The sequence below is a fragment of the Lolium rigidum genome, chromosome 5 (assembly GCF_022539505.1).
Source record: "Lolium rigidum isolate FL_2022 chromosome 5, APGP_CSIRO_Lrig_0.1, whole genome shotgun sequence".
NCBI classification, from domain to species: domain Eukaryota; kingdom Viridiplantae; phylum Streptophyta; class Magnoliopsida; order Poales; family Poaceae; genus Lolium; species Lolium rigidum.
In genome coordinates, this window is record NC_061512.1 from 236834570 (window position 1) to 236906658 (window position 72089).

A 72089-nucleotide genomic window follows, 5' to 3' on the forward strand; every position below is an offset into this window, starting at 1 on the left:
TCTGAAACCAAAAACAGCAGAAAACAGCAACTGACTCTTCGGCATCTCGTTAGTAGGTTAGTGCCGGAAAATGCATAAATACGACATATAATGTGTATAAAACATGTAGATATCATCAATAATGTGGCATGGAACATAAGAAATTATCGATACGTCGGAGACGTATCACGGAGTCGGAGGGTCGACGAGGCGACGACACACTAGGGGGGCGCGACCAAGGCCTGGGCTGCGCCACCCTGTCGTCTGGGGCCCACAGGGCCCTCCTTTGGCGGCTCTCGGGTGTTCTGGAAGCTTCGTGGAAAAATAGGATGTTGGGCATTGATTTCGTCCGATTCCGAGAATATTTCCTTACTACGATTTCTGGAACCAAAAACAGCAGAAAACAGCAACTGGCCCTTCGGCATCTCGTCAATAGGTTAGTTCCGGAAAATGCATAAATATGACATAAAGTATGTATAAAACATGTAGATATCATCAATAATGTGGCATGGAACATAAGAAATTATCGATACGTCGGAGACGTATCGGCATCCCCAAGCTTAGTTCTCGCTCGTCCCGAGCAGGTAAACGATAACAAAGATAATTTCTGGAGTGACATGCCATCATAACCTTGATCATACTATTGTAAACACATGTAATGAATGCAGCGATCAAAAGAATGGTAATGACATGAGTAAACAAATGAATCATAAAGCAAAGACTTTTCATGAATAGTACTTTCAAGACAAGCATCAATAAGTCTTGCATAAGATTTAACTCATAAAGCAATAAATCAAAGTAAAGGTATTGAAGCAACACAAAGGAAGATTAAGTTTCAGCGGTTGCTTTCAACTTATAACATGTATATCTCATGGATATTGTCAATGTAAAGTAATATAACAAGTGCAATATGCAAGTATGTAGGAATCAATGCACAGTTCACACAAGTGTTTGCTTCTTGAGGTGGAGAGAGATAGGTGAACTGACTCAACATAAAAGTAAAAAGAAAGGTCCTTCAAAGAGGAAAGCATCTATTGCTATATTTGTGCTAGAGCTTTTATTTTGAAAACAAGAAACAATTTTGTCAACGGTAGTAATAAAGCATATGTATCATGTAAATTATATCTTACAAGTTGCAAGCCTCATGCATAGTATACTAATAGTGCCCGCACCTTGTCCTAATTAGCTCGGATTACCGGGATTATCACAATACACATGTTTTAACCAAGTGTCACAAAGGGGTACCTCTATGCCGCCTGTACAAAGGTCTAAGGAGAAAGCTCGCATTTGGATTTCTCGCTTTTGATTATTCTCAACTTAGACATCCATACCGGGACAACATAAACAACAGATAATGGACTCCTCTTTAATGCATAAGCATGTAGCAACAGATTAATGTTCTCATATGAGATTGAGGATATATGTCCAAAACTGAAACTTCCACCATGATTCATGGCTTTAGTTAGCGGCCCAATGTTCTTCTCTAACAATATGCATGCTCTAACCTTTAAATGAGTGGTAAATCTCCCTTACTTCAGACAAGACGGACATGCATAACAACTCACATGATATTCAACAAAGAGTAGTTGATGGCGTCCCCAGGAACATGGTTATCGCACAACAAGCAACTTAATAAGAGATAAAGTGCATAAGTACATATTCAATACCACAATAGTTTTTAAGCTATTTGTCCCATGAGCTATATATTGCAAAGGTAAAGAATGGAAATTTTAAAGGTAGCACTCAAGCAATTTACTTTGGAATGGCGGAGAAATACCATGTAGTAGGTAGGTATGGTGGACACAAATGGCATAGTGGTTGGCTCAAGGATTTGGATGCATGAGAAGTATTCCCTCTCGATACAAGGTTTAGGCTAGCAAAGTTATTTGAAACAAACACATGGATGAACCGGTGCAGCAAAACTCACATAAAAGACATATTGTAAACATTATAAGACTCTACACCGTCTTCCTTGTTGTTCAAAACTCAATACTAGAAATTATCTAGACTTTAGAGAGACCAATTATGAAAACCAAATTTTAGCAAGCTCTATGTATTTCTTCATTAATAGGTGCAAAGTATATGATGCAAGAGCTTAAACATGAGCACAACAATTGCCAAGTATCACATTATCCAAGACATTTTAGAATTACTACATGTAGCATTTCCCGATTCCAACCATATAACAATTAACGAAGCAGTTTCAACCTTCGCCATGAACATTAAAAGCTAAGAACACATATGTTCATATGAACCAGCGGAGCGTGTCTCTCTCCCACACAAGCATGTATTTATTCAGAGAATGAAAATAACAAGATGAAAATAAAAGCAAACAGACGCTCCAAGTAAGGTACATAAGATGTGGCCGAATAAAAATATAGTTTCAAGGGAGGAAACCTGATAATTTGTCGATGAAGAAGGGGATGCCTTGGGCATCCCCAAGCTTAGATGCTTGATTCTTCTTGAAATATGCAGGGATGAACCACGGGGGCATCCCCAAGCTTAGACTTTTCACTCTTCTTGATCACATTGTATCATCCTCCTCTCTTGACCCTTGAAAACTTCCTCCACACCAAACTCAAAACAAACTCATTAGAGGGTTAGTGCATAATAAAAAAATTCACATGTTCAGAGGTGACACAATCATTCTTAACACTTCTGGACATTGCCCAAAGCTACTGGAAGGTAATGGAACAAAGAAATCCACCCAACACAGCGAAAAAAGCAATGCGAAATAAAAGGCAGAATCTGTCAAAACAGAACAGTCCGTAAAGACGGATTTTATTGAGGCACCGGACTTGCTCAAATGAAAATGCCCAAATTGAATGAAAGTTGCGTACATATCTGAGGATCACGCACGCAAATTGGCATATTTTTCTGAGCTACCTACAGAGAGGCAGGTCGAAATTCGTGACGTAAAAGAAATCTGTTTCTCACGCAGTAATCCAAATCTAGTATGAACCTTACTATCAACGACTTTACTTGGCACAACAATGCACAAAACTAAGATAAGGAGAGGTTGCTACAGTAGTAACAACTTCCAAGACTCAAATATAAAATAAAAGTACTGTAGCAAAATAAACACATGGGTTATCTCCCAAGAAGTTCTTTTTTTATAGCCATTAAGATGGGCTCAACAGTTTTAATGATGCACTCGCAAGAAATAGTAGTTGAAGCAAAAGAGAGCATCAAGAGGCAAATTCAAAACAAATTTAAGCCTAACATGCTTCCTATGCATAGGAATCTTGTAAATAAACAAGTTATGTAGGCATAATGCAATAAGCATAGGAAAACTAGACAAGCTCAATTTAAAAAATTTAAGCATATAGAGAGGTATTTTAGTAACATGAAAATTTCTACAACCATATTTTCCTCTCTCATAATAATGTCCAGTAGCATCATGAGCAAACTCAACAATATAACTATCACATAAAGCATTCTTATCACGAGTCTCATGCATAAAATTATTACTACTCCCAACATAAGCATAATCAATTTTATTAGTTGTAGTGGGAGCAAATTCAACAAAGTAGCTATCATTATTATTTTCATCATCAAATATAGGAGGCATATTGTAATCATAATCAAATTTATCCTCCATAACAAAGCGGTACTAAAAGACTACTATCATTATAATCATCATAAATAGGAGGCAAAGTATCATCAAAGTAAATTTTCTCCTCAATGCTTGGGGGACTAAAAAGATCATGCTCATCAAAACCAGCTTCCCCAAGCTTAGAACTTTCTATATCATCAGTAACAATGGTATTCAAAGTGTTCATACTAATATGTTCCATGGGTTTTTTAATTTTCGCATCAAACCATCCATGTCTTAAATCAGGAAATAGAATAAGAAGCTCATTGTTGTCCATTATGCCAAACTAGTGTAGACAAGAAACAAAAAGATGCAATTGCAGGATCTAAAGGAAATAGCTTCGAGCACACACACAACGGCAACAGAAAAGTACTTTACCTGGGACCGAAGTATGAGTGGCTTTTACCTTTCCTCCCCGACAACAACGCCAGAAAAGTGGCTAGTTGCCGGGGTCCGGTGTGTGTGTGCCGTTTACCTTTCCTCCCCGGCAACGGCGCCAGAAAAGTGCTTGATGTCTACGGGAGCTTCTATTCTTGTAGACAGTGTTGGGCCTCCAAGAGCGAGAGGTTTGTAGAACAGCAGCAAGTTTCCCTTAAGTGGATCACCCAAGGTTTATCGAACTCAGGGAGGAGGAGGTCAAAGATATCCCTCTCAAGCAACCCTGCAATCACGATACAAGAAGTGTCTTGTGTCCCCAACACACCTAATACACTTGTCAGATGTAAAGGTGCACTAGTTCGGCGAAGAGATAGTGAGATGCAAGTAATATGGATGAGTATGAGTGGTAATAGCAATCTGAATAAAATATGGCAGCGAGTAAACATGCAACAAAACAGTAAACAAACGGAGATTCGATACTTGGAAGCAAGGCCTAGGGATCCCGCTTTCACTAGTGGACACTCTCAACAATGATCACATAATAGGACTACTCTACACCCTCTTGTTGGATGATGAACACCACTAACCGTGTAGGATTACACGAACCCTCAATGCCGGAGTTAACAAGCTCCACAATATTCAATGTTCATATTTAAATAACCTTAGAGTGCAAGATAGATCAACACAATCACACCAAGAACTAACATAGCATGCACACTGTCACCATCACACTATGAAGGAGGCATAGATCACATCAATACTTATCATAGCAATAGTTAACTTCATAATCTACAAGAGATTACAATCATAACCCACGCCAAGTACTACACGATGCACACACCTGTCGCCATTACACCGTGCGGGAGGAATAGACTACTTTAATAACATCACTAGAGTAGCACATAGATGATATTCAACTAGATCACATAAAGAGAGAGGTGAACCACATAGCTACAGCGGAGCCCTCAGCCCCGGGGTGAATTACTCCCTCCTCATCATGGAGACAGCGATGGCGGTGAAGATGGCGGTGGAGACGGCGGTGGAGATGACTCTGGGGGCAATTCCCCGTCCCGGCAGGGTGCCGGAACAGAGACTTCTGTCCCCCGAATTGGAGTTTCGCGATGGCGGCGGCTCTGGATGGTTTTCTCTGGTTTCGTCGAACTTGTCGAGGTTTTTAGGTCAGGGACCTTTATATAGGCGAAGAGGCGGAGTCGGAGGGTCGACGAGGCGACGACACACTAGGGGGCGCGGCCAAGGCTCGGGCCGCGCCACCCTGTCGTCCGGGCCCACAGGGCCCTCCTCCGGCGGCTCTCGGGTGTTCGGAAGCTTCGTGGAAAAATAGGATGTTGGGCGTTGATTTCGTCCGATTCCCGTAATATTTCCTTACTAGGATTTCGGAACCAAAAACAGCGAGAAAACGAAGAATCGGCCCTTCGGCATCTCGTCAATAGGTTAGTTCCAGAAAATGCATAAATATGACATAAAGTATGTATAAAACATGTAGATATCATCAATAATGTGGCATGGAACATAAGAAATTATCGATACGTCGGAGACGTATCAGCACGTCTCGTACTTTAGTTGTCTCTGAAGCTCATCCTGATGGGGATGAAACCTCGCCCCCTCAGCAAGACATCGAGCACCCAACTCCAGTTACGAGCCCCCATGCCTCTTCATCAAAGAGAGCTAGGGTCGAGCCAACCAAGGAACCTACCTTGTTGATTAGTGGTTCCATGACTCCTTCAATGGATGATGTAAGTTTTCTCCTCTTCTTTTTTTTTACGCTCCGAACATTTCAGTGCTTTCAGCTCCCCTCTGGTTTTTTCTTGGTGATGTCGAACTTTCGCTTCCTATATTGATTTCTCTTTTCTTTGGTCTTCTCTTCAGCCTTTGATGAAGGAATTTATCCGTCTCGGTACCCAATTCGTCGGGTACCGTGATCATGCCAAGATGCTTGAAGGTACTATGTTTTCCTGCCTCTTCTGCTGAATAGACTCCTTCATTATTTTGTCATGACATTTTAATGTCGTTTATTTTGCCAGAGACTCTTGCGGAAGCTAACAAACGCGCTGACGCTTTTGCTATCAAGTTAGAACAAAGCGAAAGAGCTCGCAAGAAAACTGAAGCAGATGCTGCCACTATCGAAGATCTTCGAAAAAGACTTCATGACGCGGAAACTTCTTTGAGCGACAACATAGCTCAGTAGTCTGCTCATGAAAAAGAAATCCTTACTCGTTTGGAGTCGCAGAGTCGACGTTTTGTTAGTAAGTACTCAGATCACTGCTATTTCTTCGACTCGTCATATTTGTCCTTGCTCGCTTTTTCTTGACAAGTTTCTTGTTACTCATTTAGGGAAAACGCAGCAAGATTATGATCTGGTGAATCCTGAAGGTGATCGCCTTCTCGACGCGCTTTCCCTCCTTGAGATCCATGGAGATGAGGCACGCGAAGGCCTTGCCGATGCCAGAACAGGTCTGTCGCGGCTTTTTCCCTACTTCTTCACGAAGAAGGAAGAACCCACGACTTTTACTGCTCTCGCCAAATGCTTCAATTCTCAAGAAGATCTTGGGCTCAAACTTCGCCAAGAAGGTTTGAAAGTTGGTGTTGAAGGCACTATCTCCTTGGTTGCTGACAGCCAACAAGATGTCGACTGGGCGAGAGTTGGCGACATGAAGGAGATGGAAACGAAGAGGTGGCAGTCTTTGATTAAGACTGTCAAGCCAAACTCAAAGAAAATCCTCGCCTACCTCGGATGCAAGCCAACTCCCGCTCCTAGTTCATCGAAGCCGGAGGTCAAGTAGACCACATTGTCTTCTCTTTTGTTTTATTTCTCTTTTGATGCTGTCGCCATAGTAGCTTTGGCGACAACTGCCCCTATTAGTTCATTAGGAACCCTCCTTTTGTAATAGCCATGTAAATACTCTAAAAATGAATGGAAATCTATTTTGCTTGATGATTGATGTCGAAACTTTTATTTCCAGTTGGTATTCGATAACTACACTTCAACTCCTCGTCGTGCCGATGCTTTTCCTGCTTCATCCTACTCGAAGAAAACGCCTGTCGATGATGAATTTATTGAAGATTCCTCAAGTAAGGGTTCAACACAAGACTTGGAAGAACTCCGCCAACAGCTTCAGTCTATGAAGAAGCAGGCACTTATAATAATAGAGCAGTCTCGAAAATCATCGGAGAGGGAAAAGGTTACGCTACAGCAGGCTCAGGAGGCTATAACTGCCAAAGAAACCGCCGTAGCTGAAGCTACGTAGGCTACCTCCCGAGAGAATTTTATGCTCGAGTTGATGACTGAAGCAAGTTTGGAAATGGCAGGTATACTTCTTAAGCCTAAATTTCCTCTGTTGTTTCCTTGTTTTCTCCTTTGTAATTCTTGTGCTGTCACCAAATAGGTCCCTTTCTAGACGCCGCTGCCGAAGATCAACGGGTGGACACAAGGTCAAATTTCCTTGTTAATCTGGCACTTGACCATGGCTCTCTTTTTTGGGCTACCCCGGAACGTACCCGACAAATCGTCAGATTTCAGGACCGCTCATGCCAAGTTCGTGAGTTCCTTGAGTTTTGTACCAAAACTTTATCCATGATTTACAATTCTATGTTTCCTCGGAATGTTCAACCGAAGACTCTTCCTGAGCTGATGGAGAAATTTAAGGACTCACACAAAATCCATAGTTTTGTAAGAGCTCAACTGGTAGCTGGCGCCAGGTTTGCCCTTATTATGCTTCAGATCCGCCACTCCAAACTTGATATGACAAAGGTGGTGGAAACTGTCCATACCAAGCTGAGGCGACGGCAAAGAGGTGTCGATAAAATCGATGCAGTGGTTAGCACTGTAGCTGAAGAGATGATTGGTGACCTTCTTCGGATGGATGCCGACTTCTTTTCAGATGGCCATTACGCCGATTTTCTGGGTGCCTCTGCTGAAGAAGATAGAGTAAATATTGACGATCTAATACGTCACGACTAAATTTTTTTAGTAGATAGCTTATGTTGTCGAAAGAGAACTATAACTTGTTGTATGCATGTTGTAAATCAGATATATATATATATATTTCTTTTCCCTAGCCCCCGAGTGTTTCGGTGGCTAATTTCTTTATTGTGTTTGCAAGGTTAAACCAAGGTAAATAAATTTTGTTGAGTATACTATATTTACGGTTATGAGCCCCCGAGCCTGTCGACGAAAAAAGATGTATGTCACCAATATCTTTTACTATATTGCAGCACCGCGAGCCCGCCTCATTTAAACCTTTCAACCCCACTCGGTGCCCTGAAAGGAAAAGAGTGCGTCTGAAAACTCGCGGGCGTTTCAGTACATTGTATTTTTACAAGGAGGACTATATTTTGACTCTAGGCGTAGAAACGCCTTAGTTGCGCCACGTTCCAAGGATTTGGCTCTGCGACTCCTGTCTTCTTGTCCTTTATCCTGTATGCTCCTCCTTCGATTACTTCTGTGACGATATAAGGACCAAGCCACGTCGGCTCGAGTTTTTCATGGCTTTTTTGTCTGAGCCGAAGAACTAAGTCCCCTATCTGAAAGGATCTTGGCCTCAATCGTCGACTGTGGTAGTTTTTCAGATCTTGCTGGTACTTAGCTACCCATGATAACACTTCGTCTCGAGCTTCATCAAGTGCATCGACATCATCCTCCAATGCTTTCCCCGATGGTTCTTCATCATATTACGTTACTCTCGGAGAATCATGCTCTATTTCTATCGGCAATACTGCTTCAGCTCCATGGACCAGGAAAAACGGAGTTTCCTATGTCGCTGTATTTGGTGTTGTTCGAATACTCCACAACACACTAGGCAACTCCTCTGGCCAAGTATGTCGAGCTTTTTCCAATGGTGCTAGCAGACGCTTCTTGATACCATTGCAAATGATACCATTGGCTTTCTCGACTTGACCATTGGTCTGCGGGTGCGCAACTGATGCAAAGTGTAGTTTGATGCCTACCTCCGCACAATATGCCTTGAATTCCTTGGATGTAAAATTGCTACCATTGTCCGTGACGATGCTATGAGGTACTCCAAACCGAAAGACAATGCTTTTCACGAACTTGAAGGCAGATGCTCCGTCTAGTGAATTTATCGGCTTTGCTTCTATCCACTTCGTGAATTTGTCGACAGCGACGAGCATGTACTCGTATCCTCCTGGCGAAGCTTTGTGTAATTTTCCCACCACATCGAGGCCCCACTGAGCGAAAGGCCATGACAACGGTATTGGCATCAATTCTGCTGCCGGAGAGTGAGGTTTTGCGGAAAATATTTGGCACGCGTCGCAAGTACGAACTATTTCTTTCGCATCCTCGATTGCTGCCAACCAATAAAATCCTGCTCTGAAAACCTTGGATGCTATAGCTTGGCTGCTTGCATGGTGACCACATATTCCTTCGTGTACATCCTTCAGAATTAACCTTCCTTCTTCGGGTGTGACACACCTTTGCAACACTCCCGAAATACTTCGTTTGTACAACTCCCCTTTGACCAAAGTAAAGGCTTTAGAACGTCTAATAACTCGTCTTGCTTCAACTGAATCATCTGGTATTTCTTTCCTTAGGATGTATGATTTGTATGCTTGCATCCATGGAATTTGTACCATCATTACTAAGTCTGGTTCCTCTTCTTCTTCCAGTGCTGCTTTTGTAGCCCCCGAGGGTTTCTCATCCTTCTCCTTCTTCTTTGGTTTGTTTGGATTTGTAGATCTCTCTATTATCTCCTCCCAGAATACGCCTTGTGGAATCCCGATACACTGCAACCCAATGTTTGCAAGAACATCGGCTTCATCATTGCTTAGCCTGCTGATGTGATTTACCTCGCATCCATCAAACAGCTTCTCCAACTGGTTATACACTTCCTTGTATGCTATCATACTATCATTGACTGCATCACATTGATTCATGACCTGCTGAGCCACCAATTGTGAGTCGCCAAAGATTTTTAATCGAGTTGCGCCACAAGCCTTCGCCATCTTCATCCCATGTATGAGAGCTTCGTATTCTGCCTCATTGTTAGACGCGTTTGGAAATGTCATCCGTAAGACATATTTTAATTTATCGCCTTCAGGTGATATTAGTATCACGCCTGCTCCAGCTCCCTCTAATCTCTTGGACCCGTCGAAGTTCATAGTCCAGGTTCTTGATAAATCCGGGGGTCCCGTATTTTGTAACTCCATCCACTCTGCGATGAAGTCTGGTAAAATTTGCGACTTTATTGCTTTTCTTTTTTCGTACATGATGTCCCGAGGGGAAAGCTCTATTCCCCACAGGGAGACACGACCCATGGCTTCTGGATTGTTTAATATATTGGATAAAGGCGCCTCATTGACCACTATTATCGGATGCACCGAAAAATAGTGCCGCAATTTTCTTGCGGTTGTAAACACTCCATACGCTAGCTTTTGGTACTGCGGATACCGCTGATTTGAGGTAGATAGAACTTCATTGATGGAATATACTGGCCTCTGTACTCCATGGAGTTTTCCTTCTTCCTCTCTTTCGACAAAGAGGGCTGTGCTGACCACCTGAGGCGTGGCTGCAATGTATAGCAAAAGGGGTTCTTTCTCCTTAGGCGCCACCAAAATTGGTGGTGTCGAGATTGTGCGCTTAAGATCTTCGAAAGCTCTATCTACCTCTTTGTTCCATTGAAACTTCTCTCCTTGCTTAATCAGGGCGTAGAACGGCAACGCCTTTTCTCATAGTCTGGCGACGAATCTGCTTAAAGCTGCGACTCGCCCGGTCAACTGTTGTATTTCTTTCAACTTTGTCGGCTTTCTCATTGTTACGACAGCTTGGATTTTCTCTGGATTGGCTTCGATTTCTCTTGCTGAGACTAGGAACCCGAGAAGTTCTCCCGCAGGGACGCCGAAAGAGCATTTTGTCGGGTTCAGCTTGAGGCAGAACTTGTCAAGGTTGTCGAAAGTTTCTTTTAAATCCTCGATAAATGTTGACCCCTTCTTTGATGTTATGACGACATCGTTAATGTACACTTGTACGTTTTTTCCAATCTGTGTTGCCAGACACTTCTGCATCATCCGCTGATATGTTGCGCCCGCGTTTTTCAAACCGAAAGACATTGTTTTGTAGCAAAACACGCCATAAGGTGTTATGAACGCTGTCTTGACTTCATCATCTTCTTTTAGTCTGATCTGGTTATAACCAGAATTTGCATCCAGGAAGGAAAGACGTTCACATCCTGCCGTGGAGTCGATGATTTGATCGATCCTTGGGAGGGGAAAGTGATCCTTTGGACAGTGTTTATTGAGACACGTAAAGTCGACACACATGCGAAGGAATTTCGTGTTTTTCTTCGGGACCAGCTGTTGCGGTCAGAAACCCACCGGCGAGCAGCGACGGGCAACACAGTAGAGCCGGGAGGCTCCCAGGACTATGGCTGGCCCTGGTCCCTCGAGCGACGGCCCGCAAAGACTCGGCACGCACGTCCGATGCTGGTGCAAGGGCGTGCCACCTGACCTATACCCGGTCGGGAAGGTGATGGATTTGCCTCGCTTAGTTTCCTGCATGGCATACACGTAAACATTAAATACGAGCCTCGATCGGCTCTCAGGTTGTCCTGTGAATCGGCTGAAGGAGCCGATTCACCCACGATTCGTACGAGGTGTACGATCACATGGTGGTCCTGCTTGATCAATATAAAGCTAAAACGACCTACGACGATTTAGGGTTTTCACCACATAATCGGAACATCCTACGCGTGATTGAGCTCGGCGGCCACGCACGGTGATCATAAACCGACCCTAGACAAGGCCTAAAAACCAACATGAAGTTGATCCCCGGAACATCTTGTCTAGGGCTAGCAAACTACACCCTACGTGCCACTCGGATCCTTCAACCCGTTTGTAAGGCCTAACTATGCAGATATTAAACTAATCCTTGAAGAACAAGGAGCAATCATAACGGATCGGATCTACTAAATAATGATCAAGCGAGGTGCCGCCCTTACACCTAAGATAGGTGTAAGGGCGGCTAGACGTCTAAGGGTTGCACGGACGAAAGCATATGATACGATGAAACAATGCTAACCCTAACACATCTATGATAACTACGTTGCTCGCCATCAACAAGGCTTCAGCATGAGCAACGCATGAACAGCGAATAAACGTGTACTGCCTAGATCGCAAGATGCGATCTAGGCAACATGATGCTTACCCGGAAGAAACCCTCGAGACAAGGGAGTTGGCGATGCGCCTAGATTAGTTTGTGGTGAACGTGATTGTTGTTTATTTCAGAAACCCTAGATACATATTTATAGTCCGTAGACTTTCTAACGTGGGAGTAATCCCAACCGTGCACGAGCCAAATTCTATCTAACCGACACGTATCCTACTATATTTACAGATACACGGGCAAACTAGCCCAAACTTTATATACAAGGCCGATTCATGTATTCCTTCCAAGTATATCCTTCAAGCCCATCTTAATCGCGGCCCACCTCTGATCCGGTCAAATTCTGGTGATAACACATGCCCCCCTGGTTTTGGAAATGACAATTCCAAAATCACCCTGCTTTTTCTTCGTCGGGTCATGTCGTGGCAGAGCAGAACCGTCGCAGTATCCTTCATCATGATGCCTTACCTTCACAACTTCTTTGCAAGATTTGATAGCTTTAACATCACTCCCTCGGAAACCGTAATGGCATTAAATCTCCACTATACCCCCTTATTTAACTGTGCCGAACGGTTCGCCGCTTCATCCCCTTGCTCTGTTCTGGCCATCGGCACCTAAAAACCCTCTTTCCCTGTAGCAATGTCTTCCTCTTCCTCCATCTCATCAGGGCTCTCTTTCCAATCTTCTTCCTCGAGCGTGCAGGAGTGGAACTTTGACCACGTGCCGGATGGCCCACCCGAGGCACTCGTCGGGTCAGATGGTGACTTACCTCTGACCGATGGGGAGGACGACCTCCGGTTCCTCATCGAAGGGGAGCCGAAGAGCGAGAGCGAAGACGACCTCCGCTCCTGGGCGAACTCCACCTCCTCCGACGAGGAGGAGGAAGAAGAAGAAGCGGAGGAAAAGGAGGAAGAGGAGGAGGATGATTCCTCCTCCTCCGCTGGGTATCCGCCGGCGAAGCGCTTCCGCGCTTGGGCGGACAGCGAGGACGATGATGATGACGAGGAAGAAGAGGCTCCGGCCGAGGGCTGGGGCAGTGATACGTCTCCAACGTATCGATAATTTCTTGTGTTCCATGCCACATTATTGATGTTATCTACATGTTATATGCACACTTTATGTCATATTCGTGCATTTTCTGGAACTAACCTATTAACAAGATGCCGAAGTGCCGCTCTCGTTTTCTCGCTGTTTTTGGTTTCAGAAATCCTAGTAACGAAATATTCTCGGAATCGGACGAAATCAACGCCCGGGTTCCTATTTTACCCGAAGCATCCGGAACACACGAGAACCGCCGGAGAAGGGGGCAGGGCCACCACACCACACCCCGGCGCGGCCAAGGGGGGCGCGCCCCCTAGGGTGTGGGCCCCCCGAAGCCCTCCCCGCGCCGCCTCTCCGCCTATATAAAGCCCCCGACCTAAAAACCTCGGGGCGTTCGACGAAAACCACGAAACCTTCCGCAGCCGCCGCCATCGCGAAGCCAAGATCCGGGGGACAGAGCCTCTCGTTCCGGCACCCTGCCGGAGCGGGGAAGTGCCCCCGGAAGGCTTCTCCATCGACACCGCTGCCATCTCCACCGCCATCTTCATCACCGCTGCTGCTCCCATGAGGAGGGAGTAGTTCTCCATCGAGGCTCGGGGCTGTACCGGTAGCTATGTGGTTCATCTCTCTCCTATGTGCTTCAATACAATAATCTCATGAGCTGCCTTACATGATTGAGATTCATATGATGATGCTTGTAATCTAGATGTCATTATGCTAGTCAAGTGAGTTTTACTTATGTGATCTCCGGAGACTCCTTGTCCCACGTGTGTAAAGGTGACGAGTGTGTGCACCGTGTGGGTCTCTTAGGCCATATTTCACAGAATACTTATTCACCGTTGAATGGCATAGTGAGGTGCTTATTTATATCTCTTTATGATTGCAATATGTTTTGTATCACAATTTATCTATGTGCTACTCTAGTGATGTGTTATTAAAGTAGTTTTATTCCTCCCGCACGTGTGCAAAGGTGACAAGTGTGTGCACCGTGTTAGTACTTGGTTTATGCTATGATCATGATCTCTTGTAGATTGCGAAGTTAACTATTGCTATGATAATATTGATGTGATCTATTCCTCCTACATATGCATGAAGGTGACAAGTGTGCATGCTATGCTAGTACTTGGTTTAGTCTTTTGATCTATCTTACACTAAAGGTTACTAAAATATGAGCATTATTGTGGAGCTTGTTAACTCCGGCATTGAGGGTTCGTGTAATCCTACGCAATGTGTTCATCATCCAACAAGAGTGTAGAGTATGCATTTATCTGTTCTGTTATGTGATCAATGTTGAGAGTGTCCACTAGTGAAAGTGTAATCCCTAGGCCTTGTTCCTAAATACTGCCATCGCTGCTTGTTTACTGTTTTACTGCGTTACTACCGCTCGCGTTACTACCGCTTATTTACTCGTCCCGGGCAAAGCACTCGTTCGGTGCCGTTGCTACTACTTATTCATACCACCCGTATTTCACTATCTCTTCGCCGAACTAGTGCACCTATTAGGTGTGTTGGGGACACAAGAGACTTCTTGCTTTGTGGTTGCGGGGTTGCATGAGAGGGATATCTTTGACCTCTTCCTCCCCGAGTTCGATAAACCTTGGGTATCCACTTAAGGGAAACTTGCTCGCTGTTCTACAAACCTCTCGCTCTTGGAGGCCCAACACCGTCTACAAGAATAGAAGCTCCCGTAGACATCAAGTACTTTTTGGCGCCGTTGCCGGGGAGGAAAGGTAAAAAGGCACTCATACTCCGGTTCCGGTGTACGATACTTTTCCGGCGCCATTGTGTTTGTGCTCGAAGCTATTTCCTTTAGATCCCGCAATTGCATCTTTTTGTTTCTTGTTTACACTAGTTTGGCATAATGGACAACAATGAGCTTCTTATTCTATTTCCTGATTTAAAACATGGATTGTTTGATGCGAAAATTAAAAAACCTATGAAATCTTATTTGCATGCTGGTAGTAATATTAGTATGAACGCTTTGAACACCATTGTTGATAAAGATATAGAAAGTTCTAAGCTTGGGGAAGCTGGTTTGCATGATATTTTTAGTCCCCCAAGCATTGAGGAGAAAATTTTCTTTGATGATACTTTGCCTCCTATTTCCGATGATGATAATGATAGTGGTCTTTTTGTGCCACCTACTATGGAGAGTAAATTTTGTTGTGATTATACTATGCCTCCTACACTTGATGAGAATAATAATGATAGCTACTTTGTTGAATTTGCTCCCACTACAACTAATAAAATTGATTATGCCTATGTGGAGAGTAATAATTTTATGCATGAGACTCATGATAAGAATGCTTTATGTGATAGTTATATTGTTGAGTTTTCTCATGTTGCTACTGAAAGTTATTATGAGAGAGGAAAATATGGTTGTAGAAATTTTCATGTTACTAAAACACCTCTCTATGTGCTGAAATTTTTGAAGCTACACTTGTTTTATCTTCCTATGCTTGTTACTTTGCTCTTCATGAACTTGTTTATTTACAAGATTCCTATGCATAGGAAGCATGTTAGACTTAAATTTATTTTGAATTTGCCTCTTGATGCTCTCTTTTGCTTCAAATACTATTTCTTGCGAGTGCATCATTAAAACTGCTGAGCCCATCTTAACGGCTATAAAGAAAGAACTTCTTGGGAGATAACCCATGTGTTATTTTGCTACAGTACTTTGTTTTATATTTGTGTCTTGGAAGTTGTTTACTACTGTAGCAACCTCTCCTTATATTAGTTTTGTGTTTTGTTGTGCCAAGTAAAGTCTTTGATAGTAAAGTAAGTACTAGATTTGGATTACTGCGCAGAAACAGATTTCTTTGCTGTCACGAATCTGGGTCTAATTCTCTCGTAGGTAACTCAGAAAATTATGCCAATTTACGTGAGTGATCCTCAGATATGTACGCAACTTTCATTCAATTTTAGCATTTTCATTTGAGCAAGTCTGGTGGCCTAATAAAATCCATCTTTACGGACTGTTCTGTTTTGACAGATTCTGCCTTTTATTTCGCATTGCCTCTTTTGCTATGTTGGATGAATTTCTTTTATCCATTAATGTCCAGTAGCTTTATGCAATGTCCAGAAGTGTTAAGAATGATTGTGTCACCTCTGAACATGTTAATTTTTATTGTCCACTAACCCTCTAATGAGTTGTTTCGAGTTTGGTGTGGAGGAAGTTTTCAAGGGTCAAGAGAGGAGGATGATATACTACGATCAAGAAGAGTGAAAAGTCTAAGCTTGGGGATGCCCCGGTGGTTCATCCCTGCATATATCAAGAAGACTCAAGTGTCTAAGCTTGGGGATGCCCAAGGCATCCCCTTCTTCATCGATAAATTATCGGGTTCCTTCTCTTGAAACTATATTTTTATTCGGTCACATCTTATGTGCTTTACTTGGAGCGTCTGTGTGCTTTTGTTTTTGTTTTTGTTTGAATAAATTGGATTACATCATGCTTGTGTGGGAGAGAGACACGCTCCGCTGGTTCATATGAACACATGTGTTCTTAGCTCATAATATTCATGGCGAAGTTTCCTCTTCGTTAAATTGTTATATGGTTGGAATTGTAAAATGATACATGTAGTAATTGCTATAATGTCTTGGGTAATGTGATACTTGGCAATTGTTGTGCTCATGTTTAAGCTCTTGCATCATATACTTTGCACCTATTAGTGAAGAATACATAGAGCATGCTAAAATTTGGTTTGCATAATTGGTTTCTCTAAGGTCTAGATAATTTCTAGTATTGAGTTTGAACAACAAGGAAGACGGTGTAGAGTCTTATAATGTTTTCAATATGTCTTTTATGTGAGTTTTGCTGCACCGGTTCATCCTTGTGTTTGTTTCAAATAAGCCTTGCTAGCCTAAACCTTGTATCGAGAGGGAATACTTCTCATGCATCCAAATACTTGAGCCAACCACTATGCCATTTGTGTCCACCATACCTACCTACTACATGGTATTTCCTTCCATTCCAAAGTAAATTGCTTGAGTGCTACCTTTAAACAATTCAAAATTTATCACCTCTGATTTGTGTCAATGTTTTATAGCTCATGAGGAAGTATGTGGTGTTTATCTTTCAATCTTGTTGGGCAACTTTCACCAATGGACTAGTGGCTTCATCCGCTTATCCAATAATTTTGCAAAAAGAGCTGGCAATGGGATTCCCAGTCCCAAATTAATTAAGAAAAATAGACACTCCTCCATGGTATGTGATTGTTGGACGGCACCCGAAGGATTCGGTTAGCCATGGCTTGTGTAAGCAAAGGTTGGGAGGAGTGTCATCATAATAAAACTAAAATAAAAAGGCACTCCTTCATGGTATGAGATTGTTGGCAGGCACCCGAGGTTCGGTTAGCCATGGTTTGTGAAAGAAAGGTTGGAAGGAGTGCCATCCAAAAATAAAATAAAATGGGAGCCGCTCTTTGAAGGTTTGTCTGGCAAGGGGGTTAGAGTACCCGCTACCATTCGTTGACAACAACATACACCTCTCAAAACTTTATTTTTATGCTCTCTTTATGTTTTCAAAATCAAAGCTCTAGCACAAATATAGCAATCGATGCTTTTCCTCTATGAGGACCATTCTTTTACTTTCAATGTTGAGTCAGTTCACCTATTTCTCTCCACCTCAAGAAGCAAACACTTGTGTGAACTGTGCATTGATTCCTACATACTTGCTTATTGCACTTATTATATTACTCTATGTTGACAATATCCATGAGATATACATGTTATAAGTTGAAAGCAACCGCTGAAACTTCATCTTCCTTTGTGTTGCTTCAATACCTTTACTTTGAATTATTACTTTATGAGTTAACTCTTATGCAAGACTTATTGATGCTTGTCTTGAAGTGCTATTCATGAAAAGTCTTTGCTTTATGATTCAGTTGTTTACCCATGTCATATACATTGTTTTGATCGCTGCATTCACTACATATGCTTTACAAATAGTATGATCAAGTTTATGATGGCATGTCACTCCGAGAAATTATCTTTGTTATCGTTTTACCTGCTCGGGACGAGCAGAACTAAGCTTGGGGATGCCGATACGTCTCCAACGTATCGATAATTTCTTGTGTTCCATGCCACATTATTGATGTTATCTACATGTTATATGCACACTTTATGTCATATTCGTGCATTTTCTCGGAACTAACCTATTAACAAGATGCCGAAGTGCCGGTTCCTCGTTTTACTGCTGTTTTTGGTTTCAGAAATCCTAGTAACGAAATATTCTCGGAATCGGACGAAATCAACGCCCGGGTTCCTATTTTACCCGGAAGCATCCGGAACACACGAGAACCGCCGGAGAAGGGGGGCGGGGCCACCACACCACACCCCGGCGCGGCCAAGGGGGGGGCGCGCCCCCCTAGGGTGTGGGCCCCCCAGAAGCCCTCTTGCGCCGCCTCTCCGCCTATATAAAGCCCCTGACCTAAAAACCTCGGGGCGTTCGACGAAAACCACGGAAACCTTCCAGAGCCGCCGCCATCGCGAAGCCAAGATCTGGGGGACGAGGAGTCTCCGTTCCGGCACCTGCCGGAGCGGGGAAGTGCCCCGGAAGGCTTCTCCATCGACACCGCTGCCATCTCCACCGCCATCTTCATCACCGCTGCTTGCTCCCATGAGGAGGGAGTAGTTCTCCATCGAGGCTCGGGGCTGTACCGGTAGCTATGTGGTTCATCTCTCTCCTATGTGCTTCAATACAATAATCTCATGAGCTGCCTTACATGATTGAGATTCATATGATGATGCTTGTAATCTAGATGTCATTATGCTAGTCAAGTGAGTTTTACTTATGTGATCTCCGGAGACTCCTTGTCCCACGTGTGTAAAGGTGACAGTGTGTGCACCGTGTGGGTCTCTTAGGCCATATTTCACAGAATACTTATTCACTGTTGAATGGCATAGTGAGGTGCTTATTTATATCTCTTTATGATTGCAATATGTTTTGTATCACAATTTATCTATGTGCTACTCTAGTGATGTGTTATTAAAGTAGTTTTATTCCTCCTGCACGTGTGCAAAGGTGACGAGTGTGTGCACCGTGTTAGTACTTGGTTTATGCTATGATCATGATCTCTTGTAGATTGCGAAGTTAACTATTGCTATGATAATATTGATGTGATCTATTCCTCCTACATATGCATGAAGGTGACGAGTGTGCATGCTATGCTAGTACTTGGTTTAGTCTTTTGATCTATCTTACACTAAAGGTTACTAAAATATGAGCATTATTGTGGAGCTTGTTAACTCCGGCATTGAGGGTTCGTGTAATCCTACGCAATGTGTTCATCATCCAACAAGAGTGTAGAGTATGCATTTATACTGTTCTGTTATGTGATCAATGTTGAGAGTGTCCACTAGTGAAAGTGTAATCCCTAGGCCTTGTTCCTAAATACGCCATCGTCTGCTTGTTTATTGTTTCTATCGTGTTAGTACTTGCTGCGTTACTACGCTTATTTACTCGTCTCCGGGCAAAGCAACGTTCGGTGCCGTTGCTACTACTTATTCATACCACCTGTATTTCACTATCTCTTCCCCGAACTAGTGCACCTATTAGGTGTGTTGGGGACACAAGAGACTTCTTGCTTTGTGGTTGCGGGGTTGCATGAGAGGGATATCTTTGACCTCTTCCTCCCTGAGTTCGATAAACCTTGGGTATCCACTTAAGGGAAACTTGCTGCTGTTCTACAAACCTCTGCTCTTGGAGGCCCAACACTGTCTACAAGAATAGAAGCTCCCGTAGACATCAGGCAGCAGCGACGAGGAACTCTCCGGAAGCAGCGCCGACGGCAGCTACGATGCCGACGACGAGGCCAGCGAAGATTAGTAATGTAGGATTAGTAGTTCCTGAGCAATCGACTCTTCTTTTGTTCTTCCTTTCTTGAGCAATCGGCTCTTCATTGTAAAAAACCCCTCTTATTAATGAAGAAAGCATTTCTCAGCTGATTCTGTCCCTTTTCCAATTTTGCCAATTGTTAAAGTAAGTCAACACATTGAGAGCCGATGGCAGCGCATCGGCCCTTGCCATAAAACGCGAGCAAGGCTAACTCTATTGTCTATTCAAATGGTAACCTGCGACTTATCCGAAAGAACAAAACTCAAATCCCCAAATCGCCGCTTGAATAGATCCAACCCACGGCCATATGAACCTCAGATGTTAATCGCGCAGGTTCGCAACTGCAACGGACTCAAGGGCAACATCATCCAATGCCCACGCTATGGTCTCCGGCCTGAAGGTGATCCTTAACCGCTCCTTGCTGTCCGAACATAGCGCCTTGCTCTATCTTTTTGCAGCAACGAAACGGCCCCGACCATCGTAGATGATGACGGCTTCCCTTTCGATTCCTTTCGGCGGCTACGGTGGTCTTCTTCTGCAACAACTCACCGCTTTTGAAGAAGGTTATGATGCAGGGCCAGCCGATGACACTCCAATCGGCTTCCAAAAACAGAGTGTCTACCAGATCAGCTGCCCCCCGAGCCTCAGTTAAGGCGAGAACAACGGCGAGGACACACAGTTCAGTCGAAGGGCCTCGAACTCAGGAAATTCTGAGACAGCCATCATGCAGAGCCAGCCAGACTTGCCACCGTCGGCTTCCAAGAAAAGGTCAGCCCCTGAACCTGCCGTTTCCCAAACTCCCACCAAAAAAGGGCAGGGCAGCTCCAATCTCTCCTCGGCTCACGTTGCATGCTGACCCCTTGTCGTTCTCATCGGCTAACCTCTTCCTCTGCAAACTGATGACACCTCCAGTGGGGATGTCGAGGAGGTACCCATGCCATCCGCCACTCTGGCCTTAGCAACTTCTACGAGTGCGGTTGAGAAGGTGGCCAACTTGGCCAAAACGATAGCAGAAACACCAGAGCCGATCACCTCTTCTTCCGTTGAAAGCCGATATTGCAGACAAAACACCAACGGCTTAATGAGAAAAAGGCTGCCTTGTACGCCAAAACTGACACCTCTGATAGCACTACTGAACTGGCGACCTTGCGCAAAGTGTTGGAGGTCCTCGAAGAGAAGGTTCGGGCAACAAAAACAGCTCATTGAAGCTGAGGAAGCTCTCATTGTTTACTCCCTCAAGGAAGCAGAAGGCCTCGAAGCTGAACTGAAGACCGACTTGGTCGAAATCCGCGCCTTGAACACGCAGCTGGTAGATCCTGTGTAATTTGTACTAGAGTCGATGGCTGTGCATCGGCTTTGTTTCTTAGCTCTAAAGTCGATGTCTGTGCATCGGCTGTACATCGTGAGAAATTTTTTTTACTGGCCAATTTTCCTATCGGCCCCCAATATTTCACTGCACATGTATCGCACATGTTCATCTGATTAGGTGCCCCCCGAGCCGAATCTGCCAGGTAACTGCGGATATCGGCTCTGTAGTTAGCCAAGGCACTGTATTTGAACGTCGGCTCCGTTAGGACCAATGTTGACTTCTTCCAGCTCATCAGCCGACGTAAACCCGTGGCCCGTTAGATCGACGTTGAACACGGGCGGAACGTATGGTGAGGATAATTTTGGCCGATTGCTCGGAATCGGCCTCCATGTTGATTGAATCGCTCAATGAAGGTTTTGCAATGTTCGTCCATAGATCTTTGGGGCCGATCACAAGGATCGGCCTCGCCACGTTCATCCATAGATTTGTTCTTGCTATACGATCAGGCCGGTGGATAAGACCAGCCTAACCCCGTCCTTCGTCACGTCGATGCGCTCGCGGTCGTCCAAATTGATGCACGAGAGTGGCTCTTGGCCTGTCGTCTCCCAAACGTTCATGCCGGCCGTTGAAATCTCGGCTGAGTCATCTGCGTGGACGACCTCTACTTCATCTCCATCCCATTGTATTAAGCATTGGTGCATCGTGGATGGAATGCAACAGTTGGCGTGGATCCAATCTCTCCCTAGCAGGACAGCATAGGTGCTCTTGTTATCGACAATAAAGAACGTCGTAGGGATGGTTTTCCTTCCTACGGTCAGATCCACGTTCAGAACACCTTGTGCGTCAGATGCTTGGCCGTTGAAATCGCTCAGTGTAACGTTGGTCTTTATCAGGTCCGAGCTAGAGCGTCCCAACCGACGTAGCATGGAGTATGGCATAATGTTGACTGCCGCTCCGGTGTCCACCAGACATCTTGTTGACGAGGCTGCCCATTGATATAACCTCGCAAGTACGGGGCCTTCGGGTGTACGTAGCTTCTTTCTCGTGGCTTCTCAAAGATAGCTGGCCGTGGGCCGCAGTCAAGTTGTGCCACAGGTGCTTCGTCTAATCCTGGAGCACTAAACTCCGTCGGAAGGATGAACACCATGTTTGTGCCAGCCGATGTCTCATCATCGACTTTCTTTTGTCTAGGGCGCCACTCTTTTTTTTGTGGCCGTCCTTCTTCGTCCAGAGTTCGCTGAATTTTCGCGGCCAGATCCGGCCGTGCCTTCCTTAACGTGTGCAGGTATAACCTTTCGGCTTCCACCAAACCACGTAGCCGCTGAACCCTACGCTTTTGGGAACGGCTGAGTCCATCAGGGCACCACCTTGGCCGGTGGTACTTATCTTCTTCTTCTTCATCATCGTCCTCTAGTTCCTCGAGATCTTCCACCCGAGAGGACTCAGCGTGTTTGTTCCGAGGCGGGAGAGGCCCTAGACGTTTGAATACGGACACATTAGCTGCATCCTTCTTCTTCTGTCTACATTCTGGGCAGTTGCTGATTGTAGGCAATCGGCTCATTCCTGAATCCCAGCAGTGTCTGAAGAAGGGACAGTCCCAATGCCTATCCAGGTCGTCTTGCTCTCTTGACTTTTCCTTGGCGTGGCGCTCATATCTCTCCTCGTCGCGATCATGCCGACGATGTCTCCTGGCGTCCCTGCTAGCCAGACTATCTCTTTCGTCATCGTTGTTGTATCGTCGGCGTTGGTCGTATTGACTCACGTATTTGTTGAGGAGGTGATCGAGAGAGGTCGGCGATATCTCACATTCTTCACTTCTCCCTCCGTGATGTAGCGCTTGCCATCGTGCCGGAGCCGATCGCGTGAAACGGCTTCCTCCTTGTCCTCGTTATGAGAGCAGCTTCCCTCGTCTCTGTCCTTACCAGGGTGGTGTCCAGGTCCTACCATGTTGATGTTGAACGAGAATTTTGGCTGGCACCTCCCAGGGTAAGTGCATTCCACCATGTTAACGGCGGGGAAGGGGTGTGTGTCGACTTTCATGGCGTATTGGCTGAAAATTAGACGCCCTTGTTCTATCGCCATTTGGATCTGCCGACGCCACACCCTGCAGTCGTTGGTGGCATGGGTGAACGTGTTATGCCACTTGCAGTATGGCTTTCCGTTCAGCTCCTGAGCCGTGGGGATCTTGTGGCCTTCGGGTACCTTTAGCTGCTTCTCCTTAAGTAAGAGGTCGAAAAGTTGCTCAGCCTTGGTCACATCAAAGTCAAACCCTCTTGGAGGACCTTGTGGCTTAACCCACTTGCAGGACACGGGGCTTGCCCCCCGAGTCCATTCAGCCCTTGCTACCTCTTGATCTCCCGCGAGCCTTCATCTTCATCCGCCTCAACCAGGACCACCGCACGCTTGAATTTATCCTGGTATACCTCCGGGTGGCGCTGCTCATATAATGACGACTTCTTCACCATGTGCGCCGGTGAAGGGTAGTACGCTGGGAGGCCACATCCTTGATTGGTGATGCGAGACCCACCACCGCCAACTCGGTCGCTTCTTTTCGGTCACACGAGCCGAATAGCATCCGTTCCTAACGGTCTCGAAGCGCTGGACGTATTCGACACTGTTTCTCCGCGCTTCGTCGTACTTGTGCTAGATCGGCAATGCCAGCCTCGGAAGCCTCCGAGTGATACTGCATGTGGAGCTGCTCTTCCAAGCTGCTTCCAAGTCCGGATTGAGTCCGGTGGCAGCGATGTGTACCACCCGAAAGCCGATCCTGTGAGGGACTCGTGCGAAGAACCTCACACGCAGCTCATCCGATGCTTGAGATCGTGCCCAGCTGTGCCAAATATCGGCTCACATGCTCGATTGAGCTGGAACCATCCGATCCACTAAACTTGGAGAATTCGGGGAGCCGATATTTGGGTGGTAGCGGGATCAACTCGTACTCGTTGGGGTACGGCTTGGAATAGCCGATTGCCCTCCTTTTCGGCACCATGCCGAACTGGTCTCTCAAGATTGTACGATCTGATCCGCGGTGCTTGGCTGCAGGAGTCGAACTACGAAGATTCACCGGAGTGGCATACTTAGCCGGCCACGCTTGCTTCTCAAGCTGCGAGCCAAGCTGCGGGAGTTGAGCTCTGGAGGTTCTTCGGGGTGGCATACTTAGCTAGCCACGTCTGCTTCTCAAGATCTGTTCCCGAAGTTCCTCCTGCTGTTCCAGAAGTCCCTGTAGTTGCAGCCTGGTTCATGAGTGCCCAGTTACTGCAGTCTGGCACGTATGTGCACGTGTATCCGTGAGGGATCTCCTTAGGCGCCTCATACAAGAATTGGTAATCACTAGGGTCACCACCGATCTTGTAGACGACGTATGCCGGTGAACTCGGCACTTACGGTGCTGCCAACGCGAATGGCAGCGGTGGTCGGGACCGGAGTGGCATCTCTCCTTGGTGAGTCCCTAGAGCTGGTCCCGACGGAGAGTACCGATGCCTCATGATTTCCTGGATCACCCGAAGAGCGACACGCTCCAAAGTGTTCACCGAGGCTCTCGGAATGGCGGTGCGGCGAATGAGCTACCATGAAATTAATCTCCTGACGCGAGACCCGGTGCGTTCTTCGACGGGGCGGACAGGTCCACTCCATCGAGCGCGCCTTCAGGTGAGAACCCTTTCCACCTGATGCCGTGTGAGCGGGTTCTCTGGAAAGAGCCGATGAGGTCGGCTTCGAGGATCGCTTTGACCTCGTCATACTTCTTCTTGAGCTCCTCAGTCAGATCTTCGTACGTGACTGGAGTGCCTTCCGCCATCTCAGATGTAGATGGCGATGCGGTTGATGTCGAAGAGCTGTCCCACCGGGCGTGCCGAAATGTGTTGCGGTCAGAAACCCACCGGCGAGCAGCGACGGGCAACACGATAGAGCCGGGAGGCTCCCAGGACTGCGGCTGGCCCTGGTCCCTCGAGCGACGGCCCGCAAAGACTCGGCACGCACGTCCGATGCTGGTGCAAGGGCGTGCCACCTGACCTATACCTGGTCAGGAAGGTGATGGATTTGCCTCGCTTAGTTTCCCGCATGGCATACACGTAAACATTAAATACGAGCCTCGATCGGCTCTTAGGTTGTCCTGTGAATCGGCTCAAGGAGCCGATTCACCCACGATTCGTACGAGGTGTACGATCACATGGTGGTCCTGCTTGATCAATATAAAGCTAAAACGACCTACGACGATTTAGGGTTTTCACCACATAATCGGAACATCCTACGCGTGATTGAGCCTGGCGGCCACGCACGGTGATCATAAACCAACCCTAGACAAGGCCTAAAAACCAACATGAAGTTAATCCCCGGAACATCTTGTCTAGGGCTAGCAAACTACACCCTACGTGCCACTGGATCCTTCAACCCGTTTGTAAGGCCTAACTATGCAGATATTAAACTAATCCTTGAAGAACAAGGAGCAATCATAACGGATCGGATCTACTAAATAATGATCAAGCGAGGTGCCGCCCTTACACCTAAGATAGGTGTAAGGGCGGCTAGACGTCTAAGGGTTGCACGGACGAAAGCATATGATACGATGAAACAATGCTAACCCTAACACATCTATGATAACTACGTTGCTCGCCATCAACAAGGCTTCAGCACGAGCAACACATGAACATCGAATAAACGTGTACTGCCTAGATCGCAAGATGCGATCTAGGCAGCATGATGCTTACCCGAAAGAAACCCTCGAGACAAGGGAGTTGGCGATGCGCCTAGATTGGTTTGTGGTGAACGTGATTGTTGTTTATTTCAGAAACCCTAGATACATATTTATAGTCCGTAGACTTTCTAACGTGGGAGTAATCCCAACCGTGCACGAGCCAAATTCTATCTAACCGACACGTATCCTACTATATTTACAGATACACGGGCAAACTAGCCCAAACTTTGTATACAAGGCCGATTCATGTATTCCTTCCAAGTATATCCTTCAAGCCCATCTTAATCGCGGCCCACCTCTGATCCGGTCAAATTCTGGTGATAACACCAGGACTGGGTTAGCGACCCACGTGGCCTCTGTATGTAACTCTTTAATAAAACCAGCTTCTCTGAGTCGATCAATCTCTGACAGCATGGCTTTGCAGTTTGGTTCCGAAAAACGCCGCAAAGGTTGTTTAATTGGTCTCGCTATTGGATCCAAGTTTAGGTGGTGCTCGGCAAGTTCCCTGGGTACTCCTGGCATGTCAGCTGGACACCATGCGAACATTTTTCAATGCTCACGGAGGAACTCGACGAGCGCGCTTTCCTATGCGAGGTCCATGTCTGTTGCAATGGACGTCGTTTTCTTTGGATCTGTTGGGTGAATCTGCACTTTCTTGGAATCCTTGGTAGTGTTAAAGGTTGGCTCTGCATCTGGTGACACATCATAATTAGTTGTTAGCCTTGACGCCATATATTCTGCCTGTATCCCGAAGGTTTCTGACAGTCGATGAAAATCCTTGTCGCATTTATCGGCTAATGCAAAACTGCCTTTGACTGTAATTGGTCCCTTAGGTCCTGGTAACCTCCACAACAGGTACGTGTAGTGTGGTACCGCCATAAACCTGGCATATGCTGGTCGTCCCAACAAAGCGTGATATTGCGACGGGAAATCCACAACTTCGAACTCCAGCCTTTCGATCCTGTAATTTTCTAGGGTTCCAAACTGAACGTCGAGATTGATCTTTCCCAGCGGATAACTTGGCTTCTCTGGCGTGATTCCATGGAAGCGTGTGTCAGTTGGTTTTAAGTTTGCCAAGGATATGTTCATCTTCCTTAGTGTATCTGCATACATAAGGTTTAGACTGCTGCCTCCATCTATGAATATTCGAGATACGTCGAATCCTGCGATCACCGCTGGTAAGATAAGTGCTGACTGCCATGGTCGAGGAACTTGCTGCGGGTGATCCGCAATTGTGAAGCCAATGTCCTGTCCCGACCAATTTAGGTACTCAATCGTTGGTGGAGGCATCTTCTCTGCCATGAACACTTGACGTGAGATTACTTTCTGAGCCCTATTAGACGGCCTAGTTTTCTGAAACATCGAGACCGCGCCGTTGGAGTTAGGATCGACATATGGAGGTGGGTGTGGTGTTGCCGCTATTCTGAGCTGGTGCCGATTTTCGTCCGTAATTGCGGGAGGAGGTGGAAGGTGGATCTCACTCCTTGGCCCCTGGGGGTTTCTGTGCGTTGCTTGAGCATTGGCTTGCCCTGCAAATCTCAACATTGCTTGAAAATTTCGACAGTCCTTCTGCAGATGTCCTGACTGTCTCTTCCCGTTACTGTCAAGATAAAAATGCATTTGACATGGTCCATTCATCATATCCTCGGGAGACACGTATGGTCTCTGGAACCTTGGTCCACTATTTTGTCTATTGTTACGGGAATCATCTCTGTTGTCGCCTCGCTGCTCGCTACTCCTTTGATAATCGTCTCGACTTGTTTCCCCCGAGTATTTCCTCGGAAACCAGCCGATATTTGGCCAGGAGCGTCATAACTCGAAAACTGCCGAGAGAATCGTCGTCTATTTTGGAAATTTCGACTGCGGTCCTCCTCTGGTGACCTATGTCGTTTATTGTGAACAACATCTTCTCCGTCTTCCCATCTGTTTTCTATCTCCGTTAATGCTGATACTGTTCTTGGGTTTGTTCTCCCCAAGTCTTCGACAAAATCTCCTCGTCGAATTCCTGCCACGAACGCATCTATTGCCCTCTCGTCAGATATGTTCTATGCCGAGTTTTTAATGATGTTCCACCTCTGGATGTACTTTCTCATTGATTCATCATGCTTTTGTCTACACGACCTCAACTCCTCTAGCGATGCGGGTTTTTTGCAAGTAGATCGGAAATTCTTGACGAATACATCCTCAAAACTATCCCAGCTGTCGATGGAACCTGGAGGAAGCTTCTTTATCCAAGATCGTGCGGCTCCGCTCATGTGTACTTGGATGCTCTGCATGGCTGTTGCTTTGGTTCCACCTATCAGCTTCACCGTCTCGAGATAATCCACTAGCCAATCCTCGGGATCTTGTAGACCATCGAATTTTTTGAAATTATCGGGTAATTTAAACCCTGAAGGAACTCGAGTTTTTCGAACTCTCCTTGTAAAGCACGGTAACCCACACATATCCTCTTCATCTATTTCTGGTGAGTGCCGATGTTCCCTTCTGTCCTATCGCGCTCTATCCACCCTAGCCCGAGTCGCTGTATCTCTGACTCCACCCGCTCTCGGGGGATCCCGCACTGCTACAGTAGGTCGTGGAATATTTTGCCTTGCAGCTCCTTCGGGAGGTGTAGTTGCGAATGCTGCTCCCATGGTTCCGCATCCTGCCGTGGCCATGTTATACAACGCTTCTCTTGGATCTCCGGGAGGTGGCCTGGACGCTAGGATGAAAGCTTGCGTTGCCATGTATCCAGCTTCCGGTGTTTTGGGAATGATATTCCCCCTCGTGTCGATTGACATAAAAGACATGTCGAGGTTTTGAACTAAATTCTCTCTCTCTGCTTCAGGTATATTTTGCAGCCGAGATCTGGCTCTCCTTCGAGCTTCTCTATGACTATCTCCCGAAGTTCCTGAATTTCGGCTTAGATCTGCCCTTCGCCTGCTTGATGCGGAAGCTGCCTCCCTTCTTCTGTTCAAGGCGGCTGTCTGTTTTTCTAATTCTCTGCCAAAGCGAGCGAGTCTGTATTGGTAAGCTTGCAATTCCTCTGCCGTAGCAGTTGTAGTCATTGGTTCTGTACCGTCCATGGCTCTTGCGGCTCTGTCCCACGCTTCTTGTGGGAGTTGAACCCTTAGACGCGGTGTAGGCCCGACATATTTAGTGCCTAAACCTCGCATGAGATCAGCGGGATCGACATATGGGTTTCCCGCATCGTCGAAAGCCTCTGACGTCTCCGGCTCTGATCGGCTTGGTTCTCCAATTGCATAGATCTGATGATATTTTGGATTCTTCACTTTGTCGGGTTTGGTGAGAGCATCATAGAGATTGGTGAAGACCTCTCCAACAATAGTGGATTTGTCGATGAAGTTGAAGCTGTCGATGTTGCTCGAGTCATCGCTTATATAGGAGTCCGCAGATGACTCGAAAGACATGTCGCTGAAGATCTTGGCGAGTTTTTCACTTGCTATAGTGCTGATGAAGCGTGGCGATGAAATCTCCTCGTCGCCTAGCTCGGTTGACGATGTTGAATCCAAAAAATCGGGATCGACCGCCGACAATCCCGACGAGATCGGAATTTCGAGACAATATGATCCTTCCTTCTCGACGCGGAAGTGGAACTTTCCAAACGTCATCTCCATAGGCTCCTCCAGATACGCATATGCATCCAAACGGGAGGGTGGGTGAGGAACAAAATCGACTAGACCAGTTTCGATCTGTGTACCTCTGTCCATCGCGTTGCTTGTAGTTGAAGAAGTCGACGATCTTGAACGTGCCATCGAGATCAGCTCCTTGATACCTCTAATCCCCACGGTCGGCCCCAATTGACAAGGGATTAACTTATCAATGCCTACGTATTGTAGAGTAGGGTTTTAGTTGGAAGTAGAGGGCAAGTAGATCTCGAAGGTTTCGGCCGAAAAGTACTCGACGATTATGAAAACTAGGGTTGCGTGAAACAATGAATCGATCCTCTCTTTGTCCCTCGACTCCCCCTTATATAGGAGGTGAAGTCGAGGGATTCATAGTACACAAGTTACAGAGTCCGAGAGGGTTTCTAACTCATCCCGTAAGATTACAAGTATGTATTTCCTAATACAACTCTAGCTTTCCTTAGTACTAACTTGGGCTTCCGAATCTTCATATTCATCGAGTCGTGGGCCTTCAGTAAACCCCGGGTACCATCTTCGGCAGGCCCATTTGGGGATGCCTATGTCACAAGGAGCATACTGTTTATTTTCCCAAGAAGATAGATAAAGTATATGAGGTTAATACAATTTCTAATTTGAGAACTATCAAAGTGAGAGTTATTGATTGTCCTATATATGAGCCTAAAGGAGGATATCAAAATATTATGATTGGATCCATATCAATACAATATAAGGTAACATGATTGATTTGAGGTTTATTTCTTCTTATGTCATGTAAAATTTATTTGGTGGCAAGACTTGATCAACCTTGTTAACAAGTACATTTTAAATGCATGGAAGAGCTAAACAACATTTCTTTATTTCTCCACACTTGTTTTACTTTCTGTAATAGTACTTGTTTTGCAAGATACTTTAGTTGTTTAAAACTTTGAAAATCTTTGTCTGCCCTGAAACAGTTATTTTAACACCCAGAAATGTGCATTTTTCGAAGTTTTCAAAAATTTACAAAAATTATACCACTGGTCCTATTTTTAAATTTGCAACCTGGGAGTGCACGGGGCTGACCAGTGGGGCACCCCAGGGCTGCACCCCATGTGCCGGCGCGGCCAGCATGGGGGGCGCGCCACCCTGTGGGGAGGGCCCCACCTGGCCCTCCACTCACTTATCCACATACCACTCCACTCTCTTCCACGGGAAAACACACCACCATTGTTCAAACCCGAGTTTCTTGCTGTTCTTGCTCGAGATTTTCGATCTCCTTGCTCAGCCCATCTTTGCTGCTGAGATTTGGGGCATTTGTTCTCCGGTATGTGACTCCTCCGATTATCCAAATAGAATTTTGTTTAGTTGAGTATATCTTGAGTATTTTGCTGCTGTAGGTGACATGTTAAGTGAGTTTGCATGCTTGTTCTAAGTTGTAGAAATTAGTTTTGATGCATGTTTAGTACTCTATCAAGTTCCTATAGTAGTCTCCCTCATTTATATGTCTCAAAATCAACTTTTATAATGATTGTTGAAAAATTTCAGAAAAGGAAAATGCATAACCACACCTTTGGAGAAGTGTTTGAGAGAGATACGGCAAGAGTGGCAAGGCCTTCAAGGGCAGCCACTCGAGTTAGGCGATCCTATGATGAGGATGTCATTGCACCTAGCTTTGAAGATGAAAAGGATAATGAGATTCCTAATGCTTCATCCTTTTCGTGCACTGACTTTTTGCATAATGCAGAGCTACTTGATGACTTCTTGTTTCTCATTAATAGTGTGGGCTTATCTACCTATATGGAAGATGAGAGTGATCAATTTTATAGGCTAACTAAAATATTTGTTGAAAGCTTTAAATTCAGCAACTCACCTTTCACACCATCAGTTAAATTTAAGATTTATGACATGCCTATGAAGTTGGGAAATTTTGTGCTGCATTGGACATTACTCCTATAGGTACAACGAAGAAGATCGAGAACCGCCCCAAAGCTTTGATGGAACTCTATCGATAAGTCACCAACGATGATGACCGTACCATTCAACGCGGCAAGATAAGGAACATTCAGCTCCCTGCCATTAGATATTACACTTACTATCTTGCTACTAGCATTCTTGGTAGGGAGAACACTAGCAACATTTCTAGTTATCATCTTGCTTTTATGGTTGCTGCACTTACTGGAAGTACACCTTATCATCTTGGTGCTCTCATTGCTCGTCGCTTAGCTAGTAAGGGACCTATTTATGGAGGAATTGTTGCCTCACGTATTGTTGCATATCTAGGTCTTTCTGTTGATCCTAGTGATGATAAATTAATTCCTATTAAGCTTGATATTGCTGCTATGAAGGGTCACCAATTTGTCACAACTAACTCTAATTTAGAAAATATTGTCTATAGAATGTTGTTTATTGACGGGGATGAGAGGGAAATCCCTTTGCCGCAGGCTGATTTGTTCAGTGTTCGCAGGAGGCTGTGGTCGCGCTCCAAGGAGGAGGTGGATGAGCAGTTGAGGATAATTGGCTTTCACCAGCAACACGACTCCGAGGACGCCGAGCTCTCCGACGGGTACACTGTCACGTATCCTGGTGCGTCCTCCAACTTGTACCAAGGATAGGATCCTCCTTCATCATATTACGGAGGTGCCACCTCATGGGCACCGTGGGATTGATCCACTTAGGCCAAAATCCTAAGCTTGGGGGGAGGTATGCTGGCATCACTCATTCATTGCATATTACAATTGCCGGTCATTTGTATATACTTGTTACGCTTCTTTTGGTTGTTTCTCTTTCGGTTATTTTTATTTCAGTAGGTTCTTATTTTAGTTTTTGAAGGTTGTTACTACTGTAGTAACCTTTACTTTTACCTTTTTATTTCATTTGTGTGCCGATGGTTGCCTCTAATATGAGGAAGATGATATTTGGGAAGTGCTGTCTAAAAAACAGATTCTGGACTGATACTAAAAAAAATCCTAAAAATATACAGAACGTTATTTTGAGCAGCCAATTTTTTTGCATGTTCCCCAGGTTATTATGTAACTTTCATTAGTTGAGCACTTTTTGAGTTGAACAACAGAAGATTTTCGAAAAAAGATAATTACTGTACTGCTGTCAAAGTTTGGCAGATTTCTGCCACTTTGCTTTTATGTGACTCTTTTAGTTTTCATTCTCTTGTTTTTGCTTTGTTTCTTTTCTAAAACACAAAAAGACCAAAAATATTTTTGTTGTTTCTCTTTATCATTTGTTTATTTGGTTTCTTGTTCCTATTTTGCTTTATTTACTATCGTTGGTTCTCTATGAGAAAAATCCAAAAATATTTTACTTTCGTTCTTGTTTCCAATTCGAAAACACCAAAAATATTTGTTGTTCTTCTTCGGTTTTGTAAAGTTTATTATGGAGTTCAGCGGTCTCCGGTGGTTGGAGCTTGGTTTTCATTTCATATTATTCAAGCCACACAAGTGAAAGGCAATAATGACGATCTACGACAAGTCGACTGTGGTGAGAGGCTGGTATGAACTCTATTTGTTTTCATTTTTGTACATATACTCATCCATGTGAGCATGATTAGTTGGTTCATGTGAGGTATATGTCATTTAATGAAAGTCTGGTAGTTCATGATCTCTCATGTTTAGCTTCAATTATTAATAATGAGTAGCATGTCATAAATATTTGCTTGCATTGTTTTATTCATAGATAGGTATGATATTGTGGTATCCTCCTCTGAATAATTCATTTGAATTGACTTGGCACATGCTCACGCATGCATATGACTGAAAAACAAAAGTCAATTAAGCCTCAATGATTTACTTTGTTTCAGAGTTCTTGTATCACTTTTATGCCTCCGTTAATTTTATTTTGTCGCAAGCATGATTATGACGGTAATTGCTCTCTTGATTGTCGCTTCCCAGTGTATTGCTAGCCTTCACTTGTACTGAGTGGGAATGCTGCTCGTGCTTCCAAACCCCTGAAAACCAAGTTATTCCAAGTGTCCACCATAAATACCTATGCATGGCATTACAAACCATTCCAAGTAAATTTTCATGTGCTACCTTTAAAACCTTCAAAGTACTTCTCAATTTGTGTCAATGTTTTATAGCTCATGAGGAAGTATGTGGTGTTTTATCTTTCAACCTTGTCATTTACTCCTGACGGACTTTCACCAATGGACTAGTGGCACATCCGCTTATCCAATAATTTTGCAAAAAGAGCTGGCAACGGGGTGCCCAGCCCCAATTAATTAACTTTCATTAATAATTCTCTTCACATATTTTGCCCTGATTTATCAGTAAGCAGCTTAATTTGCAAATAGACACTCCTCCATGGTATGTGAATGTTGGAAGGAACCCGAGGATTCGGTTAGCCATGGCTTGTGTAAGCAAAGGTTGGGAGGAGTGTCATCCATAATGAAACTAAAATACATGTGTAAACAAAAGAGAAGAGGGATGATTTACCTTGCTGGTAGAGATAACGTCCTTCATGGGAGCCGCTCTTGAAAGTATGGTTGACAAGGTAGTTAGAGTGCCCACTACCATTCGTTGACAACAACAAACACCTCTCAAAACAATTTTACTTCTGTTTTAAAAATGAAAAGCTCTAGCACATGTTAATCCATGCTTCCCTCTGCGAAGGGTCAATCTTTTACTTTTATGTTGAGTCACCATCCTTTCTTTGAGCACCTTCTTGAGAGCATAATTGTCATTCTTAGTGTAATATGTTTGTCCCAGAATATGGTTAACTGTGGTATAACTTTGATGCTTTTATCTTTGATAATCTTTACTTCTAGTCTCTCCATGAAATTCAGAGGTGCCTGGGCATTTATGTTTTGCGGTACAAATACGGGCAAGCGAGATACCACTTTATCATATCTTTTTATGAGCATTGCAATCCTGCTGATAGATATGTTTCATGATGCTTATTATTAATTTGTTGGTATATTTTTCATGATTGACATAACTATTAGATGACTTTATTTGCATTTATCTTATCATGAATTACCTAAGTACTCGTCCATATAATGAGAATATTTACATCATTTGAGCAAAGGTGTTCGTGAAAGTTCTTTTATCGCACTCAGTTGTTAACTGAATTGCTTGAGGACAAGCAAAAAGCTAAACTTGGGGGGAGTTGATACGGCCAAAACGTATCTACTTTCCCGAACACTTTTGCTATTGTTTTGCCTCTAATTTGTGTATTTTGGATACAACTAACACGGACTAACGCTGTTTTCAGCAGAATTGCCCCGGTGTCTTATTTTTGTGCGAGAAAATCAACTTTCAGGAAAATCCCCGGAAATAATTGCAATGGGCCTATTTTCACAGAAAACCTACGGAGCCAGAAGACGAGATGGAGGGGGGCCACGAGGTGCGCACACCACATGGCGGCGCGGTGGGCCCCTAGGCCGCGCCGCCATATGGGGACGCCGCCTCGGCCAGCCCCCGACGCTCCCCTCTGGACTACTTAAAGCCCTTGACCTAAAAACGCACGGGGGTTCGACCAATTTGCCAGAAGACATCCAGAACTCCGCCGCCATCGAAAACTCTATTATCGGGATCAGAAACTCCGTTCTGGCACCCTGCCGGGACGGGGAATTGGAGGAGATCATCGCCACCGACGCCTCTCCATCGACCATCCATGCTTCCCCCATCCATGTGTGAGTAAATCCCCGTTGTAGGCTGAAGGGGATGGTAGGGATTGGATGAGATTGTTCATGTAATAGCCATAAGATTATCAGGGCATGGTGCCTAGTATCCGTTGTTGGTACTTTTATGATATTGTTGCAACTTGTTATGCTTAATGCTTGTCACTAGGGCCCGAGTGTCATGATTTCAGATCTGAACATGTTATTGATTCATGATGATATTCATTGTTTTATGATCTTACCTGCAAGTTGTATACACATATTGCTGTCCGGAACCCGAGGCCCCAAAGTGACAGAAATTGGGACAACCGGAGGGGAAGGATGTGATATGAGGATCACATGTGTTCACAGAGTGTTAATGCTTTGCTCCGGTACTCTATTAAAAGGAGTACCTTAATTACCAGTAGTTTTCCTAGAGGCCCGGCTGCCACCGGCTGGTAGGACAAAAGATGTTGTGCAAGTTTCTCATTGCGAGCACGTATGACTATATACAGAACACATGCCTATGGTTATTTAGTATTTGGATACTGTTTTATTATTATTCGCAAATGCCTTGTATTGATTATTACATGAGTTATCTTATCCATGCAGCGCCCGTTCATCCATCCCTATGCCTACAGTATTTTAATCTTGCTGTTTACTATAATCACTACTGCTTTCTTTATTACACTGCTGCTTATATTTCACTACTGCTACTGCTATAAAACTGTTGCTACTGATAAACTCTTGCGAGCAAGTCTGTTTCCAGGTGCAGCTGAATTGACAACTCCGCTGTTAAGGCTTACAAATATTCTTTGGCTCCCCTTGTGTCGAATCAATAAATTGGGTTTTACTTCCCTCGAAGACTGTTGCGATCCCCTATACTTGTGGGTCATCAGTGGGACTCTCCCCTTTTCCTTGTGGGTTGGCTGGACAAGGAGGTGCATCTTCCCCCTTTGTGGGTTGGCTATTGAAATATTCCAGACGATTCTAGAACCTTCCATAAATTCACTAGATTATCCCCAAACTTGGAATATGACTTCCCATATATGAATCTTATTCTCCGGACCATTCCGGAGCTCCTCGTGATGTCCTGGATCCTATCCAAGGCTCCGAACAATATTCGGTCTCCATTTCAAATTCCATATCTACTTAAACAACATCGAACCTTAAGTGTGTCACCCTACGGTTCGTGAACTATGCAGACATGATCAAGACACTTTTCCGATCAATAACCAATAGCGGGATCTGGAGATCCATAATGTCTCCCACATATTCAACGATGACTTCGTGGATCGAAAGAACCATTAACATACGATACCGATTTCCTTATTCGCGCGATACTTTACTTATCCGAGGTTCGATCATTGGTATCTCTATACCTAGTTCAACCTCGTTACCGATAAGTACTCTTTACTCGTACCGTGAAATGAAATCACTTGTGACCTAGTCACATGCTTGCAAGCTAATTGGATGACATTCCACCGAGAGGGTCCAGAGTATATCTCTCCATCATTTGGATGGACAAATCCCACTCTTGATCCATGCGCTTCAATCCATACTTTCCGAATACTTAATGCCACCTTTATAACCACCCATTTACGAAGTAGTGTTTGATGTCATCAAAGCATCCATCCGGTGCAGGTGATTAACATGATCTCATGGTCGAAGGATTAGGTTACGATGTATCTTAAAGCTTGTAGCAAAACGAACTCAATGACTTGATCATATGCTATGCTTACTAAGGGGTCATTCACCTAATGATATGATCTTGTTATTAACAACATCCAATGTTCATGATCAGGAAATCATGATCATCTATTAATCAACTAGCTACTTTAACAAGAGTCTTACTAGGGACTCTTTTATGTTTACAAAACACACAAACATTAATGTTTCTGGTTAATACAATTATAGCATGAGATGCAAACATTTATCATAAACACAAAGATATAATAATAACCACTTTATTATTATCTATTGGATATCTCCAACAATGGTGGTCACAACCCCCCACCTACATATAAATAATTTACGATTAGAATTAAAAACCCCGACATGTGTGAAAGCTTTCCATCATGCTTCCAGTTGAAAGATGTGTTCAAGTCGCTTCTTTTCCACTTTAAAGTTAAATCAAGTGGGGAAGATGGGATCAAGCAGCAAGGTAATCATCTTTCTGCCGAAAGAAGCGCGGAATTAGAGCTAACGAAATTGAATTGTCACCGCTACAACACGTGGAAAGGAACAAGATTTCATGAAAGAATACCGCTTCCCTTGCTGCTAGCTTTCTTGCAAAAGACATATTTTTGAGTGTCTAGAGCCTGACGAGGCATATGATGTAATGGATCCTCTTCAACCATCATCCTTGCCCACTGTTCATTATGTCTTTATGTCATTCGAGCTCCTTATGAGAGACTTTGGCAACATCTAATCCTTTCTCAAAATTTGAAATCTGGCCTTGAAGGATCGACTTCGAAGAGCATGGCAACGGACCTGTATAGTTGAGAAATGGATCCAAACTCCACAAGTTAAGCGCCACACTCTTTAAGGCGAACTGTGGCTATATTTCGATCCAGTAGGCGCCGGGGCTAGATTTTTATCCTGAAGCTACCCGGTCTAGATTTAGATCTAGTAGCGACCATGAGGTATATTAGATTCTTCAAAATCGTTAGTTCATGTATAATGATAGAGAAGGCATCTCTCCTCTTAACACTCCACGTTATCTAGAGAAGACAATAAATATAAGTGGTACAATTGCATTGCTACATCTATTGTTGTTCTAGCAATTAATGCAAACTAATTAAATTTTAGTACTCCCTCTGCTCCATAAATTTTTTGAGAAAGGATTAGATGCTAGTATCATAGCTAGTATCATGCATCCTAGCCCCACCAAAAATGCTGATGTGGCAGGTAATTATGGATGAGAGAGGAGATTAGAGTATCATAGGTAGATACTGTATCATAGCGCATATCACGAGAAAAATTACTACCAAATAAATCTTGTACATAAATTTGTATTGGGATTCTATAAATCAATTAATATAGCAAAACTATAATACTAGTCTATGATACTATGCATTATGGATCTAGTATCATATAAAATATTATATACATGATACTACTATATGATACTATCCAGCCTAATATCCAGCCTGTTTGGTGTGGCTTTTGGCTTTGGCAAAAGCCACCAAAAGCACCTAAATAGGTGCTTTTTTTGGCTTTTGGATTTTGGAAGCCAAAAACAAAGATCCTATTCTTTTGGCTTCCGAAATCCAAAAGCCAAAAAAGCACCTATTTAGGTGCTTTTGGTGGCTTTTGCCAAAGCCAAAAGCCAAAAAAAGCCACACCAAACACCCCCTAAGCTGCGTAGAGAGAAGCTCGAGGTGCCGAATAATATTTTTTACTTATCTTAAAGGGTGGTTGGTGTAAGTGGAATATAAGTTAGACGAATATTGGCGACCATCGGCCGGAGGACGAAGCATCAGCAGCGGAGAAAAAAGGGCATGGCTCAAGTGCTCCTCACCGCCGGCGCCGCGCGGGCCCTAGTCGATTCCGTCGACGCCTTCCTCTTCGACTGCGATGGTCTCTTGCTCATCACCCCTCCTCTGTTTTTCGATGATTTTATCTGCAGTTTTCCTGAATATTTTCGTCTCCGCCCTTGTTCTGCTCTCACTAGCGAATTCGTGTTCCTCTGTTATTTTTCAGGGGTGATTTGGAAGGGGGACGAGCTCATCGAAGGGGTCCCCGAGACGCTGGAGTTGCTGCGGAAAATGGTATGCCGCATCGACTGTTCTGGGGACAAGAGCATCTGTCATAGTTTATCCCAATACAAAACAGCTGAGGATTTAGCACGCCAAATCAATCTTGTGCTGAGAACAAATGTTTCGTTTAGGCTAAGTTGCTAATGCCAGATATGTTTTTGGTCATGAAGCCTAGCTGGAATTTTGGATGCATCGCAAGAACCAGCCGTGCTTACCGAATTCTTATTAAAATAATTTAGTTACCTGGATTGGAAGCCTTAATTCTTGAGATTAGAAAGTAGTTTCATTACTCTCTTCATAGCACATACATGTGTGTGTGAGAGAGATCAGTCTGCTTCAGATACAACTAATTTCCATTCCATCTCTGCTTAGATTCTTTATAAGATGAAAGACATAGTTATTCTGTATGTTTGTGCTCTGCACTTTTTTGCTCTGGTCCTTGCAGAAGTATACAAGTATATTGACATATTGTATAATAATAGTAATTATATATATGAAGTAGAAATAGAAGAGTAGTAGAAGAAAGATAGACAAAGAAGGGGAAGGATGTTTGGCTGTCTAGAAAGATAGAAATTTCATCTTTTTTTCTACCCATTTAACACCTTTTCTCCACTTGTACCTATTGTATTTTTCCTGAACTTCACACAAGGAAATTCACACTTATCACTAATCTGACAATGCTGAGAATTTTGCTGTACAGCCGATGATCAAGCTTCCCTGTATGCATCAGATATTAGTAACCTTCTAGATTCTAAACTAATAAGATAAATTATCCACACCTGATTATTGACAGTGTGTTGCTTTAACATCTGGCTTCTCTCTATTTTCTTCCAGTATGCTAGTTGAGGAACAGCGTTACACCCATCTTTAACCAAACCAAGACATAATCTTCATGGCTATTATTTAATGCATTCACACAGTTCATCACGTATAAACACTACTGCTGTATCTAGATTAATTTTTAAATACACCACTATATAAACATTAAGTAATTATGCTATTGTTTGTGTTCACTTGGTGCAGGGCAAGAAATTAGTTTTTGTAACAAACAATTCTAGGAAGTCAAGAAGGCAATATTCAAAGAAATTCAAGTCACTTGGCCTTGATGTTACTGAGGTGGTTTTAATACAACTATATTCCCGTGATCAGAGTTTCTTGTACTGTATTGATCTGTTATCTTCTCTGTAGGAAGAGATTTTTACATCATCATTTGCAGCAGCCATGTTCTTGAAATTAAATAATTTCTCTCCAGAAAAGAAGGTATCATGAAAAATTTCTCAACTAAACTTACTTCTGTTTAGTTAATTTTCTCTTCGTCATTTCTGCATTATATAATTTATTTAGTATATTCTGTGTGATTGGTACTCCTATGTCCCACAGCAGATGTTTTGGGCATAGATGTAACCTCGAACTTGCAACTTGAACTGTTAGCTTTTGCATGAATATGGTAGAGAAATATGTGAAATGATCGGGACTAATCTAATGATGGTGTTTCCATCTTACCAATCTAAATATAATTTATTTGTTAGTGGGATTGGCACTGTATGGTAGGCCTGGGACTGGGAGATACACGAAAATGAGCACTTACTTAAGCTGATAGCTCTTCCTTTGTACAACAAGAATATTGTGCATATTTTACCTATGGTTCTATGAAAAATATCAGTTTACATCTGACGTTTACTATCCTCCATGTAAATAAAAGATTGAGGTTTCCTTTACCCTTTACAGGCAGTCTATAGCTCTTGACTACATCTGGTTTAATTGATAATGTATCCCGATCTTATACAATTAAGAGTTGATATCCATTTTGTGAGGTTTCCATAACAATTTTGACAAGAACGTCATTTATCACAGCAAAAAATTAAAGAAGCTTCACCAAATTCATTGTTTGGTCCAACCCTATCCAGTATAGTGAACTGAGTTCCGCTTGGACTTATAGTTCATCGCACTATTTCCTTGTGTTTTTGATATATTTTTTTATCTGATACCTGTCTTCACGTATGCAGGAATTTTACTTAAGCTGCTACTTATTCTATGTTCTTTGCTGCAAAGTGTTTATTCGCGAATTCTATGCCTTGCTTTCCACGAATAAATTACTGATCACTGCTGAAAATTCATCTTGAAGGTTTATGTTGTTGGTGAGGATGGCATTTTGGACGAGCTCAAGCTAGCTGGTTTTGAATGTTTTGGTGGTCCGGTATGTATGACATGCTTAGTCTTCCCCCAGTTACATGCTCCCTGGCCATCTATTTTCCATTTACATCCATTGGCAAGTTTGTGGGTGGTGGTCCCCTAGTTTCACTATGATCTTCTGTTTTTCTTGATAAACCTAAGGAATGCTAGTTATTCAAAGTTTAATGCAACTTCTCAATGTTGTTTGTATCTTGAGCTTCTTTACTGAATTAAGGATGCTTTAACGTAACTTCCAATATTTTTAATGTTTTCACGTGTGACTGTTTCCTACACATTGACGCATAGTAATTCTCTATTTTTTATGGCATAAATATATTGTGAAAAAAGAGAGTAGAAATATAATTCCGTGTTGCATGTGATATTTGCTAACTGATTGGCCACTTTAAGGGACGCCCCTTACTGCGGTTTGCATATCAAAATCAACAGTTATTTTGGATGAGCCACCTAGTTTCTGTGAAATAAAGTAGAACAAAGCTGTCACAGATCATGTACTCCCTCTGTTCCATATTAGTTGTCACTGATTTAGTACAGCAACAACTAATATGGAACGGAGGAAGTAGTTTATAACAGCCACAGTTGGACAACATTCCAAGCAATGGAAAGAGTAGTGTTCCAAATCATTCAACCAATCAAAACAACGGTGCTGTGGTATTTTTAATTCCTCATATCCATCACAAATCATAATGGGTGCATGCTGAATGCTTCAAAGCAGGATTTTCTCTTCCAGAGATATATTACCTTTGTTTTACCTTCCATTCAACTAATGGTGTTTTCTGCAGGAGGATGGCAAGAAAAGCATAATGTTAGAAGCGAACTTCTACTTTGACCATGACAAAAGTGTAATGTCAAACCTGCTTATCGAATTTAATCTCTTGACCAACTTCAGTTCAAAATAAAACCATTGTGGTCCATGATAAATGAAATATCTCTTTCAGGTTGGAGCTGTCATTGTTGGACTTGATCAGTACTTCAACTATTACAAAATGCAGTGAGACCTCTTATCTTGTTAAATCTTATCTTTGTTGCTTTTTTAGTAGATCAATCTTGTTATGAGGGATAGCTGTAAATCTTGTTATTTTTCATGGCACTTGCAAGGCCTCTAATTTTATAGTAGATTTTGCTTTTACACCTCTCTTCTGATAAAATGCAAAAGAAATGAACTATATTTAGTCCCATTAGGGCCACATTCTTTCTTTTTTGCAAAGCAGATCAATCATGTTATGAGGGACAGCTGCAAGTTTGTTATTTTTCATGCCAATTGCAAGGGCTCTAATCCTTATAAAGTTTTACCGCGGCACCTCACTTCTGGTAAAATGAAAAAGAATAAACTATATTCAACCCCATTAGGGTCATGATCTTTATCTTCCCCTTATATTTCCTTGTGTGTTGGATACACCAATGTTGTCCTATGCAACCAATAGTTCAGGTTTCCATCCTCCATTTATTTGGGATACTGCATGTATATATGAACCAGAGGCCTACTTTCACAAGTTCTGTAGTTTTTGGTGCCTTTTCTCCCTGGAGCTAGTAGTTTCTAATTCCTTTAATCCAGTTTTTTTTTTTTTTAATTTGCTGCCTTTCACTTGCAGTTTGTCACTTCAAAAGTTTCAATTTTATTGTACCCTAACCAAACAATTCTTGATAAATGTTTTTATCCACCTTGTTCTCAAAGCTCCGGTTTGCCATTATTGTTGGCAAGAGGAAACCTAAAGATTAGATTTAAAATTTCTATTCTCCAAGTCGCAAAATCATGTTTTTCTGTAAATTTCAAACATAATGATGTTCTTGCAGGTACGCAAGCTTGTGTATTCGTGAGAATCCAGGCTGCCTTTTCATTGCGACCAATCGTGATCCTACTGGACATATGACGTCCGCCCAAGAATGGCCAGGTGCTGCTGTTCGGAAATGTTAACTATATGCTTCTTGTGCTTCTTTACGTACTGCTTCGTTTCCTGATTACATATGGTTACAGGAGCTGGAACTATGGTTGCTGCAGTAAGTTGCTCGGTGCAAAAAGAGCCCATTGTTGTTGGAAAACCTTCAAGCTTTTTGATGGACTTCCTGTTGAAAAGGTTTGCAAAGTGCACACATAATAAAAATAACATTTGTTTATCGCCAAAAAATGTATTATTAAATAGGGAAATTATGAAAGCATCTATGAGATTATTTTTATGTACATTGGCTGTAGACAAGTACTGCCTGCATTCTAAAATGTAATGCGCCTACACATCTCATGATTAAGTTTGACCAACAAGTAGACAAATAATTCCTGACAAAATAGACTAATAAAAAAATGTGAGTTATGTGACACAAAAATTGTATCATTGGATTTTTGTTCAAAAGTATTTTCCAGTGTTGTCACTCTTATAGTTGGTCAAACTTAAATCTTGGGACATGTTGGTGACTTGCATTTTGGAATGGAGGGAGTAGGTAATCCTGACACATTTAGATAAATAAATCCATGTAAGCTAATGAGTTGACACAAGAAATCGCCCAAACATCTCTCGATCGAGAATTTCGCCCATACTGTTCAGAGCTCATGCAATCCGTCGACTGATAAATATACATGAATGGAGAGGTTTACATGAGCTCATATGTAACCTTAGTGTACTTAAAAACATTTAAAAGTGTTTGGTATGTTGAAACAATATGAGTTCCAAAACATTTATAGAATTTTAATTCACAACAACCGAAGTTTACATATGAGTTCATGTCACCCTCTGTATTATCCCAAACTCCTTTTCAATGGATTGCATGAGCTCCAAAGTGCCTCAAAGACATTCGGACAGTTACATGGATTTATTTCTCCCGAGGAGGAGGGAGGTTTAGGTCATCAGCTCACCGCATCTCTTCATTCTTGTCAGTTCATAGCAGTGCATGAGCTTTCTGAATTTTTTCCTTGATACAATGAGCTTCATAATTTTCTGAAGTATTCATCTTCTTGATTTATTAAGTGTTTCAACCTCATTACATTTGGACAGCACAGTAATTAGAATAAAACAAAAAAGGAAATAGTATTATTTTATATCTGTCCAATCGTTCCCCCATGCATATCCTCATCTTGCTGAACATTTCTGTGTGCGAGAGCAGTGATATGATGGCATAACAGTTACGCTCTTTTATATCGATTTATCAATAGTTCTGTTTTTTTTTCCGATATGGGAGCATCGCCCCAGCCTCTGCATCAATAGATGCACACGGCTATCTTTATTAAACCATAAGTACGGTAAAAGTTTACAAAAAAAATTCAAGATTACACTCATGGGAAAGCTAAGGTCGACACATGAATCAACCAAAGGAAAATGCAACACAAAGACAGCCTATCCATTTGCTAATCTATTAGTGTGTCGCCATCCAGTAGCCCGGAAAAAGAAGTCCTGAGCAACCACTAGCATCCGGTTGCATCCAGTAACCATACCCTCCCGGTGTTCCAAAGGGAGAAGGAAAACTCATTGTTGAATCCAATGAGCAGCGTGTCGGATAACCTGCAAAAAATTAGTTCCATTTTTTTTATTAAAGATAATGTCATTCCTAGTCCTCCAAATGGACCAGCATAAAGCGGGAACACCCACGCGGATTTTGTGTTTATCCTCCTTACGTACACCATTAAGCCATTTACCAAACATATTAGTAACATTAGCTGGTGGAGGGATATTGTAAGTGAGATACACCATACGCCAAATAATTTTTGTAAAGGGACAATGAAGAAACAAATGATTAACAGTTTCAGTGGAATCACAAAAACAACATTTTTGACACCCATTCCACTTCCTTCTAGCTAGATTATCCTTAGTAAGAAGCACTTTGTTACTAAGGAACCACATAAATTTTTTAATTTTCAGCGGGATCTTTAATTTCCACAAATATTTACAAAGGAAAATAGTATCAAAAGTTCTGTTTAGATTGTACCCTGAAGTCCTCGTTTTATACTGCTGCAGCTACAATTTGGAAACGTCGAGAATGTGCATGGTAGGGGATAGACTAGACACAGACATACTATTTGGCCAGAATACTGGATGCAAGACACTCCTTGTTATGTCCGGTAAGAAACATCTGCTCCTTTTCTCATGTTCTGGACAGTCTCTTCCTGTGTTCAGTCAAACGATCAAATTAACCTGGATTTATGTCACAATTGCAGGGGTGACTACCTTACCTGAACTCCAGAGTGCTTCAAATACCATCCATCCAGATATTTACACAAACTCCGTGCATGATCTCGTTCAGTTACTGGAGCCATAATCTTCAAGACTTTGGTAGTTGACATTGCAGATGCAGCTCTAGTCCTCAATACCAACCACATTGCCAGCAACAATCTCAAGGACCCTTTGAATAACGCCTAACAAAAAATTTCACAAACATTCTATGTGATCCTGTCGGGTTATTTCGACAACAATCTATTCTTTGGGTAGCTGTTTGGTAGCAACCCTGGCCTGTAACCGTGTACCACATCAAGTCAATTTAAGCCATTCCATTTACAAGTCAATTTCACAACAACATATTTTTTATATTATGTCATTGCTAAAGCTTTTAATCCCTGTAATACAGGGCAACTTCTGAATTTTTGAAGTTGTACATGCCATTGGACAATATTTGCAAGTCTTCGACTGACATTGTTATCTGTTGACATGCTTAATTAAATTTGGCTTATAATGTTCAGAGTGCCACATGATTAAGTTGTTGGCAACTAAGTGCAGTTTTAGCCCATCTTATGATAAGCAATTTAATATGCAGCTCTTAAGTTACTACAAAATGAAGTAACTCTTGATGACTACCATATTTTCTCGGTGGATTTGGAACGGATCGTATAATGACCAATTCCGGATTTGCTAACCAAGAAATCAGTGACGATTTGCTAACAACCAACTGCGTTTTGTCAACACAACATCTCTATGGGAAGTGACCACGTCAACATATTTTGTGGGTTTTCAGTCAATTTCTTTTGTCCCGTTGAATCTAAGATGTATATCCTAGATATCACCACTATGTTGTAGATGATCGCACCATCTCGCTCATGTGCCACATTTGCCCACGCTGGACATAGCAATACTAGACTCTCTTTTCTTTCCTACCCATAGTTACTTTTGACGTCTCACCATCAGTTGGCATTGTCTCCTCTGCGACATATTTGACACCAGTGGCAACTAAAAACCCTAATTGAAGGGAAACAGAGGGCAATTTGTGCAAGAAACTTGTAACGAAGGACACACACACATTCAACTATGGGAGATTCAGTCGAATCGTGAACATTGTCACTTACACATCGCATAGCGTTCTCAGAGTGTCTAAGGGCCAATATGAAACAAAAAAGGTTAGCAAAATTTACATCCCTTTTGAAATTTGAGAAGGGTACACCCAAGTCTACAAAACCATAATAACCAAATAACACATATATCTAAGATGCTTTGTGAAAATTAGTGAACTTAAGATGAATAATGTACTACATTCCTCTTCTAAATCCAAAATATATCCCATGCATTTACATCCGAACATCATAGTCATAGACATGCTGCCCGGCATGATGAATTTGCTCTCATGCATCCCACCGCTCGATCGCTAAACCACCACGATCCTCCTCTTGAATACCGTTGTCCTAGGTGTTCTAGACATCTAATGACATTCTTGATGTTCAAAAAGGATAGTGGCACATATGAGGGCATTTGGCGGAATCTTTGTTTCTTTCCGGAGATGTTTGGCTATATTAGCAAGGGAAGTAGCTATGGGCTCACAAATCTCTAATCCATGAGAACTTCGGTTGAAAGTCAAGGCAAAAATCTTGATTATACATCTTACATACTATTTTCATAATGTTCTATGGTCCAATAAGAAATATAATTTGGAGCCATACAAAAAATCGAGTTTACGAGAATGGTCTACAAAAGTAGGCATTTGACATTGAGAATGACGTAAATTGTTTCTGAAAACGCTTATAATATGTTGGCATATATATTGGTTGATTCTGTCCTGCACTGTAAGGGTATATTGCCCCTATGTGTGGTTTTGGTAATTAGTGACAACATCTATGGACTAATATTTTCATTGAGTTTGTATGAAGGAATATTCCATAGGTACTACTTGTAGTCCATGTGTTGGATTCAAGTATGGATGCCATAAAGATAAAGATATACCTTGTGTATTGGCATCAAGATCATCGATTTGAAGATATATATGTGATATGATCAAGAAGAAGAAATGAAGATGGAGTTCTTATGTGGAACTCAATATTAGCCCTCTAGCTTATGTGATAAGCAATGAATGATCAAGATTTTGAGTGCTTGATTCCAAGTGAAGAATTCAAGTTATGGCTCTAAGTCGGTGTCATGATAGTCTCATAAGTTGAGCTATGGTTGACTAAGATTTAGAGCATGCAAGCAAATGAAGAATTCTATAGTATGATAGAGCATGAGAAGATACAAGGTTGACCAATACAAAGAGTGAAGAATAGATTCAAGTTTGGTCAACACATGAAGCATGAAGAATGTGCCACGAGAAGTCATGTGGTATGGTAAGCCGTGTCAATTATGCTTTATGAACTAACCCATCATATATGTTCCCTTGCATTGTCTATGTGGGTTAGGTATCTTTCCATGGGCATGCATCAAAATGGAGATATCATATAACCCATGAGAGGATGACGTCAAGTGGTGATCGTCATCAAGGTTGAGTTGGGAAAGTTCAAGATTGAGCATCTCAAGAGGATCATATGCTTGAAGCTTGCCGTCCATTTTGGTGATAATTGACATGTGAAGATGTGCATCAATGGAGCTTTCCCATCATGGTGTATGGGGGAGCATTTGTGAGTCTTCACCAAGCAACAATGATCAAGTGAGGCATTCCGGCTTGAGTGGAGATTGAAGAGCTATCATCGAGATCAAGCGGGATGCGCAAGGCAAAGGTATGGCCTTGCTAGGTTTTCCTTTTACCGGTCTCAAGGTGGTTGTTCGGAGACCGGATTATAGGATAGATAGCCGCACTATCAAGAGGGGCTTTCGGTTGGGTAACTTGATCGCATCGTCTTAGGGAGCTCAATCCTTTGCATAGTTTTCATATCCCTATTGCTTCTTGGTGTTTCTCTGTGAGAGGTTCTTGACCTTGTTGCTAGCTTTACAACAAGCCCAAAGTTCATCGAAAACGGAATCCGCATGCATCTTCTATTGCGTTTTCGAGTTTGGACGTCTTCACCGTTTCTTGACGGTGGGAGACTCCCTCTCTAAAATCATCTAAAATATTCTATGAGGAGACTCCATATTTCCAGTTTTTGTTGGGTTCTATTTGTCGCTATCTTTCCAACAAAATTGGTTTCATGTCAATCGGAGTTCGGGAGCATTTTCTGTTTAAAATGAAGAAAAGCTGTTCTGCCCCTGGCCGGTCTATGGTCCGGTCGGACCGGCCGTGGCACCGGGTGGTCCGGTTCCGACCGGCCACTGGACCGGTGCCAACCGGGCACTGTCCAGGGCCCTTTTCCCGTCATCCGGTTGCTGCCCGGTCGGTGGCCCAGTTTGGACCGATCGTTCCGGTCACAGTCTCGGTCGGACCGGGCCCTGCGCCGGACCGCCCGGTCCCAGGCCCGGTTGACCGTATTCCTCGAAGCCTTACCTTCCCCAACGGTTATTTTCTCCCTTGGGCTATAAATAGCCCTTCTTCCACCTTGGGCTGTTAAGTTCTTCCACTCTCTCTCCTCCATTGTTGCCTTTGAAGAACTTGCCCTATCTCTTGATTCCCCCCATGATTCTTGCTCATTCTTGAGGGATCTAAGAGAGGAGATCTAGATCTACAATCCCCACCAATCCATCTCTCCTCTAAGTGAGGGAACCCTTTGGATCTAGATCTTAGAGTCATTTGTTGATTTCCTCTTTGTTCTTCCCCTCTAATCTCATCCTAGCATTTGTTGCTTTGGTGGGATTTGAGTGTGAAGGATTTGAATACCTCTAGTGTTCTTGCTTTGCATCATTGCATAGTGTTGAGCTCTCTGATACGTCTCTATTTGTCAATTGCCCGACTGTAATTTGTTCACCCAACATGCTATTTATCTTATGGGAGAGACACCTCTAGTGAACTGTGGACCCCGGTCCATTCTTTTACATCGAATACAATCTATCGCAATACTTGTTCTACTGTTTTCTCGCAAACAATCATCATCCACACTATACATCTAATCCTTTGTTACAGACAAGCCGGTGAGATTGACAACCTCACTCGTTTCGTTGGGGCAAAGTACTTTGGTTGTGTTGTGCAGGTTCCACGTTGGCGCCGGAATCTCCGGTGTTGCGCCGCACTACATCCCGCCGCCATCAACCTTCAACGTGCTTCTTGGCTCCTCCTGGTTCGATAAACCTTGGTTTCTTTCTGAGGGAAAACTTGCCGCTGTACGCATCACACCTTCCTCTTGGGGTTCCCAACGGACGCGTGCTGTACGCGTATCACTCTCCACCACGATTAGTTCGAGTGAGAGACCGTGAGCTTGTTACTCTTGGAGGGAGACCTCCTAGTTGGCTTGGTTGGTGTCCCGGTGATCTCTTCGTGGAAGATTGTGAAGGGGCCCGGGCTTCTCCTTCGTGGAGCTTGTGAAGTGGTTGTGGAGCTTGCCATCTCCGGAGTGGAGGAAAAGCTAATCATAAGGGAAGGGCCATTATCCTTCGTGGGTGTGGCTCGGAGAATAGGGTGAGCCTTCGTGGCGTTGGAGAATCCTTCGTGGGACCTCTACTCCTCCAAACGTGACGTACCTTCTTGCAAAGGAAGGGAACACGGGAATACATCCTCGTCTCCGCGTGCCTCGGTTATTTCTATACCCAAGCTCTCTTTCCTTGTGATAGCCATCGTGCTTGAAGTACATATATCTTGCCATCACTTGTGCTACATATATCTTGTGCCTAGCTCTAGTTGTTATTGTTACACTTAGTTGAGCTTAGCATATTTAGGGTTTGTGCTTGTAATCCAAATGTTAGTTTAATTCCGCATTCTTACAAGACAAATCCGTAAGAGTTTTTAATTGCCTATTCACCCCCCTCTAGGCGACATCTCGATCTTTCATGCACTTTGCTTTCCTCCCGAGTGCCCTACATTTTTCTTTCTTTCTCACATGCCGCCTTTTCTCACCAAATGAAGTGTGCCTTGCGCAACGCCATCCAGCCGCCGCCACACATCCATATCTCGAGCGTTGTAGCGGAGTTTTTATCATGTCAGCATAGATGCTCTCGTGGAACTCCAGTCTCCAGTCCTTTGCTCTCGTAGCTCATGGAAGATGGTAGGGTTGAAGGGATTGTTTTGGGGTCGTCGGATCTGGTGAGCGCATCGGCTAGCTTGAGATTAGTGATGTCGGAGGTTCGTAATTTTTTTTATTTTCTCGATGTTGCAAAGGTTGTTGAGACATGTTGCATGTGGGTATTAGTTTTGTTGAATACTCCTTACAGTTTACAGTCTAGAAAAAATGAGATAAGACACTGTTGCATTTATTAGTACTTAGATATGTGAAAAACCAATCTGAGCTACATTAAAAATAACAACGTCCAATAAAGAGAGCAAAACCACTTTGTTTTTGCGTGTTGTTGTTGACTAAAAACTAGAATGTAGATTATTTTCTGATGTTTTGAGGCTAGAATGTAGAATATTTCAGAATAGAGGGAGTACACATTCTCCAATGCCACATTTTTTGTTGCAAAGGGTGACACACTTTTAAAAATGTCGATGCAACAAAATGAGGATCTGTTGTACACATTTTTTTCGCGACAAGGGTGTGCTCGATATGTTGCAATCCTTTTCAAAAGTTTCAGAGATCACAAGAAAAAATGTTGCATCCGAGAAACAGAGATGTTGAGCTTAGGGAGGTTCTATTGGGTTGATTGAACGCGCCAGATTTATCCAATCAAGTTGATTGGACGAGACCGACCCTCAGAATCAGCCATGAGATGCGTAGCATTGGCCATTGTTGTTTAACATGCATGTAAAATAGTAGTATTGAACTTTGAAAGTTATGGATACATATGATTAAGTGTAAACCATAAAACGGAGGTAAATCTTGCTCTTTACAAATAAATCAAGAAATAATGACCATCTAAAATAAATTCCGCGACAAGTAATTTGGCACGGAGTGAGTATGTAACTTTAACAAATTTCCGTCATGTGCAGCACGTATATAGATTCACACTGCACGCGTCATCATAATTCATTCGAAAAAATGTTTTTGTTTTCTTTAAACGAAGTTCATTCTGAAATCATTTCGAGAAACTTCAAATCTAGAGGTGGGCGAAATCACCCGTGGAGCGGGGAGGGGAACCATCACTCCCAGTCCAGTCGTACCACTGATCCTCTTCCTTTCACATCGCAGCCAGATCGGGGCGTGCCTGTCAGAACCTGCTCCCTCTCCGGAACCCTCCTCGTCTTCTTCACCCCGTCCTCCGCCTGTCCGCCACCACCACCACCACCGCCCGCCGCGCCGCCGCCAATGGCGCGGAAAGCTGGGAAGAAGAAAGGCGGAAGCAAACCCAAACCCAAAAACAGAACAAAAACCCCACCTTCCTCTACCTCGCCCACCTCGATTCCCCCGCCACGGCCGGAAGAGCCCAAGCCGACGCCGGAGGCGATCGACGTCCTCAACGGGGCCGTCCTCCGCAACGTCCTCCGCCGCCTCCCCCTCGTCGACCTCCTCCGCGCCGCCCTCGCCTGCCACCGCTGGCGCCGCGTGGCCGCCCGCTGCCTGCCCCGCGCGCCGCCCCTCCTCGGCTACTTCTTCCACCCCGTCCAACCCCCGCCCCACCCGCCCACCAAGGCCACCGACCGAGCCCACCACGACGCCGTGTTCGCGCCCCTCGGCGCCTCCTCCCCGCTCCACTGCCTCAGCTTCGCCCCGGACGCCTCCCGCTACAAGCTCTACGACTGCCACCAGGGCCTCCTGCTCCTCGAACCCACCGCGCCGCCCCAAAAGGGCGCCCTCCCGCGCCTCCTCGTCGCCGACCCGGCCACGCGCCGCCACGCGCTGCTCCCGCCGCCGCCGCGCCGCGCGGTGCCCGACGACCGCCGCTGGCGCCCCTCCAGGCACTACGTCGGCTCCGCGCTCCTCTCCCGCGCGCACCCGAGCAGGCTCCGCTTCGAGGCCGTCTGCTTCGCCGTCGAGGAGGACGGGCGCCCGCGCGCCTGGGTCGCGTCCGTCGACGACGGCGGCCAGTGCCGCTGGCGCGCGCTGCCGCGGGACGCGGCCGTCCAGGTCGACTTCGACCCCAAGCTGATCAAGGCCCGCTGCGTGCACGCCGCCGGCAGCCTCTACTGGCACATCTGCAACTCCGGCCGCGTGCTGGCGCTGGACGCTGCCACGCTGCGCTTCTCCTACCTGCTCGCGCCGGCCGTGCTGGGGGACCGTTTCGGCAAGTACCGCGTCGGGGAGACGCCTGACGACGGGCGGCTCTGCATTGCGACCGTGGAGAACCAGGTGATGCAGCTCTGGGTGCGCGGGGAGACGAGTTCCAGCGACAATGGGTGGCATCTGGAGAAGGAGATGAATCTTCACAAGGTGTATGACACGGTGCCGGGCCTGCCCAGGGACGCGAGGGCCAGGATGGCCAGCATCTGGATCACTGACATCGACGCCGGGCGCACGGGGAAGATATTCATACAGATGTCGGGCTACGGGCGCTACTCCTTCGATCTCAAGACTCGCAAGCTGGAGCGCCTGCTGATGAAAGGTGGCATGGAGTACGGCGACCCCATCTACCCCTATTTGCTGGCTTGGCCGCCTGCGTTCCTTGCTCAGGCGTAATGGCTTGACCACTTTCTTCGGTATATCTTCCTTCCCTCCTCATGCCATTTTTTTTTTGCGCGCCAAAAAACTTGCTAGGCTAATAGTGTCAGAAGCACTAGTGTGTGTACCCATTGGTTTTATGATTTGTAATTAATGTTCTAAGGGTTTAATCAAATATGCTTGTCTCATGGGAGATTTTCAATCCACATGTTTTTATTTCAAAATATAGCCACCCTTTCTATGATTATCATTGCCAATATCGAAGAAGAAACTGCGAATCGGGGATTGGCCAGTGCTAAGCATTTGAGTTCCTTTAACACTGGTTGAGTAGACCCTTTCCTTCTACAATGCCCTTGGCTATGGCAATTGAACAATCTCTTCTTAAATAATGGAAATGGCAAGTCTTTCTGCCTTGTTAAAAAAAATGATTTATGCTTTTGCACAATGCAGCAAGCAATGAGAAGTTACTATTCCAAAATATAAGTTTGGTGTAACAGTTCTTATCTTACCACACTGTCCTTCTCACTTCTTGTTGGTTGGCAATAATTTATGCTGGTGGTAGAAGAGCTAATCACATGTTTTGATCATCCTATTCTGATCGCTTTCCGAATCTTGCCTGTTACAGCGTCGTATTTATGTGTGAGATTTTGAAGCACTTTATGTGTAAGATTTAGCTATTCATGTTTACATTAATTTTGAAGCACTTTATGTGTAAGATTTAGCTATTCATGTTTACATTAATTTTGAAGCACTTTATGTGTGAGATTTGATTGCATCCTGGCATGATATCCCTTTTATTATGATCCCTTCAAGTGACTTCCATAGCACATGTTTATGTTTTGTTTAGCACGTGGGAAGCGAAGTTTGCAGCAATGCCACCATAATGCTCATTTGTTTACCTTCACAACTTCTTTTGGATTGTATTGAGCTTTAGCACTCATTCCACTTGTTCTTGTTTTATGTTTCTCATAGATAACTTTTAGTTTACCTTCAGAATTCCATGGGTGATTGCCAAACTTAATTGAAGGTAAATTTTATGCATAAATTTTGAGGAATTCATGGGATCTGCTCTGTTTTGCCAAATTGCAAATGGACATCTTAGCTTGTGCTTCTGGATTACTATATCTCAGGAAAAAAAATGCTCCAATGCGGCTCTTGCATGCTTGCCACTTTTGTGTTTGCTATCAGTTTCGACCTCTAAGTAAAAGCATATTTGTGGACATGAGATTCATATGAAGGAAATCTGCAGAATGGGTATGTGTGTGCATTTCTCTTGTTGCTCATGAGGGGAGATCGCTCTTGTTGCTGAATGGTCTAAGACAAGGACTGTGGGCATTGCTTTTGTCGTTTTTTCTTATTTTTTAGCCTTATGTTGTATGTGTGTGCATCCGATGCTTTGTCCTGTTGTTGCAGAGGCCGGGTTTATTTATTTGTATCAGCTTGATGCTTTAAGAAAATACCTTGTTTGGTACTAGTGTTTTAGTGGGGATTAGTGGGGATAATACTCTAGAGTATTGGGTGAATCACTTTTGTCACCCAATCCCCACAAAACCCCAACCCCAATCCACTAGGTAGGGGTAGAGTATTGGGGATTGAAAAAATTACACTGAAATTTGGGGAAAAGTGGGGATAAGTGGGGATTAAACTCGCTCATACTCTAGCACCAAACATGTATTGGGGATAAGTGGGGATTTGAAGTTTGGAGCGGATTATCCCCGCTAATCCCCACTAAAACTCTAGTACCAAACAAGCCCTTAAGGTTTACGATGTAAAATTTATCTGAAGCATGCATCTTAATTTATTTCAAGAAAACAAATCTTTTCACTTATCAATGTCATGGGCCTTAACTACTAGATGGAGACAAATATTACTACTATTAGTTATGCAATGTGACCAGAGAACACTGTTTGTTGTTAAAATAGATGGAAATAACCAGTTAAATTTGCCTTCATGCTATTTTTTTTTATTTTCTTTCTTCGGTGGTGCGTTGGGTGAAGCTAATATTCACTCTTAAGTTCAGCTGTGCCACAATCAATTTGCTCTTTATTATCTTATCTTTACAGTTAACAAGGATAAAGCTGCGTTTTGGGAGATTTTTCTCTCAATTTGGCTATTAGAAGGCCAAAGAAGCCTCCAACGGATAGTATTGGTGTTCATATGATATTTTTACGTTCTTTGTCATTTCATTATTAAGTGCCTTGAATTTCATTGCATGCAATCGGTAGATATTGTCAGCTCCCGTGCTATTCATCTATTTTGTCTGAGGACTTGGGAATTTAGTGCTTAGCGCATTCGATGCAGTTTCTTTTTTCTTAGTTCTCCCTATTCATCAGTGATCTGAATGTAGAATCTTTGGCTTTCGAGTTTTCTTTTGTTGTTAAAAGAGTGAATGTCCGTGGCAGTTTAGAGCTCTAAACTCCATGAACATATATGGTGTACAAAGTTTTTGGCCAATCCCTCCTCTCATTTGCTCACAAAATTGTAGAAATTTGAATCGCTAGCTGATCATCCTTTCATTTCTATGATTCAGGGTGGTGAGTGGTGACTACTTAGCCGAGCTGAGCACATCTTCTGTTCGAAGTCAGCTCACATCCTTCCATTTCTGGTCGTCCATGGAAACTCCGACTACTTGCTGTTGTCGCAAGATATCTAAGCATCCCTTTGGATTAATATCTAGAATAAAATATCCTCTGGGTTATGTGTTAAAGGAAGAGATGTCATGCACGCATGACCTGATATCTTCCAGGAGATCAAGAATTAGCCTTCAGTTAGCTTTCTTAATTGGCATGTAGAGTAATAAATTTCTTTGGTTTCCAACTCCTGTATTGTTCATGCCGATGGCTGCCAATGCAAACTCATGTATGTGAGTTTATTCCGCTGTCATAATATCAGTATGATGTCCCTGAAGGCAGTGATAAGCATCAAATTCTTCTTATCTTCCATGGTTTTCTCGCTGTGAGTGACAGTTATCGCTTTTTGAATATGACATTGAATATGACATTCTCTCGTGCTTGGTAACTTGTATGTCCTGTCATAACCAACAGCGTTTATTTGTATGTGGAAGGGGTGGCATGGGCGTTAATCTGGACGCCCCCAAAAGTTCACACACGAAACGGACTGCTCTGAAGCCATCCAACTTCTGATCAAGGAGAGTACACCCAACACGTCCTCAATGTATGCCTCTAGAGTTCAGGTCATCGTGAGAAAAGACATTCTTCCGTCCCGTGCGTGGTTGCCCTCCAATTGGCATTGTTTCTTATGTTATGATTCGTGCTGCAAGTAACATTATGTTTCGGTTCGCGACGAAATACAATGTTTTTGTGCACGGGAGAATCCCCACTCTCAGGTCATCATGAGCTATTAAGGAAGAGAAAGAAAATATTGGTCAAGGCTCATCGTGAAGCAAATTGTGCTAGCCACGAGGTGGCCAAATTTCATATAGTACATGGTAGAACTGTAACGTGGACTAGAGATTTTCCACCGGAGTTTGCTGCGGTGATAAATCACATACTGTAACTCTACCTTGTTTTAATAAAAGATTCTCTTTTCCGAGCCACAAAATAAACCCTGTCCAAACTCAATAGAATTCCTCGTCTTGTGAATCTTTCCTAGAACTAGTGCTGCTTTGCAGAAGATGTAAAGTAGGGAAGGCAAAATCAGCTTTAGGGCACATCTTCTTTAGGTTCCAGGACACACGTTTTTTTTTTTTTTTTTTTTGAAGTAGGAACACTTAAATTAATATGAGCAGCAAGCCGCCTCATTAAAAACCTTCCAGTCCCCTTAGGTACCCTGATAAGGAAAATAGTGCGTAAGAAACTTGCTGCTCCGAGGATTACACAATGTTCATACAATCGCGATCAACCAGAGACGAGACGCAGCTCGGTGGTGATCCCCAAGAACTACCACTATTTCCTGATTTACCTAGTTGAGCCAAAGCATGAGCAACTACATTGCTAGACCTATCCACTTTGGCAATCATAAATCCTTCATAATTTCTCAGGATCTCCTTCGCTTGACGATACAGGCTCCAACAATCAGAACGATCTCCACTTGGACCATTAAGTGTATGCACGACACGCGCAATCAGATTCCACCAAGGCTGGACCAGCAAAGTGAACAGATAGGCACTTAAGACCTTCAAGGGAGGCCAGGACCTCAGCCTCTTCAGCACTAGTGCAGCTCGGTACATATCTCCATTCCGAGAAAAGAGGTCGACCGAGATGGTTTCTAATTATTATACCAAGGCCCGCCCTCTTAGTAAGGAAATCCCAACCTGCGTCCACGTTTACTTTCAAAGTCCCTTCATCTGGTGGTGTCCAAGTAGATTGTATAGGAATTGGCGCAGCCAGGTGATCGTTGCTAGTAACGTTCTCCTTCCCCTTCGAGTTAGAACTGACAGACGCCACAACCGAGAAGGAGCTCAAGTAATTCCTGATGAACGTTGCTGATGCAGCAACCGAGGCCTTCCCGTCCCCATGTACAATATTGTTGCGGTGGTGCCAAACTCTCCAAAGCAGAAAAAGTGTCCGTGAACGCATGTCGACGGGCATCCCATGTAGCAGCGTGAGTAACCACTCCGGGCCCGTGGCCTGGAGATCTTCCTCCGTAGGTAATTCCCAGACATTACGCATTTCTTCTCTCAGAGCTCGAGCTAGTGTGCATCGAATTAGAGCATGGTGATCATCCTCATCCTCTCGGCCACAAATAGAGCAGACCGGATCTATGGTTGGAATTCTCCTGTGGAGGCCCTCCTTCACAGCCAGCGAGGAGGTCGCCGCCTTCCAAGCAAAGACATGAATTTTGTTCGGAACTTTAGCCTTCCACACAAGGTCCCATATGCGGCGGTCCCCCGATGGTTCTGAACTCGACTGACCTCTGCTCAGTGCTTCATAAGTAGGCTCCATCCCCAGTCTGTATGCCGACCGAACGGAAAAAAGACCATTGCTCTCCGGGAACCAAGCCACAAAATCCTCGCATTGCCTAGGAGGAAGTTTGATGGATAGAATGACATTAGCATCGTACACAGAGCAGCAAGATCTAACCGCCCCTTCATCCCATGTGTGTGTGCTGTGGTCAATGAGTTCGCTAACCCATCTTCTTCTTGAATTTCCCCTACGAGCAATGACGCTCAACGCACCCGAGCGGGGTATCCAATTATCACGAAAGATTTTCACTTGGGAACCGGAACCAATGCGCCATATAACACCTTTTTTTAATAACTCTAGCCCATGCATGACTCCCTGCCATGAGGCCGACGTATTCTGGATGAAGGCAGTATCAAGTAGGCTTGCCGAAGGATAGTACCTGGCTTTGAGAAGCCGAGCACACAATGTATCAGGGTAATAGAGTAACCTCCAAGCTTGCCGGGAGAGCAGAGCCTGGTTAAAAATACGTAGGTCTCGAAAGCCAATACCACCCTGAGATTTAGGGCGTGTCATCTTCTCCCACGACATCCAATGCATGCGTCGTCGGTCATGTTTATCGCCCCACCAGAAATTCCGCACAATTTGGGATAGATCATCAAGTAAACCGACCGGAAATTTGAAGACTCCCATAGCGTACGTAGGCAAGGATTGCAAAACTGCTTTCACTAGTATTTCTTTTGCAGCTCCAGACATGTATTTCTCACACCAATCATCCGCTCGCTTTGCAAATTTCTCTTTAATAGAACGAAGCTTCCCTTTTTTCATTTGACCTTCCGGCACAGGGAGCCCCAGATATTTCTCTTCAAAGCATTCTGTATCATATCTCAGGATACTCTTCATCTCGGCTTGAACCTCTGCAGAGCACCTATCACCATAAAGGATGGAACACTTTCCCAAGCTTACCAGCTGCCCCGTTCCTTTCTCATATTTATCCAAAACAGATTTTATCACAGTAGCTTGGTTGATGGACCCTTTGAAAAATAGGAGACTGTCATCGGCAAATAAAAGATGTGACACGCCCGGGGCACGCCGACAAATATGCAGCTCCTGTAGAGCACCATCCTCGATCTCCTTCCTAATCAAACAAGATAAACCATCAGCCACAAAGAGGAACAAATATGGTGAAAGTGGATCACCTTGGCGGAGACCGCGAGTCGGGATGAAGGGGTCCAACATATGACCGTTAAAGCGAATCGAGTATCGAACGGTGGTCACACATGCCATAACCCACCGAATCCATTGACTATGAAAGCCTAGTTTCGCTAAAACCCCTTCCAAGAAACCCCAATCGACGCGATCATAAGCCTTAGCCATATCCAACTTATACGCACAAAATTCCTTTTTCTGATCTGAGCCATTCTGAATAGCATGAATACACTCGAAAGCCACAAATGCATTGTCTGTGATGAGGCGGCCCGGAATAAAAGCACTCTGTGTCGGGGAGACGATGTCTTGTAACAGAGGACACAGTCTATTGACAAGACATTTGGAGACCACTTTGAAAATCACGTTACACAAACTTATTGGCCGAAAGTCCTTGAGCTCCTCCGGGTCACTTTCCTTCGGGATTAACACAATGGCTGTATCATTAACCTCGTCAGGCATGGATCCGTCCGTGAAGAAACGCTGGACCGCCCTCACCACATCTTCCTTTAGAAGGCCCCAGTTACGCTGAATAAAATGCGCCGGAAACCCATCAGGGCCAGGCGCTTTGAGTGGACCTATTTGAAATAACGCATCACTAATTTCCTTTTCCGTGAAAGGAGCACATAGTCTCTCATTAGCGTCCGCGTCCACACAAGGCTGCAGCAAATCTGTAATGATTCTTGGATCAATATCATCTTCACTGGTATAGAGCTTCTTGAAATAATCTAACGTCAACTCCTCCATCTCATGAGCGTCCATAGTCCAAGAACCATCAGGGCGCTTTAATTTGCATACACGGTTCTTCTTCCTCCTCCACGTTGCGCGTCGGTGGAAATATTTTGTATTGCTATCACCCTCCCGAAGCCACGCAACACGGGATCACTGCAGCCACATAATCTCTTCACGATATAAGAGTTCATCCATTTCACGCGCTAACTCCTCTTTCTTTGTGACACTTTCATCATCAGATAGTAGAGATAGGGCCTCGAGTTCTTTCCTCTTTTCCTCCATCTCTCTTGGGATTGATTTGAAGTGTTTAGACTTCCAACTATACAGACTGGCCATTATTGTTTGCATGGACACAGCCACATCCCCTAGGTCGCCCACAGGAACTCGGCGGGACCAGGCCTCCTCAACAGCCGCAGGGAGTGAGGGCTCCCTCTCCCACATGATCTCATAGCGCCGAATAGGCCTCATCGGCCTTGATCCATCCGCAACATCAGCGGCCAACAAGAGAGGGCAGTGATCCGATCTAGACGAGGTGAGATGTCTCAACCGCATTAAGGGGAAGCAGGCGGACCAAGAGGGGGTCGCAACTGCTCTGTCTAGCCGGACTTTGACATTGCGGTCGCCCTTCTGCTTATTATCGTATGTCCACGGCGTTCCCGTAAACCCTATATCATGTAAATCGCAGTGAGAGAGCACCTCCCTGAAATCCATCATTAAACGTTCCGATTTTTTTGTCCTCGAGAGGTGTTCCTCTTGCCACATAGCTTCATTAAAATCCCCCATCATGAGCCAAGGTTCAGAAGAACGCGGTTTCAGCTGCCGCAGTGTAGTCCACATGCGATGACGATCACAAGCTCGAGGTTCCCCATAGACAAAAGTTCCTCTCCATTTAAGACCAAACGGACCGCCGCTGATATGCATCAATGTGACGTATGCTGAAAGAAAGAAGATCCACGGTAATATCATCTTGATAATAAAGGGCCAAACCACCACCAGAACCCTCTCCCTTAACCTGGAAACAATTCTTCATACCAATCCGGAAACGCAAATTTTTCACCCTCTCCTCAGATTGCCTAGTTTCGCAAATGAAGACTAGGCAGGGCCTGTAGGTCTGCACAAGGCAGTCCAGTTCTTGAACGGTCGCGGGTTGCCCCAGTCCCCGGCCGTTCCATCCTATAATACTCATTGGGCCCGGCGGTCCTCCTCGAAGGAGTCCGCCGATGGTGCCAAAGAGTTTTCAGTAGTGACAGTCTTCCTGATTTTGGTCCTGTCCTTATTCCTAGTATACGAAGCAGGCAGAGGAGGCACCGCATGGGGCATTGGAGGCGCCTCAGGGTCAGCGGCCTCTACCTCGGTTGTCTTCGTACCAGCATCTGTGTCTTCAACCATGTCCTCGAAATCCAGGTTCTTCCGAGCTAATGGATCATCGGTCTTCTCCACTGGATCTTTCCCACCTTCAGTGAAATTTTCAGTGGTTTTCATTGGGCTGGCACCCGTATCCCGTAAATCATCGTCTTTATCCAGGTCCGCATCGCCTGATGATCGTTTCCTCGGTACAGAAGAGGGGTTGCTGCCACGGCCACCACGGCCTCAACCCCCACCCCTCGCCGGAAAGGAACCCCTGTAACTCGGCACAGAATTGGGCTGTTCCCTCCTCTTCGCCAACATCCACTTCCCATACTGAAGGTTCTCTGGTTTGTGCACCCCGTCTCCACACTCCTCAAGATCATGACCCATGATTCCGCAGACATCACAGAAATAGCCAATCTTTTCATACTTCACCTGTAGCAAAGTGCGCCCTGTTCCTGCGACATTCAAAGGGGACCAACGAATTAACGGATCATTGACATCAATTATATCCCTTACCCTTATATAATCTCCTTCAAACCACCGAGGATGCTGAATCTCCACACTCTTGACCTGACCAATTCTCCTGGCAAGCTGATCAATTATGTCTGTCTTCCGGTACAGCACCGGGATTGAGTGGATTTGAGCCCATACCGCCACCCGATTGAGAGCTATCGAGGCAGGATCCGCCAAGCCATCATATTCTGCAATAACAACCACCAATTTTCTGAACAGCCAGGGGCCCTGGTTCATCACCTTATTCCAATCCCCGAGGCAAAAGAATTTGAAGATGAACAGGTTGTCGTCCACCTCCTGTAGCTCGGGATCCATCGCTAGGTTCCATACGTATCGCAATGTCTGGAACAACGCATCAGCGCTGAAGTTCTTTTTTTGTGTTAACTCGAGCCACCGCTAGCCATCGGGCCTCCTTCTTCATCTCCGCCAAAACCTCCTCACCGACGAAGACGTCATCCAGCTCGCCTCCGTGTAGCTCCATGTGCTGCATGGCACGCGACAGCGCTTCATCGCCATGAGACTTCAACCCAGAACTCGATGCACCATCAGACGCCGCCATCTCAAAAGAACTAGAAACCCTAGCCTATCCAGAACCCCCGGACCTCTACTCGTGCAACACACCAAGGCCGGGCAGGTAGCCAGGCTACCCCCTTGATCAGCCCGAGTGCCCGCGCGAGCGGAGCAGGAAGGGAGTCGGAAACTGGAGGGAAAGAGGAGAACTCACGGCAGAGCCTAGCGCCGCCGGAGGAGAAAACCTAGATCGCCTCAAGTCGCCAGACCGAGAGCGAACAGGTACGTGACGTAAACTAGTGATCGTTAGGACACACGTTTCAGATGATGTAAAATAGGGCTTCACCTATTTTTCAGACGATGTAAAGTAGGGCATATATTTTTTAGATGATGTAAAGTAGAGCATCGACCAACACATTCAAACATTGAAACTTCGAAAGTTTAACATTGAAACATAGAAACCCATCCTACATAGTTTGACTCTTTCAAACTCATCGTAGTCCTAAACATAACCCTACTGCTGGTAGGAACTAAGCATGGGGGCCTCCCTGTGAACACCGTTGTAGAATGTATCGTCTTCCTCTTGTTTCACCGTTGAGGGGCCAGCCTTGCCTTCCTTCTTCTCCTCGTCTTCTTCGTCACGTCCCTCGCAGCGAAGAACTCATATTTCATCTGCACACCTCCTTTGGCGCCTTCATGTACCTCGTCATTGCCAACTGAATGACATTATGGATGGCGGGCTGCTACAGGGCAAGCCGGTGCTCCTTCTCCTCTTTGCGAGACACCACATGTGCTTTCAGAGCCAGGAATTCCGCCTCCTGCTGGCTCTCGACATCTAGGAAGTTGAGTACACGCTTCGGTGGCTTAACCTCCTTGCGGTGGCGTTGTAGACGTGAACGGCTTCCTCACACTTGTCAAATGTGCCGAGCCAAATTCGCTCGAGGTCGACGACGATCTCCGTCGCATAGCGGCCAGACTCCCGTAGCCGAAGGATGATGTAGTTGGCGCCGCTCTTGATGTGGCAACGGCATGGGGCCATCCCGAGGTGGCGCGGGCGGCTACGTCCTCAAATCGGCCGCAATCTGCGTGGGAACAACATGTTGGAGATGGGGAATAGATCTAGTGACAGAACGGCGGGAATCTGCATCGGCGGGGGCGAGGGGTCGCGTGACCCGGGAAGGAAAAGAGAAATGTCCAAGCGGCCGATGGAGTGTGGCCGTTTTATGCGACAGGGCAGCCCGGTTGGTGCCCCAAGTTTGCAGTACAACATGCCATTTTGGGGGCATGGATGGAAATTATAGGACACCTTTTAGGGATAGATCATGTGTTGGAGTTTTTTATTGGTTTGCCCTGTAAGCCCTAAAAATTCATCATTTTTGTGGAGATGTTCTTATCTAAGCGTAAGCCCCTCCCAAGTCGCCCCCGTGTGGCGGCCAGGAGAAACCCTAAAAACCGTGTCGCGGCCACCCCTCCTCTCCCACTCCCACCCCTCGCTGCCGCCAGGGGGCGCGACCAGGCAAATCCTGGTCAGTGCCGACGGCGGGGACTTCTCGTCCTCTCGCGCGCGGGGGTTGGACGCGGGTCTCCCTTCTCGAGCAAGGGCACAACCCTCTCGTTGGCGGCCTCGCTGGCGGCGCTTGGGCTTGGCTCGGCGGCGGCACGACGGGCGACGAGGTGGTGGTTCGCGCCCCGTTCGGGCGGCGAGGCCGTGGGCGGTGCTGAGCCATGCCGGCGGCGGGGGTATGGGTGGGGGTGGGCTGCAGGGGGTAACCCTATGTCATCTTCTCCTTGCCTCTCGGCGGCCAGCGGTGGTGGGCTGGCATTTCGGCTGCGGCGTTGCCCAGGTGTGAGTAGTGTCTCCGGACTACGCGACCTGCGCTTGGTGTCTCTGGCGGCAACCTTGGCCAGCCTGGGATGGTCACCGGCGTGGGGGCCCGGCCTGAATAAAGGCGGCGGTCCTAGGATCTCTCTTGGGCGAAGATGAAGACCTGCTTGAGGCCTGCCCTTCTCGATCTGGCTGGAGTGTTGAGTTCCGAAAGGCGCCGCCGGCGAATGTAACAATGCTTCTATTGCCTGGAGTTTGCTGGATCGGTCGTATTCGGTCGTGTGCACTGATGGCGTGTATTTCACACGTTCGTTGGGCAACCCCAAGAGGAAGGTATGATGCGCACAGCAGCAAGTTTTCCCTCAGAAAGAAACCAAGGTTTATCGAACCAGGAGGAGCCAAGAAGCACGTTGAAGGTTGATGGCGGCGGGATGTAGTGCGGCGCAACACCAGGGATTCCGGCGCCAACGTGGAACCTGCACAACACAACCAAAGTACTTTGCCCCAACGAAACAAGTGAGGTTGTCAATCTCACCGACTTGCTGTAACAAAGGATTAACCGTATTGTGTGGAAGATGATTGTTTGCGAGAGAAAATAGTAAAAACAAGTATTGCAAGCAGATTTGTATTTCAGTATTAAAGAATGGACCGGGGTCCACAGTTCACTAGAGGTGTCTCTCCCATAAGATAAAAGCATGTTGGGTGAACAAATTACAGTCGGGCAATTGACAAATAGAGAGGGCATAACAATGCACATACATGACATGATAAGTATAGTGAGATTTAATTGGGCATTACGACAAAGTACATAGACCGCCATCCAACCGCATCTATGCCTAAAAAGTCCACCTTCGAGTTATCGTCCGAACCCCCTCCAGTATTAAGTTGCAAACAACGGACAATTGCATTAAGTATGGTGCGTAATGTAATCAACAACTACATCCTTGGACATAGCGCCAATGTTTTATCCCTAGTGGCAACAAGCACAACACAACCTTAGAACTTTCCGTCACCGTCCCGTGTGTCAATGCGGGCATGAACCCACTATCGAGCATAAGTACTCCCTCTTGGAGTTAAAAGCAAAAACTTGGCCAGAGCCTCTACTAGTAACGGAGAGCATGCAAGATCATAAACAACACATGTATAATAACTTGATAATTAACATGACATAGTATTCTCTATCCATCGGATCCCGACAAACACAACATATAGAATTACGGATAGATGATCTTGATCATGTTAGGCAGCTCACAAGATCCAACAATGATAGCACAATGGGGAGAAGACAACCATCTAGCTACCGCTATGGACCCATAGTCCAGGGGTAGACTACTCACACATCACACCGGAGGCGACCATGGCGGCGTAGAGTCCTCCGGGAGATGATTCCCCTCTCCGGCAGGGTGCCGGAGGCGATCTCCTGGATCCCCCGAGATGGGATCGGCGGCGACGGCGTCTCCGGAAGGTTTTCCGTATCGTGGCTCTCGGTACTGGGGGTTTCGTCACGGAGGCTATTTGTAGGCGGAAGGGCAAGTCAAGAGGCGGCACGGGGGGCCCACACCATAGGCCGGCGCGGCCAAGGGGGGGGGGCGCGCGCCGCCCTAGGGTTTGGCCACCCCGTGGCCCCTCTTCGTCTCGTCTTCGGACTTCTGGAAGCTTCGTGGAAAAATAGGCCCCTGGGCTTTGATTTCGTCCAATTCCGAGAATATTTCCTTACTAGGATTTCTGAAACCAAAAACAGCAGAAAACAGCAACTGGCACTTCGGCATCTTGTTAATAGGTTAGTTCCAGAAAATGCACGAATATGACATAAAGTGTGCATAAAACATGTAGATAACATCAATAATGTGGCATGGAACATAAGAAATTATCGATACGTCGGAGACGTATCAGCATCCCCAAGCTTAGTTCTGCTCGTCCCGAGCAGGTAAAACGATAACACCGATAATTTCTGGAGTGACATGCCATCATAATCTTGATCATACTATTTGTAAAGCATATGTAGTGAATGCAGCGATCAAAACAATGTGTATGACATGAGTAAACAAGTGAATCATAAAGCAAAGACTTTTCATGAATAGCACTTCAAGACAAGCATCAATAAGTCTTGCATAAGAGTTAACTCATAAAGCAATAATTCAAAGTAAAGGTATTGAAGCAACACAAAAGAAGATTAAGTTTCAGCGGTTGCTTTCAACTTGTAACATGTATATCTCATGGATATTGTCAACATAGAGTAATATAATAAGTGCAATAAGCAAGTATGTAGGAATCAATGCACAGCTCACACAAGTGTTTGCTTCTTGAGGTGGAGAGAAATAGGTGAACTGACTCAACATTGAAAGTAAAAGAATGGTCCTCATAGAGGAAAAGCATCGATTGCTATATTTGTGCTAGAGCTTTGATTTTGAAAACATGAAACAATTTTGTCAACGGTAGTAATAAAGCATATGCATCATGTAAATTATATCTTATAAGTTGCAAGCCTCATGCATAGTGTACCAATAGTGCCCGCACCTTGTCCTAATTAGCTTGGACTACCTGGATTATCACCGCAATACATATGCTTTAACCAAGTTTCACAAAGGGGTACCTCTATGCCGCCTCGTACAAAGGTCTAAGGAGAAAGCTCGCATTTGGATTTCTCGCTTTTGATTATTCTCAACTTAGACATCCATACCGGGACAACATAGACAACAGATAATGGACTCCTCTTTTAATGCTTTAAGCATTTGACAACAATTAATTCTTTTCTCATTAGAGATTTGAGGATGTTTGTCCAAAACTGAAACTTCCACCATGAATCATGGCTTTAGTTAGCGGCCCAATGTTCTTCTCTCACAATATGCATGCTCAAACCATTCAACTCGGTGTAGATCGCCCTTACTTCGGACAAGACGAACATGCATAGCAACTCACATGAAATTCAACAATGAGTTGATGGCGTTCCCCAAGAAACATGGTTATCGCACAACAAGCAACTTAATAAGAGATAAAGTGCATAATTACATATTCAATATCACAATAGTTTTTAAGCTATTTGTCCCATGAGCTATATATTGCAAAGGTGAATGATGGAATTTTAAAGGTAGCACTCAAGCAATTTACTTTGGAATGGCGGAAAAATACCATGTAGTATAGGTAGGTATGGTGGACACAAATGGCATAGTGGTTGGCTCAAGTATTTTGGATGCATGAGAAGTATTCCCTCTCGATACAAGGTTTAGGCTAGCAAGGCTTATTTGAAACAAACACAAGGATGAACCGGTGCAGCAAAACTCACATAAAAGACATATTGAAAACATTATAAGACTTTACACCGTCTTCCTTGTTGTTCAAACTCAATACTAGAAATTATCTAGACCTTAGAGAAACCAAATATGCAAACCAAATTTTAGCATGCTCTATGTATTTCTTCATTAATGGGTGCAAAGCATATGATGCAAGAGCTTAAACATGAGCACAACAATTGCCAAGTATCACATTACCCAAGACATTTATAGCAATTACTACATGTATCATTTTCCAATTCCAACCATATAACAATTTAACGAAGGAGAAACTTCGCCATGAATACTATGAGTAGAAGCCAAGGACATACTTGTCCATATGCTACAGCGGAGCGTGTATCTCTCCCATAAAGTGAATGCTAGGATCCATTTTATTCAAACAAAACAAAAAACAAAAACAAACCGACGCTCCAAGAAAAAGCACATAAGATGTGGCCGAATAAAAATATAGTTTCGGGGAGGAACCTGATAATGTTGTCGATGAAGAAGGGGATGCCTTGGGCATCCCCAAGCTTAGACGCTTGAGTCTTCTTAATATATGCAGGGGTGAACCACCGGGTGCATCCCCAAGCTTAGAGCTTTTCACTCTCCTTGATCATGTTGCATCATACTCCTCTCTTGATCCTTGAAAACTTCCTCCACACCAAACTCGAAACAACTCATTAGAGGGTTAGTGCACAATATAAATTGACATATTCAGAGGTGACACAATCATTCTTAACACTTCTGGACATTGCATAATGCTACTGGACATTAGTGGATCAAAGAAATTCATCCAACATAGCGAAAGAGGCAATGCGAAATAAAAGGCAGAATCTGTCAAAACAGAACAGTTCGTATTGACGAATTTTAAAATGGCACCAGACTTGCTCAAACGAAAATGCTCAAATTGAATGAAAGTTGCGTACATATCTGAGGATCACTCACGTAAATTGGCATAATTTTCTGAGTTACCTACAGAGAATTAGACCCAGATTCGTGACAGCAAAGAAATCTGGAATTGCGCAGTAATCCAAATCTAGTACTTACTTTTCTATCAACGGCTTAACTTGGCACAACAAAACACAAAACTAAGATAAGGAGAGGTTGCTACAGTAGTAAACAACTTCCAAGACACAAAATAAAAACAAAGTACTGTAGGTAAAAACATGGGTTGTCTCCCATAAGCGCTTTCTTTAACGCCTTTCAGCCTAGGCGCGTAAAGTGTGTATCAAGTAACATCGAGAGATGAAGCATCAACATCATAATTTGTTCTAATAATAGAATCATAAGGTACCTTTATTCTCTTTCTAGGGAAGTGTTCCATACCTTTCTTGAGAGGAAATTGATATTTTATATTACCTTCCCTCATATCAATAATAGCACCAACGAGTTCGAAGAAAAGGTCTTCCCAATATAATGGGACAAGATGCATTGCATTCAATATCCAAGACAACAAAATCAACGGGAACAAGATTATTGTTAACGGTAATGCGAACATTATCAACTTTACCCAAAGGTTTCTTTGTAGAATGATCAGCAAGATTAACATCCAAATAACAATTTTTCAGCGGTGGCAAGTCAAGCATATTATAAATTTTCTTAGGCATAACAGAAATACTTGCACCAAGATCACATAAAGCATTACAATCAAAATCTTTAACCTTCATCTTAATGATGGGCTCCCAACCATCCTCTAGCTTTTTAGGAATAGAGGCTTCGCGCTCTAGTTTCTCTTCTCTAGCTTTTATGAGAGCATTTGTAATATGATGCGTGAAAGCCAAATTTATAGCACTAGCATTAGGACTTTTAGCAAGTTTTTGCAAGAACTTTATAACTTCAGAGATGTGGCAATCATCAAAATTCAAACCATTATAATCTAAAGCAATGGGATCATCATCCCCAATGTTGGAAAAAATTTCAGCAGACTTTATCACAGTGCAGTTTTAGTAGTTTTAGCAGTTTCAGGCAGTTTTTCGCGCTTTGCATTAGAAGTGGAAACATTGCTAACACCAATTCTTTTATTAGTATGAGTAGGAGGTGCAGCAACATGTGTAGCATTAGCATTACTAGTGGTGGTAATAGTCCAAACTTTAGCTATATTCTTCTCTTTAGCTAGTTTTTCATTTTCTTCTCTATCCCACCTAGCACGCAGCTCAGCCATTAATCTTATATTCTCATTAATTCTAACTTGAATGGCATTTGCTGTAGTAGTAATTTTATTATGATAATTCTCATTAGGCAAAACTTTTGATTTCAAAAGATCAACATCAGCAGCAAGACTATCGACTTTAGAAGCAAGTATATCAATTTTACCAAGCTTTTCTTCAACAGATTTGTTAAAAGTAGTTTGTGTACTAATAAATTCTTTAAGCATGGCTTCAAGTCCAGGGGGTGAATTCCTATTATTGTTGTAAGAATTTCCATAAGAATTACCATAGCCGTTGCCATTATTATAAGGATATGGCCTATAGTTGTTACTAGAATTGTTCCGGTAAGCATTGTTGTTGAAATTATTATTTTTAATGAAGTTTACATCAACATGTTCTTCTTGTGCAACCAATGAAGCTAACGGAACATTATTAGGATCAATATTAGTCCTATCATTCACAAGCATAGACATAATAGCATCAACCTTATCATTCAAGGAAGAGGATTCTTCAACAGAATTTACCTTCTTACCTTGTGGAGCTCTTTCCGTGTGCCATTCAGAGTAGTTGATCATCATATTATCAAGAAGCTTTGTTGCTTCACCAAGAGTGATGGACATAAAGGTACCTCCAGCAGCTGAATCCAATAAATTCCGTGAAGAAAAATTTAGTCCTGCATAGAAGGTTTGGATGATCATCCAAGTAGTCAGTCCATGGGTTGGGCAATTTTTAACCAGAGATTTCATTCTTTCCCAAGCTTGAGCAACATGTTCAGTATCTAATTGTTTGAAATTCATTATGCTACTCCTCAAAGATATAATTTTAGCAGGGGGATAATATCTACCAATAAAAGCATCCTTGCATTTAGTCCATGAATCAATACTATTCTTAGGCAGAGATAGCAACCAATCTTTAGCTCTTCCTCTTAATGAGAAAGGGAACAATTTTAGTTTAATAATATCACCATCTACATCTTTATATTTTTGCATTTCACATAGTTCAACAAAATTATTAAGATGGGCAGCAGCATCATCGGAACTAACACCAGAAAATTGCTCTTTCATAACAAGATTCAGTAAAGCAGGTTTAATTTCAAAGAATTCTGCTGTAGTAGCAGGTGGAGCAATAGGTGTGCATAAGAAATCATTATTATTTGTGCTAGTGAAGTCACACAACTTAGTATTTTCAGGGTTGGCCATTTTAGCAACAGTAAATAAAGCAAACTAGATAAAGTAAATGCAAGTAAACTAATTTTTTTGTGTTTTCGATATAGCAAACAAGATAGCAAATAAAGTAAAACTAGCAACTAATTTTTTTTGTGTTTTGATTTAGTGCAGCAAACAAAGTAGTAAATAAAACTAAGCAAGACAAAAACAAAGTAAAGAGATTGAGAAGTGGAGACTCCCCTTGCAGCGTGTCTTGATCTCCCCGGCAACGGCGCCATAAAAAGAGCTTGATGGCGTGTATTTCACACGTTCGTTGGGCAACCCCAAGAGGAAGGTATGATGCGCACAGCAGCAAGTTTTCCCTCAGAAAGAAACCAAGGTTTATCGAACCAGGAGGAGCCAAGAAGCACGTTGAAGGTTGATGGCGGCGGGATGTAGTGCGGCGCAACACCGGGGATTCCGGCGCCAACGTGGAACCTCGCACAACACAACCAAAGTACTTTGCCCCAACGAAACAGAGTGAGGTTGTCAATCTCACCGGCTTGCTGTAACAAAGGATTAACCGTATTGTGTGGAAGATGATTGTTTGCAGAGAAAATAGTAAAAACAAGTATTGCAGCAGATTTGTATTTCAGTATTAAAGAATGGACCGGGGTCCACAGTTCACTAGAGGTGTCTCTCCCATAAGATAAAAGCATGTTGGGTGAACAAATTACAGTCGGGCAATTGACAAATAGAGAGGGCATAACAATGCACATACATGACATGATAAGTATAGTGAGATTTAATTGGGCATTACGACAAAGTACATAGACCGCCATCCAACTGCATCTATGCCTAAAAAGTCCACCTTCAGAGTTATCGTCCGAACCCCTCCAGCATTAAGTTGCAAACAACAGACAATTGCATTAAGTATGGTGCGTAATGTAATCAACAACTACATCCTTGGACATAGCGCCAATGTTTTATCCCTAGTGGCAACAAGCACAACACAACCTTAGAACTTTCGTCACTCGTCCCGGTGTCAATGCAGGCATGAACCCACTATCGAGCATAAGTACTCCCTCTTGGAGTTAAAAGCAAAAACTTGGCCAGAGCCTCTACTAGTAACGGAGAGCATGCAAGATCATAAACAACACATGTATAATAACTTGATAATTAACATGACATAGTATTCTCTATCCATCGGATCCCGACAAACACAACATATAGAATTACAGATAGATGATCTTGATCATGTTAGGCAGCTCACAAGATCCAACAATGATAGCACAATGGGGAGAAGACAACCATCTAGCTACTGCTATGGACCCATAGTCCAGGGGTAGACTACTCACACATCACACCGGAGGCGACCATGGCGGCGTAGAGTCCTCCGGGAGATGATTCCCCTCTCCGGCAGGGTGCCGGAGGCGATCTCCTGGATCCCCCGAGATGGGATCGGCGGCGACGGCGTCTTTGGAAGGTTTTCCGTATCGTGGCTCTCGGTACTGGGGGTTTCGTCACGGAGGCTATTTGTAGGCGGAAGGGCAAGTCAAGAGGCGGCACGGGGGGCCCACACCACAGGCCGGCGCGGCCAGGGGGGGCCGCGCCGCCCTAGGGTTTGGCCACCCCGTGGCCCCTCTTCGTCTCGTCTTCGGACTT

The 72089-nt window shown here is 44.1% G+C and overlaps 2 protein-coding genes across 2 annotated transcripts; both read left to right on the top strand.

Annotated features, from left to right (window-relative positions):
• Nucleotides 1-38607: 38607 nt before the first annotated feature.
• Nucleotides 38608-45617, top strand: LOC124653929 (phosphoglycolate phosphatase 2-like). The gene is made up of 11 exons (XM_047192987.1): nt 38608-38762; nt 38886-38953; nt 39965-40057; nt 40130-40201; nt 41067-41138; nt 41914-41973; nt 42070-42122; nt 42926-43023; nt 43107-43206; nt 45073-45176; nt 45273-45617. Exons 1-11 carry the CDS (start codon nt 38684-38686, stop codon nt 45371-45373), a joined length of 900 nt encoding a protein of 299 aa, XP_047048943.1. The 5' UTR covers nt 38608-38683; the 3' UTR covers nt 45374-45617.
• A 5955-nt stretch (nt 45618-51572) lies between these two features.
• On the top strand, nt 51573-52880 carry LOC124653407. Its single transcript, XM_047192471.1, has one exon. The coding sequence runs from the start codon at nt 51573-51575 to the stop codon at nt 52878-52880; it is 1308 nt and encodes a 435-aa protein (XP_047048427.1).
• The last annotated feature ends 19209 nt before the right edge of the window (nt 52881-72089 follow it).

Bases quoted from the DNA above. Each gene is read 5' to 3' on its own strand.
- LOC124653929 (XM_047192987.1), top strand. From the start codon at position 38,684: ATGGCTCAAGTGCTCCTCACCGCCGGCGCCGCGCGGGCCCTAGTCGAT. The intron at 42,123-42,925 runs GTGAGACCTCTT...ATGTTCTTGCAG, and splicing joins TTCAACTATTACAAAATGCA to GTACGCAAGCTTGTGTATTC. The intron at 43,024-43,106 runs GTGCTGCTGTTC...ATATGGTTACAG, and splicing joins GTCCGCCCAAGAATGGCCAG to GAGCTGGAACTATGGTTGCT.
- LOC124653407 (XM_047192471.1), top strand. From the start codon at position 51,573: ATGGCGCGGAAAGCTGGGAAGAAGAAAGGCGGAAGCAAACCCAAACCC.